Raw genomic sequence first — 72089 nt, 5'->3', positions numbered from 1 at the left:
CGGAACCCAACTGATCTAGTATTATGTTTAATATCTGATATGGACCTGAATAGATCTGATAATCCCCAAGGATAGCAAATTAATATAAAATTATTGGACAGCAGGTCCATGGAAGCCATAGAAAAGATTAGCACAATGCCATCACAAACAGCAGAATAAAATGTGACTAAAAAAGTCATACAAATGCTTCACAATAAAATAGAATATCAGCAAAAAGTTAATTTATTTCAGTAATTCAATACAAAAAGGGAAATGCATATATTATATAGAGTCATTGTAAACAGAGTGATCTATTTCAAGTGTATATTTCTGTTAATGTTGATGATTATGGCTTACAGCCAATGAAAACCCAAAAGTCATCTCAGAAAATTTGAATAACACAAAACACCTGCAAAGGCTTCCTAAGCATTTAAAATGGTCCCTAAAGCTGGGTTCACACATAGCGACAGCGACAACGATGTCGCTGTTACGTCACCATTTTCTGTGATGCAACAGCGACTTTGTATGTCTCTGTTATGATCGCTGCTTAGCTGTCAAACACAGCGACGCAGCAGCGATCATAACGCCGCTACATGTGCAGAGAGCAGGGAGCCGCGCACACTGCTTAGCGCTGGCTCCCTGCACTCCTAGCTACAGTACACATCGGGTTAATTAACCCGATGTGTACTGCAGCTACATGTGCAGAGAGCAGGGAGCCGCGCACACTGCTTAGCGCTGGCTCCCTGCACTCCTAGCTACAGTACACATCGGGTTAATTAACCCGATGTGTACTGCAGCTACATGTGCAGAGAGCAGGGAGCCATGCACACTGCTTAGCGCTGGCTCCCTGCACTCCTAGCTACAGTACACATCGGGTTAATTAACCTGATGTGTACTACAGCTACATGTGCAGAGAGCAGGAGCTGGCACTGGCAGCATGAGAGCGGCGGAGGCTGGTAACGAAGGTAAATATCGGGTAACCACCTTGGTTACCCGATGTTTACCCTGGTTACAGCTTACCGCAGCTGCCAGATGCCGGCTCCTGCTCCCTGCTCGCTTCATTTCGTCGCTCTCTCACTGTCACACACAGCGATCTGTGCATCACAGCGGGAGAGCAACAATAAAAAAACGAACCAGGGCTGTGTGTAACGAGCAGCGATCTCACAGCAGGGACCAGATCGCTGCTCAGTGTCACACACAGCGAGATCTCTAATGAGGTCACTGCTGCGTCACAAAAACCGTGACTCAGCAGCGGTCTCAGCAGAGATCTCGCTGTGTGTGAAGCACCCCTTAGTCTGGTTCAGTAGGCTACACAATCATAAGGAAGATTGCTGACTTAACAGATGTCCAGAAAGCAGTCATTGACACACTCTCCAAGCAGGGTAAGCTACAAAAAGTCATTGCTAAAGAATCTGGCTGTTCACAGAGTGTCGTATCCAAGCATATTAATGGAAGGTTGAGTTGAAGGAAAAAGTGTTTTAAAAAAAGGTGCACAAGCAACCGGGCTAACCACAGCCTTGATTGGATTGTGAAGAACGGCCATTTAAAAACTTGGGGCAGATTCACAAGGAGTGGACTGCTGCTGGAGTCAGTGCTTCAAGAGCCACCACAACCAGACGTATCCGGGACATGGACTACAATTGTCGCATTGTCAAGCCACTCATGACCAATAGACAACGCCAAAAGTGTCTTATCTGAGCCAAGGAGAAAAAGAACTGGACTGTTCCTCAGTGGTCCAAGGTGTTGTTTTCAGATTAAAGTACATTTTTGGATTTCATTTGGAAATCAAGTCCCAGAGTCTGGAGGAAGAGTGGAGAGGCCACAATCCAAGCTGCTTGAGGTCTAGTGTGAAGTTTCCACAATCAGTGATGGTTTGGGGAGCCATGTCATCTGCTGGTGTAGGTGTGTTTTATCAAGGCCAAAGTCAGCGCAGCCGTCTACCAGGAAATTTCAGAGCACTTCATGCTTCCCTCTGCCGAGAAGCTTTTTGGAGATGGAAATTTTATTCCCAGCAGGACTTGGCACCTGTCCACACTGCCAAAAGTACCAATACCTGGTTTAATAACCACAGTATCACAGTGCTTAATTGGCCTGCCAATAGCCTGATCTAAACCCCATAAACTATGGGATATTGTCAAGAGGAAGATGAGAGACAGCAGACCCAACAATGCAGACGAGCTGAAAGCTGCTATCAAAGCAACCTGGACTTCCATAACACCTCAGCAGTGCCACAGGCTGATCACCTCCATGCCACGCCGCATTGATGCAGTAATTCATGATAAAGGAGCCCCAACCAAGTATTGAGTCATTTACTGTACAGACTTTTCAGTAGGCGCCAATATTTCTGAGTTTAAAATCCTTTTTTCAGTCGGTCTTATATAATGTTCTAATTTTCTGAGATAATGACTTTTGGGTTTTCATTGGCTGTAAGCCATAATCATCAACATTAACAGAAATAAACACGTGAAATAGATCACTCTGTGTGTAATGACACTAAAATATGTTTCCTTTTTTTATTCAGTAACTGAAATAAATTAACTTTTTGATGATATTCTAATTTTTTGAGAAGCACTTGTATGTCCCCCAAACTACCAGCCGAACTCCCCTCTGACTTCAGTGCTGATGCTTCGATGTCCCTCCCGGTCATTATTTACTTTACAGCTATAACTGAAGGTACAGCTACAATGTCACTGCAGCCAAGTGCCAACATACCTCTGAAAGTAATTATACAAAAATCTATATATATATATAATTGCCTTATTCTGTCTGTTTGTCTGTCTGTCATGCTCCAAAATTGTGTCCTTACGGTGACACAAAGCTGATTGGCCGCTGGGCTCGCCATGGCCCCGCCCCCCCCCCACGGATTGGCCTCTCGCCCGGCTCTCTGCAGGCCCCGCCCCCCTCACGCAATGCACGCTCGCTCTGGCCCAACTGACACGGAGCTCCGACTCCCAGGTGAGTACACACACACACATCAGATCACACTCACTCTCACACACCTCACACATCACATCCACACACTCACAACATCCTGGGATATCGCTTGCTTCTACACCGGCTCCGTCACGATCCCAGCAGCGCCAGACATAACCTTGCGATGCTGGGATCTTGACGGAGCCCGTGAACGCTGGTAACCATTATACACATCGGGTAACTAAGGGACCTTAGTTACCCAATGTGTATCATAGTTACCAGTGTACACCGGCTCCCGGTACACATGTGCAGGGAGCCGGCATTATACTCCTCTCCCCCCAGGACTACTCCTCCTATTACAGTCCTCCTATTATACTCCTCTCTGAGTATAATAGGAGAACTATTATAGCATGGGGGATGTAGCACGATGGGGGGTGCGCAGCATGGGGGATGTAGCACGATGGGGAGTGCGCACGATGGGGGGTGCGCAGCATGGGGGATGTAGCACGATGGGGAGTGCGCAGCATGGGGGATGTATCACGATGGGGAGTGCGCAGCATGGGGGATGTAGCACGATGTGGAGTGCGCAGCATGGGGGATGTAGCACGATGGGGAGTGCGCAGCATGGGGGATGTAGCACGATGGGGAGTGCGCAGCATGGGGGATGTAGCACGATGGGGAGTGCGCAGCATGGGGGATGTAGCACGATGGGGAGTGTGCAGCATGGGGGATGTAGCACGATGGGGAGTGCGCAGCATGGGGGATGTAGCACGATGGGGAGTGCGCAGCATGGGGGATGTAGCACGATGGGGAGGTGCGCAGCATGGGGGATGTAGCACGATGGGGAGTGCGCAGCATGGGGGATGTAGCACGATGGGGAGTGCGCAGCATGGCGGATGGAGCACGATGGCGGGTGCGCAGCATGGGGGATGTAGCACGATGGGGAGTGCGCAGCATGGGGGATGTAGCACGATGGGGGATGTAGCACGATGGGGGATGTAGCACGATGGGGGGTGCGCAGCATGGGGGATGTAGCACGATGGGGAGTGCGCAGCATGGGGGATGTAGCACGATGGGGAGTGCGCAGCATGGGGGATGTAGCACGATGGGGAGTGCGCAGCATGGCGGATGTAGCACGATGGGGAGTGCGCAGCATGGCGGATGGAGCACGATGGCGGGTGCGAAGCATGGGGGATGTAGCACGATGGGGAGTGCGCAGCATGGGGGATGTAGCACGATGGGGGATGTAGCACGATGGGGGATGTAGCACGATGGGGGGTGCGTAGCATGGGGGATGTAGCACGATGGGGGGTGCGTAGCATGGGGGATGTAGCACGATGGGGAGTGCGCAGCATGGGGGATGTAGCACGATGGGGAGTGCGCAGCATGGGGGATGTAGCACGATGGGGGTGCGCAGCATGGGGGATGTAGCACGATGGGGGGTGCGCAGCATGGGGGATGGAGCATGATGGGGAGTGCGCAGCATGGAGGATGGAGCACGATGGGGAGTGCGCAGCATGGAGGATGGAGCACGATGGGGAGTGCGCAGCATGGGGGATGGAGCACGATGGGGGGTGCGCAGCATGGAGGATGGAGCACGATGGGGAATGCGCAGCATAGGGGATGGGGCATGATGGGAGGTGAGCAGCATGGGGGATGGAGCACGATGGGAGGTGCACACCTCCCCCCAACACACACACACACACACACACAGGGAACCACAAACACCGCCATACACAGACACCCACACACACAGACAACACTGCACACACACAACACCCAACACACAAACACCGCGGCATACATAAATATACGCACATACCGCACAACACACACATTGCACAAAACATACCTCCCCCCAAAACACACCACACCCACACAAACCGCGCAACACACACACACACAATGCGACAGACACACAGCGCTCCACAAACAACGCAACACACATACAACACCGCTCTCACCCCCCGCCACACCCAGACAACACCCGGAACATGTACAGCGCCCTACACAAACACTTGGTAACTACACACAACAACATCTATATATATATATATATATATCTATATCTATATCTATAACAAAAATCATACATGAACTACACAATACGTAAATTCTAGAATACCCGATGCGTAGAATCGGGCCACCTTCTAGTACAATATAAATATAGAGGAAAAAGTACATTTTAAAATATATATGTTGGGAAAAAATATACAGTGATGGCCAAAAGTATTGGCACCCCTGCAATTCTGTCAGGTAATACTCAGTTTCTTCTTGAAAATGATTGCAATCACACATTCTTTGGTATTATTATCTTCTTTTATTTTGCTTGCACTGAAAAAACACAAAAGAGAATGAAACAAAAATCAAATCATTGATCGTTTCACACAAAACTCCAAAAATGGGCCAGACAAAAGTATTGGCACCCTTAGCCTAATACTTGGTTGGACAACCTTTAGCCAAAATAACTGCGAACAACCGCTTCCGGTAACCATCAATGAGTTTCTTACAATGCTCTGCTGGAATTTTAGACCATTCTTCTTTGGCAAACTGTTCCAGGTCCCTGAGATTTGAAGGTGCCTTCTCCAAACTGCCATTTTGAGATCTCTCCACGGGTGTTCTATGGGATTCAGGTCTGGACTCATTGCTGGCCACTTTAGTAGTCTCCAGTGCTTTCTCTCAAACCATTTTCTAGTGCTTTTTGAAGTGTGTTTTGGGTCATTGTCCTGCTGGAAGACCCATGACCTCTGAGGCACACCCAGCTTTCTCACACTGGGCCCTACATTATGCTGCAAAATTTGTTGGTAGTCTTCAGACTTCATAATGCCATGCACACGGTCAAGCAGTCCAGTGCTAGAGGCAGCAAAGCAACCCCAAAACATCAGGGAACCTCCGCCATGTTTGATTGTAGGGACCGTGTTCTTTTCTTTGAATGCCTCTTTTTTTTTTTTCCCTGTAAACTCTATGTTGATGGCTTTTCCAAGAAAGCTCTTCTTTTGTCTCATCTGAACAGAGAACATTCTTCCAAAACGTTTTAGGCTTTCTCAGCCTGGCTTTTTTATGTCTCGGGGTAAGAAGTGGGTTCTTCCTGGGTATCCTACCATACAGTCCCTTTTCATTCAGACGCCGACGGATAGTACGGGTTGACACTGTTGTACCCTTGGACTGCAGGGCAGCTTGAACTTGTTTGGATGTTAGTCGAGGTTCTGTATCCACCATCTGCACAATCTTGCGTTGAAATCTCTTGTCAATTTTTCTTTTCCTTCCACAACTAGGGAGGTTAGCCACAGTGCCATGGGCTTTAAACTTCTTGATGACACTGCGCACCGTAGACACAGGAACTTTCAGGTCTTTGGAGATGGACTTGTAGCCTTGAGATTGCTCATGCTTCCTCACAATTTGGATTCTCAAGTCCTCAGACAGTTCTTTGGTCTTCTTTCTTTTCTCCATGCTCAATGTGGTACACACAAGGACACAGGACAGAGGTTGAGTCAACTTTAATCCATGTCAACTGGCTGCAAGTGTGATTTAGTTATTGCGAACACCTGTTAGGTGCCACAGGTAAGTTACAGGGGCTGTTAATTATACAAATTAGAGAAGCATCACATGATTTTTCAAACAGTGCAAATACTTTTGTCTACCCCCTTTTTATGTTTGGTGTGGAATTATATCCAATTTGGCTTTATGACAATTTTTTTTATTTTTTTTCATTGAAGACAAATTAAATGAAGATAATAATACCAAAGAATTTGTGATTGCAAAAATTTTCAAGAAGAAACTGAGTATTATCTGACAGAATTGCAGGGGTGCCAATACTTTTGGCCAGCACTGTATGTCCAAACAGAAAATATTATATTAGTTCCATATGAGGACTGCTGAAACAAAATGAGAAATAAAAAAAATCTAACTGCCAAGATTGTTGGGTTTTTTTGGTGATTTTACAATGGGAAAAAAAGGCATAAAAAGGGATGAGAATGTTGTGTGAAGCCCAATATGGTACCAATAGAAACAACTGCTCATACCTAAAAATATAAGCCCTGAAACAACTGAAGGAGCAAAAAAGCAGGACCATGTCACTCAAGAGTCTGCATAAACCTGGAGTCGGCCCTAGATAAAGACATTGCATCTAAGCCTTTCATGCTTTGTGCTTGAGGCTGAGCTGCTGCATCTAACCCGGTGAGGCCTCAGTCAGTCGTCCAAGAGTCTGGTACGTGTTCTGTGGTTTTTGAGGACACAACAGGTATTCATTATAGTGTTCACAAACATAAATCACAGTGAAATGTCTGTTGTTGAGTGAACAATGAAGGGTAAACCTGGCTCAACTGTGATATAATCGGTGCTCTGAAGTAAATGTGTAGCACCCAGGGATATAGGGTACTCGGTTCCGGGCAGAGTCTCTATTGGGAATGTCACGGTGGTGGCCGTTACCCGGTTCCGTGCCTTGAGCCCTTTTTGTAATGGGGATATTTACAGGTGATTATTGAATAAAGTTTATATGTGATGCCACTTGCGGTGTTGCGGCTAAGTGTAGGGAGTAACCAGATTTACTTTTGGTGTCTGGGACAGTAAATTAAACAAAATATACCCCAAATTTTTAATTAAAAATACTTTATTAATTTCCAACTAAAAAACACCCACATACGCAGTACATAGGAGCATCAATTTAGGTATCAAAAATACCCTCAATACATAGGCATCACAGTTTTATCAAATAGTAGAAAGCCAAGACCCCAATTAAATTCTCCTCATCTAACCCCTACTCCAATATAGATATATCATACGCCACAATGGTCGCATGAAATCATGCAATGAAACCAAATGGATATAAGGAGAAAAGGAGTAAAAGAGAAAGATGGTTAAATTAGTAAAGTGGGTCATATCAAGACTATAGTTATACAGTCGTATATTCATTTATAACACACCAAAAAGTTGGGCAAAAAAATCCCTTGGTTAGCCTCCACCATTGATTACAAATATAATCAAAGTAAGTGATACCTCTGATCACCTACTGATAGAACACTTACACAAAGGCCACTTTTCTTCAGATTGAATAGATATTCATTAATATCCACAGTTCAAAATCAAATAACCGTTATATTGTTAGTGGATACTAATGAAAATCCAAAGCTCGAAGATTAGCAGCTCTGTTGTATACACAATAATAAATATCCCACCAGGTACAGATTTAATGATTACACCTGTTGGCATAGATTAATTTAAAGCAATTCAATGATCCACATATGAGCTCCAGAAAATCTTCAGGGGATTAGTAGGATTAGATGTTTTGTTAATTCCAGATATCCAACTTCCATTTCCCTTTATTTCAATTGGACATATATACGGTAACATGCTTGGTTGGCAATAATCAAACATCCAATCAATCCTTCACCTCAAGGTGTTTTTCCCTCCGCAAGTAGGGTTTTGCCCCAGCAGGTGTATGGTGCAGTGGGCATCGGAAGAAGGAAGTCCACACAGGTATTCAGTGCAACTGGTTTACTCACTTTCTTGAGATGGTAGCTGGGGGACCGAGGCCGGCTGGTTTTCGTCTCCAGGTTCCCTTCGTCCCAGTGCCAGTCTGGTTTTCTGGTACCTTCTTCCCCTGCACCTGTCTATGGTAAGTGGGTCCTCATGGTATTTAGAACACTGGGGGACCCCGTTCTGTGGTTTGTCCACTTCTGTCCACCTGACGGTAGCGTGAACCCTGTAGGGTTGGAGTCTCTGGTCCTGTCCCCGGTTCTCCCCTTGCTACGGATTCTTTAGGGTCAGCAAGGTCCTTGAAGGTCCACTTTGCTGTGCAGGTGTTAACAGGTTGGCCTGAAGCTCTTTCCTGTCCTAGGGTCCTGTACCCCTTGGTGCATAGTTCTGGGAGTACTCCACCGTACTCCACCGGCAACCACTTCTCCTGGGTACCAGGTCACCGTTAACCCGAGTCAGGGTGTCACTTCACTTCCACACTCACACTCCTGCTGTAAACTCTAGACTGACTACTCTCCACAGTCTTCCCCTCCCACCTGGTCAACTAGTGGACTAGAGTGGGTCCACCTCTAGGCGGCCATCCATTGGTCCCACCCTAGCTGGGTACCATTGTATGGGGGATTTGTTGGGGAGAACTGGGATTACCTGGGTTTTTCGTGTTCCTGGCACTAGGGTTTTGGGTCCCTAAGGGGTTAGGCCCTACATGCATGTGGGGATGCAGAACCTTGTAGCACCCTGAGGGGCTCAGGGGTGCTACAAATGTATTCAATTAAAAAAGGTCAACTTCGGCACTCATAGAAGAAAAAATTAAATAAAGGAAGGTCTTTTGATTTTGCTTTTATTGTGATAGAAAATAAAGTGAGTTCCGTACTACCGACATTTCGGCCCTTGTGTGAGCCTTTTTCAAGGTTATAAAATCTAACTATCAGGCATAAGACACAAAAGCATAGATCCCTAACTAAAACATAACATTTAATGATATTAAAATGGTTCGTAACCACAATACAAAATAATATAACAAACCGATGCACAGCGGAGAGGAGGAAATAAATCCCTACAATATACACTGCCTCCTGTGCCCTACCTAGCCGTGGATAACAGAGAACAATAGAGGAAAATAGGGTTTTTTTAAGCCGCGCCAATGATCACTTCTCAGGTGTTCAGATAAATGGATCTTTATTTTGCACAGGTCTACGCGTTTCTGGAGTCTCAGTTCCCTTCCTCGGGACCATCAGGCATAAGAACACATCAAATCTACCATAATGGAGACTAACACAGTATAAATACATTTGATGACATCACAAGACCGCCCCTGATAGAAAAAGAAAAAAAAAAAAGGGCGGGAAAGGGTGCATTGCAGTGAAGCATGACGCAATACAAGTAACTTCATGAAGGATGTGAAAAATAAAATCAATTATAGTGGCGATAACACATATCTCAGATCGTGAAATAATGAAATTACTCAAAACATAAAAACACCAAAAATAACAGATCTATGTGTGATCATGATTATCTCTCAAAAAAAAATAAAATATATATACATATGTCTGTATGTGCAGGGAGGACATAGGAAATGAGCCTAGAACTCACTTAGACATGTCAGTGCTGGAAAACCCGCAATGTAGGATAGATCAGTGAGAGCATGAGACCACGCATCCAACAAGGCAATTCCTGTTTCCAGGTGATGGAAGAAAAGAAACAGTCAAAATGCCCTGAATCCGTGAAAAAAATATTAAAGAGAAAAAAATCCATAGCGAAGGTTCCAGATGGAAAAAAGTCCAAGGATCAAGGAACCGCTTAGGAACATGATGTAGTGAGTGAGTTCAAGAAAGTTCAGGAGCGTGGGGAAAAAAAAACAAAAACCTTCCGCATGCGCAAAAAGCAAGTGCCAGAACCAGAAGGTGAAATGAGTACAGGACCGTGAGAAGAAAAGTTACGGCACTAGCGCTGTTGAGAGCCAGGGAGCAAGTGGATAGCATTTGAATTAGAGTGAATGGAGTAAGACATGTAGCAAAACAACAATAAATGTGCACTAATCAGACCTGAATAGACTAGATCATGTATAATAGCCGGAGGAAATAAATATATATATATAGAGAGGACACCTAAAGAAAGAGCAAGGAAGCTCCTGCAGAGCGTCAGATCAAATAATGTATATTAAAATATAGCATTAGTGTGGATAGAAAAGCGGAGACTAGGAACCAGAAAAACCATATGTCCCAAGTGCAAGACTGCAAACCATCGTGGTGAGCTACCAGTGATGCCGGGGATCAAAGAGATAAAACATAGCTAAAAACCTATAAAGGATACACAAAATGAAACTATACACCATGTTACAAGAATTAATAAAAACATAAAAAATAAAAAATATAATGTAAAAAGCACTTAGGCACTAAAAACATATATGAATATACATATAAAATAAATATATAAACAAACCACCCATATTTTATAATTATATTCATATATGTTTTTAGTGCCTAAGTGCTTTTTACATTATATTTTTTATTTTTTATGTTTTTATTAATTCTTGTAACATGGTGTATAGTTTCATTTTGTGTATCCTTTATAGGTTTTTAGCCATGTTTTATGCCAGGTCTATTTTATGCTTTTATTATCATCATGCATCATATTTATAAGTTTTTTTGGGACACAGATTCATATCTGTTTTTTTATTAGCAATAATTGCCTCGAACACACAATATATATATATTTTTTTTTTTTTTTATTTTTCCTCTCCTTCCCCTTCCTACTTGGGGGCGCTCTTCTAAAATTGAATATGTATGTATGTATATATTTATATATATATATTTTCACTTTTATTGCGTCATTAGCAGACATACTATACGGTGATTGCATCACCCACCCTTTATTATCACATTTTTTTACACTCCGTTGTTTTCTCTCCTACAATTTTTTGTAGTAGAAGTACATCTCTTTGATCCCCGGCATCACTGGTAGCTCACCACGATGGTTTGCAGTCTTGCACTTGGGACATATGGTTTTTCTGGTTCCTAGTCTCCGCTTTTCTATCCACACTAATGCTATATTTTAATATACATTATTTGATCTGACGCTCTGCAGGAGCTTCCTTGCTCTTTCTTTAGGTGTCCTCTCTATATATATATATTTATTTCCTCCGGCTATTATACATGATCTAGTCTATTCAGGTCTGATTAGTGCACATTTATTGTTGTTTTGCTACATGTCTTACTCCATTCACTCTAATTCAAATGCTATCCACTTGCTCCCTGGCTCTCAACAGCGCTAGTACCGTAACTTTTCTTCTCACGGTCCTGTACTCATTTCACCTTCTGGTTCTGGCACTTGCTTTTTGCGAATGCGGAAGGTTTTTTTTTTTGTTTTTTTTTTCCCCACGCTCCTGAACTTTCTTGAACTCACTCACTACATCATGTTCCTAAGCGGTTCCTTGATCCTTGGACTTTTTTCCATCTGGAACCTTCGCTATGGATTTTTTTCTCTTTAATATTTTTTTCACGGATTCAGGGCATTTTGACTAGGCTCATTTCCTATGTCCTCCCTGCACATACAGACATATATATATATATATTTTGAGAGATAATCATGATCTCACATAGATCTGTTATTTTTGGTGTTTTTATGTTTTGAGTAATATCATTATTTCACGATCTGAGATATGTGTTATCGCCACTATAATTGATTTTATTTTTCACATCCTTCATGAAGTTACTTGTATTGCGTCATGCTTCACTGCAATGCACCCTTTCGCACCCTTTTTTTTTTTTTTATCAGGGGCGGTCTTGTGATGTCATCAAATGTATTTATACTGTGTTAGTCTCCATTATGGTAGATTTGATGTGTTCTTATGCCTGATGTTCCTGAGGAAGGGAGCTGAGACTCCAGAAACGCGTAGACCTGTGCAAAATAAAGATCCATTAATCTGAACACCTGAGAAGTGATCATTGGCGCGGCTTAAAAAAACCCTATTTTCCTCTATTGCTCTCTGTTATCTGCAGTCTGGGTTGCTGCTGCCTTGATCAAAACTTTCCATGCCTGCATAGTAGTTGTGACTTTCACAACTTCACTTGGTGAGTATTACTGCTCCCTGTCTCTACCCCGTGTGTTATTGGGGTAAAACCCTATTGCGCTTCTTCTCCACAGCTTTTTACTCACTACCTAGCCGTGGAGGTTGGCACCTTAGATGTACGATATGGCACCCCCACTCACCGACGGCTTTCCCTACTATTACCCTGTAAACCCCTACAACCAAAGATAAAGTGCAGTGCGCATTACATAATGTGATATAAGTGCAATAACAGGGTTCACAAAACCCCCCAGAATTTCTAGGAGGTCACCAGCATTCTCTATGAGAACCACAACATAGGCTGGGACATCACTGAGTCCTGGGGCATCCCCCCTACTCGTGGAGGGGTTAAACACCTGGCTACCCACACCATTGCCACCGAGTACTCCCAGCCGCAGCGGTGGTACTCTACCCTTACCACAAACTACGGGTGGCGTCACGAACTTTCTACACCATCCCCTGTACATAGCACCCTTTGATTCGAGTGGCCGCACGACCCCCAGGTCCGGAGACCCCTCGAGCCACCGCGGATCCGGATCCGAGCAGCCTGGCTGCTGATGCGGGGATGGCACACCTCAAATTTCCTAGTGTCACGAACAGGATACGAGCAGGACCCACTTACCTGGGTGACATGCGCCTTGAAGCCGAAAACCGCGAGTCAAAATTCCTCTTCCCACCAATTCCGCCATCTTTTCGTGCCAAAACACCATCTTTCCTGTGAAAGCATGCGAAGCAGAAGCCTCGCCATTCGTCCTGCGTGTGAGTCCGGAAATGGAAGTTCCCAGAGGGCCACAACGCGCGAAAGAGTGCTGAGTGAAACCTGAGGGGGCGTGCTGGAATGTAACAACAGCGGAAGTGAAGCAGGGATGCCAGGACTCTGCCATAACGTTCCTGGACAATGCAGAGGAAAGATGGCGGAGCGAGACTGGTCACCGATACATGCTTTTCCCGGGACCGTGACATGGATGGAGGAAGAGACAGAGCAGCTGTGCAGAAGGATGCGGACGCAGTTCTTGTTCATCCTAAACCACTAGAGGGAAGAGATGAGGAGCCTGGCGATGGCGGTGCGAGCCCGTGAGACTGAGATCCCACGTGAAGAGAGGGTAAGCGGTTGCCCAGTCCCTATTGCCAAAAACTGGCCACAGCGGCTGAGGGATCCGGACCGCCCCCGCTTTCGGTGAGCCCTACACCATCACCTACCCCGTCCTCGGCGGATGCTGAGCTGCCCACACCAATCTCGGCAGCAGAACCTTCAGTGTCTTTAAAGGAAACGCCAGCTGCAGAAACCACGGTGCTGTCCCTCATCCCTGTCATGACAGCAGTCATCCAGACCCCGGCCAGACCAGACCCAGCCGCATCACCGGGCCCGTCCTCAGAGGCGGAGCACTCGGATCCTGCAACCCCGGCTGCGGAGCAGTCGGTCTTTCCATCTACAGATGCGGAAGTGGAGCTTAAAGATCCACTGGTTCCACTGCCATGCGGCATCCCAACGGCTGTTGGGGCTGCAAGAGTCCACATAAAACCAGAGCCATTTAGGGAGCTGAGGCCAGACACTGACACCCCCTACTGGGAATGACATCACCAACGATTACAAGCGGAGATCACCACCCGAAACCAGCGACAACTGACACCAGCGATGACAACTCGAGACCAGCGTCAGCGAGAGATCGTTGCCTGTACACAGAGGGAGAAAGAAAATCTGAGGAGGACCACCTTTCGAGTTCGAGGGCCGCAATGAAGGGGCCTCGTGCGGTGCTTCAACCCTGAGAAGGGGTGGGGTTTCCTCTGGGAAGCAAGTCTCCCTGATGAGGTGTTTGTTGCTCGAAGAGATATCGAGCAGCATCTCCCGAGGAATCTCCCGGGCCGAAATCTGGAGCCAGGGGAGGTAGTCATTTATACACGGCACTGGAGAGAGTGGGACTGGTATGCCCTGGAGGTGACTAAGCATACGATGCCTGAAAAAGAATTTGTGCAGGCTTCGGTAGTACGTAGCCGCAAGGAGCCGTGGCTACGGGACCCGGTAGTTTGAAAGAAAAATGCTAAAAATACCAGTAGTTTAACGATGCCATAGAACTGTTAGGTATCGGTGTTTTCGTTTGTTATTTTCCACAGTTTGTTATTTTCCATATAGAAATGTTAGTAAATGAACTGAGTGAAATAACAAGATTTGCTAGAAAATTGCCAAAATATGAGAACATTTCTCAATACATGAGCGATAGGGTAAATACTCCGCCAGCACACTTGCGCTGGCGGAATACAGTTAGGTCCAGAAATATTTGGACAGTGACACAATTTTCGCGAGTTGGGCTCTGCATGCCACCACATTGGATTTGAAATGAAATCTCTACAACAGAATTCAAGTGCAGATTGTAACGTTTAATTTGAAGGTTTGAACAAAAATATCTGATAGAAATTGTAGGAATTGTACACATTTCTTTACAAACACTCCACATTTTAGGAGGTCAAAAGTAATTGGACAAATAAACCAAACCCAAACAAAATATTTTTATTTTCAATATTTTGTTGCGAATCCTTTGGAGGCAATCACTGCCTTAAGTCTGGAACCCATGGACATCACCAAACGCTGGGTTTCCTCCTTCTTAATGCTTTGCCAGGCCTTTACAGCCGCAGCTTTCAGGTCTTGCTTGTTTGTGGGTCTTTCCGTCTTAAGTCTGGATTTGAGCAAGTGAAATGCATGCTCAATTGGGTTAAGATCTGGTGATTGACTTGGCCATTGCAGAATGTTCCACTTTTTAGCACTCATGAACTCCTGGGTAGCTTTGGCTGTATGCTTGGGGTCATTGTCCATCTGTACTATGAAGCGCCGTCCGATCAACTTTGCGGCATTTGGCTGAATCTGGGCTGAAAGTATATCCCGGTACACTTCAGAATTCATCCGGCTACTCTTGTCTGCTGTTATGTCATCAATAAACACAAGTGACCCAGTGCCATTGAAAGCCATGCATGCCCATGCCATCATGTTGCCTCCACCATGTTTTACAGAGGATGTGGCGTGCCTTGGATCATGTGCCGTTCCCTTTCTTCTCCAAACTTTTTTCTTCCCATCATTCTGGTACAGGTTGATCTTTGTCTCATCTGTCCATATAATACTTTTCCAGAACTGAGCTGGCTTCATGAGGTGTTTTTCAGCAAATTTAACTCTGGCCTGTCTATTTTTGGAATTGATGAATGGTTTGCATCTAGATGTGAACCCTTTGTATTTACTTTCATGGAGTCTTCTCTTTACTGTTGACTTAGAGACAGATACACCTACTTCACTGAGAGTGTTCTGGACTTCAGTTGATGTTGTGAACGGGTTCTTCTTCACCAAACAAAGTATGTGGCGATCATCCACCAATGTTGTCATCCGTGGACGCCCAGGCCTTTTTGAGTTCCCAAGCTCACCAGTCAATTCCTTTTTTCTCAGAATGTACCCGACTGTTGATTTTGCTACTCCAAGCATGTCTGCTATCTCTCTGATGGATTTTTTCTTTTTTTTCAGCCTCAGGATGTTCTGCTTCACCTCAATTGAGAGTTCCTTAGACCGCATGTTGTTTGGTCACAGCAACAGCTTCCAAATGCAAAACCACACACCTGTAATCAACCCCAGACCTTTTAACTACTTCATTGATTACAGGTTAACGAGGGAGACACCTTCAGAGTTAATTGCAGCCCTTAGAGTCCCTTGTCCAATTACTTTTGGTCCCTTGAAAAAGAGGAGGCTATGCATTACAGAGCTATGATTCCTAAACCCTTTCTCCGATTTGGATGTGAAAACTCTCATATTGCAGCTGGGAGTGTGCACTTTCAGCCCATATTATATATATAATTGTATTTCTGAACATGTTTTTGTAAACAGCTAAAATAACAAAACTTGTGTCACTGTCCAAATATTTCTGGACCTAACTGTATATGCACCACTCGTAATGGAATACAAAAGGAAAACAATCGAGTGTATATGCAAATAAATTGTTCATTGTAGAAAAGACACACGCAAAACAGCAATGAGAATGTGATTAAAAACAACTACCACTGAATCAAAGGGGGCATACAATGTGATGAAATGGTACAATATATAGACCGCCAGTAGCCGTGGGAGAGGTAAACATATGGTAATATTATAAAAAAAAGCCAGGATGATTATAATATGGCAATAGAGACCAATGTCAGTAGTCCCTAATAGTCGTGGGAGAGGTAAGCGGTGAAAGAGATAAATAGAATAGTATGGTCAACCAAAGGAGGTAATAGATAGCCGTGGAGGAGAGGAATACATGATAGCCGTGGAGGAGAGGAATACAGGTTATGGTATCATCCTCTAATCGTGGGAGAGGTGACCTGATCAGACTTAGTAGAAAAATAATAACCTGCACGTCGGGGTAGATGGATACCACCGGCACTCTATTCAGCTGAAAGTTCCATTGTGCAAAACATAACATGCATATTATTGCAGTGCCGGAAAGAATCTAATCATGACCCAGGCATGCAGGAATACACGTATTCATATCATAACCAAGAGCTATAAATTACCAAAAAATGTTTGCATTTAATACCTATGATATAGGGTAATGCCCGGAAACATAAGGTGCAAGTGCATATCAATAACAATTCTCAATATTATAAGAAGTATGGTAAAAAACCGCATACCCACAGATGAAAAAGAACTACTGGCAACAGGCATATGAAGGAATCATCACATAATGCACATACCCAGATAGAGAAAGGAAGGGGATCGCCACCAACGCGCGTTTCGCGAGGTGTTGTTGCTTCTTCAAGGAGGCAACCATTTTTGCCAAAATGTGAACACCCGGTACATGAACTCTGTTATGTTTTATATTTAGTAAACATGGACCACGGTCACAGGACTGGCGGTTGTCAGGGTCAGCGTTATTGGACTGAGTGTGTACGCAATTAACCCTTACTGTGCCGACGGCACCTCCCTGACACCATCACCGAGTCCCGGGGCATCCCCCCTACCCGTGGAGGGGTTAAACACCTGGCTGCCCACACCATCGCCACCGGGTACTCCCAGCCGCAGCGGTGGTTCTCTACCCTTACCACACACCACAGGTGGCGTCACGAACTTTCCACACCATCCCCTGTACATAGCCCCCTTTGATTCGAGTGGCCGCACGACCCCCAGGTCCAGAGACCCCTCGAGTCACCGCAGATCCAGATCCGAGCAGCCCGGCTGCTGATGCGGGGGCAGCACACGGGCTTGTCATTACTATGGCAGCGATTTGGTCCCTGTGATCACATTACAGGAAGCCGATTGCCAAGGAACAGTAAGCAATTCCTCTCCATGCTTCCTGAATTGTGCGATTGCACTGATCGCAGCATTTAGGGGGTTAAACTGCCGGGAGAAGCGTGGGACCATTCTGGGCAGTGAGAGCCGAGTCCCCGCTGTAACATCAGCTGGAGACCCAGCGGCAATCGCGCGGTTACAGCGCTTGAACTCCCGCGATCACCATGACTAAAAAATGCACAAAAAGCAGGAAAAAACGCATATGAAAAAAACATGCAAACACAATAAAAAAAATGTGTATTTTTCTCTGCTCCATTTTTCCTGAAAAAACATGCTTTTTTATGTGCAGAAAAGAAGCACATAAAAAAGCAACTTGGGCACATAGCCTAAAGGGTGCTTTACATGCTGCGACAACGCTAGTGTTTGCTAGCGAGGTCGTGCGCGATAGCACCCGCCCCCGTCGTGTGTGTGATATGTGGTGATCGCTGCCGTAGTGAACATTATCACATACGTGCTCAGTGACGTCGCTGTGACCGCCGAATAATCCCTCCTTCAAGGGGGATGTGCGTTCGGCGTCATAACGACGTCACTGCTGCGTCACTAAGCGGCCGCCCAATAGCAAAGGAGGGGCGGAGATGAGCGGGCGGAAGATCCCGCCCACCTCCTTCCTTCCTCATTGCCGGTGGACGCAGGTACGGTGAGTTTCCTTGTTCCTGCGGTGTCACACGTACCGATGTGTGCTGCTGCAGGAATGACAAACAACCTTGCTACTCACCTATCAACAATTTTTGGTTTTGGAGCGACCTCTCCAATACCAACGATTTTTACCTCTTTTGCGATCATTTTAGGTCGCTCAGAGGTGTTACATGCTGCGATGTCGCTAACGACGCCAGATGTGCTTCGCAAACACCGTGACCCCGACGATATATCGTTAGCGATGTCGCAGCATGTAAAGCCCCCTTAAATCAACTCTTTGAGTCTTGTGGTCATCATCTCCCTGTGGGGGAGGCTGTAAGGTCAGTGCAGTTGTGGCGGCCCTGGGGCTTCAGGTGCCACAGAGTACTGCGCCTGACTTAGGGGGCAGTATTCATCCCGGGTTCGGAGGAGGTCATTGCTGGTTCCACACCACTCATCCACATATACACACCATTGCCCTTTTCCTACTGGGGACCAGGCTAGGGTTGGGTCACATGGATGGCCGCCTAATGGTAAGGGCCTTCCCACCCACTAGTCTTGGGACCTGGGAGGGGGCGGGGTGATGTCCGGGGGGGGGAGATAGTGGACAATGCAGTTAGTCAGGGGAGATTGAGGAGCCAGCCTGCGACACAGACAGGCCTGGTGGAGTGCAGTTCCAGACAGAAGAACAGCAATACCGGTGGATCTGGTGGGACACAGGAGAACACAGTCGCTGAGGAGATACAGAGCCCTAGGTTAAGGGGAACTTCAAGTCCTTTTAATAATTCTGCTTCTGAATTATCCGGGATCGATTGGAGCCCATCTTGGTGAAAACCGGCACTCCAGGGGCGATAATTTGACAGTGAGTAAAGAACTTGAACCGCAGAGCCTGTGTCATCCCTTCCATTGCCGTCGCCTTCGCCCCTGCGCTTCCGGCATTATAGACTACTGCCCTCATCATCATTCCTGGGGCGAGCTCTACCTGTGGAGAGCTGAAACAACCGAGCTGCGTCACACCATCAGCCCCAGCAGTGAGCAACATCCCACAGCGGCGGATCCCCTCGTAGCCACATACCACAGGTGGTGTTGTTGAGGAGGACCTTTTTATCAAATACTTAATTAACCTCTTGACAAGGGATTGTGGGAAATATGTCGATTTGCCTTACATAATTCAGGTTTCAGATCATATACATCACACAGATATAAAGATGGCCGCTATTTCCTGTTTTGCACACCTTGCTTGGAATGCAAGGAATGTCCAGATGAAAGAAAACCACCATATAAGGGAAGACCCCCTGATCAAGCTAGAAGACATCACAGACCAAACCATCAGCATGGATCAACTAAATGACGTCCCTCCCATCATCATGGTTTCATCCACTGGAGTCAGACCTGCCCATCAACAGCAACACGGATCTCCCCATTCGCTAGCCCATGAACTGTCCCACTAAATGGGCATATCTGAACTTGTGTACGCCCCTGGCCTATATCAGAGGACGCATGAGTCTCCTCAGTCTGTTTGTTTGGTGCTATCTTTACTGTGACCAAGAGGAGACTTCATATCCGACTGTGTCTGGTGTGAATTCTTTTATGCATGCACTTGGCCCATATCAATTCGGCCAGGCAGTAGGCAGGTAGTGATCTCTGATTAAGAGTTCACCCTAACATTATGCCAATAATGGTAGGGTGAACTCTTAATCAGAGATCACTAGCTGCCTACTGCCTGGCCGAATTGATATGGGCCAAGTGCATGCATAAAAGAATTCACACCAGACACAGTCGGATATGAAGTCTCCTCTTGGTCACAGTAAAGATAGCACCAAACAAACAGACTGAGGAGACTCATGCGTCCTCTGATATAGGCCAGGGGCGTACACAAGTTCAGATATGCCCATTTAGTGGGACAGTTCATGGGCTAGCGAATGGGGAGATCCGTGTTGCTGTTGATGGGCAGGTCTGACTCCAGTGGATGAAACCATGATGATGGGAGGGACGTCATTTAGTGGATCCATGCTGATGGTTTGGTCTGTGATGTCTTCTAGCTTGATCAGGGGGTCTTCCCTTATATGGTGGTCTTCTTTCATCTGGACATTCCTTGCATTCCAAGCAAGGTGTGCAAAACAGGAAATAGCGGCCATCTTTATATCTGTGTCATGTATATGATATGAAACCTGAATTATGTAAGGCAAATCGACATATTTCCCACAATCCCTTGTCAAGAGGTTAATTAAGTATTTGATAAAAAGGTCCTCCTCAACAGTGTCACGAAAGACAACTACTCCCAACATCCCCATCTTTTATTGACACCTCAGGGCCACAAAGCCGGGCAAGGCCACTGTGACATCCCAAACCACCACCACCGGCCCAGTGATGAGTACAACCTCTGGCTCCGGGGGGCGCATCACAGAACACTCAGGGGGAGTGAAGTGTGTACAATGTGGAAGCAGCAGAGAGCAGCTCGTCTGTCTGCTCTTATCTTCTCCACTAGTCCAGACTCCAACTCTTCAGCCCTAAACCACAGACTGTAAAGTTGCTGCTTCTTCCAAGTCTTCCTGATCAGAGAAAGGAGCAGAGCAAGTAATAAAGCTGGAAGATCACAGGAGACAGGAAGTCACAGCGCCGTCTGCAGGGGATAACGATAAACTATAGAAGCGCAGACAGGCATTACTGCAGTTTGGCGGTAGCGAGCAGTGCACAGAGTAACTTGCACCTGACTCTGTCGCCCGTCACATTTGTCTGACAGCTGGCGCCTTGTGCGCATGCTAAGTGGCACATAGCTAAGGACGGCCATGCACTGATGTACTGCATGGAGGAGCTGCAGGAGCAGGGGGCCCCTTTATGAATGGGGGCCCTGGGCAATGCCCAGTTTGCCCCTCCTTGATGTCAGCCCTGCACATTTGCATTACATAATTTATATCAATCAGTTAAAGGGAATCTGTCAGCAGCTTTTTGCCACCTCATTTGAGAACCATATATCATTTAGATTAGGGGCTGAAGCAGAGCAACACACCAGCCTGCATCCACGCTATGGTTTGAATACCTTGCCTTTTACCTGTGCTTGTTGTACTACAGATTTCTATGGTGGATTTTCATTAGACCATTTCTTTACGCTGCCTCTCAAATCCCTATGTATGTTACTATATGGTGGTATTCATCTACTACAATACAGCTGCATTGCTGTTTGCACTAATCACTTCATAGGTCCCTGCCTCACTATATATAATGCACTAGCACCTTATTGAGAGTCGTTAGATCTCTCCATACAAGCTGTTTATGATCATACGTGTCACTACACTTATATAAGCGAGAAAAAGGAGCCAGCACGATCTGAAATTGGCATGCATCATATAAAAAGTGCAAATTCACAGATTTATTCCAACTGTACTAGAATAAAAAAATGAATTTTTAGCAAATAATTGATCAATTCTTTGAGCTACCCCTGCGAACGTCACGGCAAATCTCAATAGGGGGGGTCCTAACCTATATTATGTATTTCATGTGCCATGTGTGACGCCCTGGACTAGCCAGGTAGTCACAAACATAACATCACACACACCCCCTCCCCTGGATGGTCAACACCAGTCAAACAAAATCCTTGTTGTCTCCTCCAGGGTCTGATGTCCACACCAGGTGGGGCGGAGTCAGGCGGTTGGCCCCACCCCACCGAGGAGTTCACAGGCCTGGAGGCGGGAAAAAGCAGGAGTTACCGTTTGGAGTTGAAAGTGAGAGGACAGAAACTGCTAGTGGCTGGGTTGGAGCCCAGGCACTGTCAGCAAGGTCGGCAGACAGTGGTGGCCATCTGCAGGAGGTGGTGCAAGTCAGCGGAACCGTAGGACCAGGGACGGGCGGTGGCCCAGGGTACCGAGCCGGGGAGCAGAGTTGTACCAAGCACACAAAGGCAGGGCCATCGGACCCCGACTAGGCTAGGAGCCGCCGACAACGGTCAAATCCGAGAGTGACCGGAACCCCCGGGGTTCCCTAACACCCAAGACCCGACAGAAGGGAACCGTCCACACAGTGAGGATAAAAAGCCACCGCCATAGGCTAGAGATCCAAGGACCAGCGCCTGCGGGCAAAGCGGGCTCCTTCAGTACATAGAAGCCGGGGAGCGGACTACCGTTGGGAAACCATCGGAGTTAATACATACACAGCGGTGCAGGGAAAGACAGCCACCATCAACCTGTCCGGGGAGAGCAAAGACACTGCAGCCGGCTGCGGGACCCGTCCATCCAGCCATTTGGTTTACCAGAGACTCTGTGAATCTGTGCCTGAGTGAGTACAACAGTGCCAACCGGCACCGCGCCGCGCTGCCCCTGCGACCCTGCACCCCGGCCATCCAGCCTCCCCGTATCACCATCCGGGCCCCGGGATCACCAACCCCTACCCACGGAGGGGGAACCAACATCCTAGCTGCTCCCTACCATTCCTCCCGTCATCAGCAGCGGTGGTGCCCATCATCACCACGACCTGTGGGTGGCGTCACGAGCTATCTCCCCAAACAAACCACCCCCTTTTCACTCGTGGGCGAGGAGCACTGCTCGAGTCCGCGGGCCCGGCCCACTGCTCGAGCCACCGAGCAGCAGCAGCAGCCCCGGACTCGAGCGTAGGGAGCACGGCCCCTCCGCCCGCGACACATGCGGCCTCCTAGATAAAGTTAAAAGCAGAATCATAATGGAGCACACATACCTGTAACCTGTATATAGCGGCTTCCATGTTGCAAAAGAGGCAATTATGGATAGAGGCCAGCCCAGGTCACAGTATGTGGAGCAAGCTCTACACATACCAGGATTATATCAGAACTGACCCTCCCAGTCCCAGACAGCAACCATTGATAAAGGCGGACCAGATCCAAGTATGGTGCTTAATTAGCATTGCCTGTGGAAAGGGGTGAGGCAACTGAATGTGAACAGCTACCAACAGGAGGAATACATTGCAAACCAAAATCAGGCGTGCATGGTATGGTGATGGTCAGACACCAGAAATTGTAGCATAACTACAGTCATAACAGAGAAAAAGGAGCCAGCACGATCTGAAATTGGCATGCATCATATAAAAAGTGCAAATTCACAGATTTATTCCAACTGTACTATAATAAAAAAATGAGATTTTTAGGAAATAATTGATCAATTCTTTGAGCCACCCCTGCCAACGTCACGGCAAATCTCAATAGGGGGGTCCTAACCTGTATTATGTATTTCATGAGTCATGCGGCCTCCTAGATAAAGTTAAAAGCAGAACCATAATGGAGCACACATACCTGTAACCTGTATATAGCCGCTTCCAAGTTGCAAAAGAGGCAATTATGGATAGAGACCAGCCCAGGTCCCAGCATGTGGAGCAAGCTCTACACATACCAGGACTATATCAGAACTGACCCTCCCAGTGCCAGACAGCGCTCAGCACTTTACATGCTTTCATATTAGGTGCTGTTAAGTTCATGGCTATTTGCTACTGGATATAAGAGAGGCCTGCAATTTATAGGCAAATCCTGTCCACACAACCGGATTACAAAACCGACCACGGTTCTATTCTAAATTACTGTGTAAATACTTGTGAGAGTGCAGAGAATATTTATTGGGTCTTTCCCTATAGCGGAACCTTGTTTACATTTATGTTTTTAAACTGAGTGAATAAAGTTTAATAATTTTATGAAAAGTTGTGATTTGTCTCATTTATTCATTTTGTACCTAGTGCCCAAAATGTGTTTTTCAGTTGTTATTGAGTGTAATACAGTTATGCTAAATGGATAAGGATTTCTCTTCTTTTGCTTTTATTATAGTATTATTTGTCTTTATATTTTGGAATATTTATAAGTTATTGTAAATATTAGTAATCTTCAATGGAGTATTTTGTATCTCAAATGAGTAAAATATGCCATGTGGCCACTAGGTGGCGATATACTTAAGCTCTGGAAATAGAAAATTGTATATTTATATTGTCAATAAAAAAGGAAGAGCAAAAGACCAAAATAATAATAATTTCATGCATTAGTTTGCCAAGGGGCAAATGGAAAGTCAATACAACTTGATTGGAATTTTTATCTTAGACTGCATGGCTATAATTGCAGGAAAGGCTCTGTACATATTTTTAATATCTGTACACATATACTATGCTACACATTACATTACATTTACAAATAGATCACTGACCCATTAGAATCAATGTGCATTTTCGCATGTCTCTTTTTTGTAGACAGATTGTCCTAAAAAAAGCAGAAAACAATAAGGGTTTGACCGCACTTTGCGTTTTTACCTGCATTTCTGCAGCGTTTTCATGCCAAAGGGCATGCGTTTTGCTTTTCCATAATAGTCTATAGAAAAGGTTGATTTCTAGACCGCACTTTGCATTTTAAAACGCTGCGTTTAATTTGCAATTTTGTGGCAAAAAACATGTGTTCAAAGAAGCAGCATGTCAATTGTTTTTGCCATTTTGGGTGCGTTTTGCTAACATTGAAGTCAATGAGAAATGTCAAAAACCAAGAAACTTCAAAATTCCAGCATTTTACCTGCTTTTTGGCTGCAGAAAGAGTGCGTTTTGGACTTCAAAAACGCATGCTTTTCTGACATTAAAATAATGGAATAAAATGTCCCTTTACACACACACATAGTCCGATAATTAAATTAAATATAATTATGATTTTATTGCTATTTTAGCATAAAATATTATAAAACCGCTATAATTTCATGAAATATAACTCTTTTCTTTATTAATTCCCAAATTATAAATGTATTGGGTTTTTTTCTCTTTTTTCATTCTGTTTGACTGTGTAAACTTTATTTAGCTTTATTTATTTATTTTATTTAGTGTCTTGATGTTCAAAACGCATCTGTCAAAACGTAATGGAAAAGCATTTAAAAAGCGCTGAAAACGCATCTAAAACGCGGTAAATACGCATGCGTTTTTAATGCTAAATTTCTGGAAAAGGCAACTTTGGCTAAATCAATTAAGGCAAAAACGTGCGTTCTGAACTGAAAGTAGCACAACGCAAAGTGCGGTCATAGCCTAAGACACATCCCTCTATATTGCCTGTTGGTGTCAAACTTGCAATTCAATGACCCTGTGAACAAAAAGAGAGCGCACACAATGTCATCCATGTGCTGTCTGTATTTTACTGTTTAAAGGGTTATTCCCATCTTCATAGACATTGTCAGTTGTATTCCTTGTAAAAACAATCACTTTTGTAATTTTTTATCTTTTTTCTTTTGTAAATAATAGATCAGTAGAAAAGTGTTAATTATCTCAAAAATGTCTTAAGATATGGGCAGAATCAGTAAATTACATAATTGCTTGTATTTTCCAACACTGCATTATGTGCACAAATGATAGGCAAGGGAGTATTTTGACATGTCATCATTTTTATGCAGATGTCACAACTCCAAGCTGTATAAACGTGAATGCTGATTGGATGAAGCAGATCAGGTGATGTGTACTTATGTAATGAGGAGAGTGCGGCCTCAGGATACAACACCCTTTATCAAGGTACGCCATATCAATAGGCCACATCGGCATCAGGTAAAATGTATATATTTTCTTCACTTATGTAACTAATTTAATCTCACATCACTTCTTAGATATGATCATCACTGTGCCCATTGGGGCTCACAATCTACAATCCCTATCTGTATGTCTTTGGATTGTGGGAGGAAACCAGAGAACCCAGAGGAAACTCATGAACATACGAGGAGAACATACAAACTCCTTGCAGATGTTGTCCTTGGCAGGATTTGAACTACGAGCCAAATAAAGAGATTTATCTGGTTATGAAAAGACAAAAAATATTTAAAAAGTCATACAGAGGGATGCAGCCCTCTTGAAATTGCTAAGATATTGAGGCATGATCACAAAACCATGAAAAGTCTAATTGAAAATAGTCAACGGGGTCGCAAAAAATATGTTGAGAAAAGAGATGCCAATTAACTGCCAAACATTTGAGAATAAAACATGAAAAAGTGACCAGGAAGCCGTCATCCTTCAGTGCTGTCATAATCCAGAACTGCCACCTCCCTCGAGAGCCCAGGAGCACAAGGGGTTCAGTGCTCTGAGACATGGTCAAGGTGAGGGAGGTTGAAACCCGACCACCACTGAACAAGACACAGAGGTTGAAGTGTCAGGACCGGGCTGATAACATAGGCATGTTTCTTGACAGCCCAGATGGATGGACCCATGGCTGGATCAGCAACAGGTACAGACCTACATTTTAACACAAGTGCCAATGTAGCGCCCCACGGAACCTGCACGGCTACTCGTCACCGGGCCAGTGGTATTTGGGGTTGCTGTGAATTGCCTGACCCGGCTCCGTGGCCTTGTTGGCTACATAAAAGAGGGTGCAAGGTGACGGGTAATAGGGAATGTCTGTTTGCTTTGCAGCGCCACCCGTGGTATGCGGCCAGGGATTAGCCACCGCTGCGAGATGTTTCTCTTCTCTGGGGCTGATGGTCACGCAGCTCAGATAGTCCAGCTACCCACAGGTGGAGCTAGTCCCAGGGAGGACGGTGGTGACGGCGGGAAGGGCCGTTGGCGACGAAGCGTGGGGCAGCGGCGCCGGCAAGGAAAGGGCTGACACAGTGGTTCCGGTTCAAGGTCTTTTACTCACTGTCCATAGGTCACCCGAGGAGTGCCGGTCACCGCCATGATGGGCCTTAGCCGATCCCGGATAATTCAGGGGCCACCACCTGTTTTGTGGAGCGTGTGAGACCTTTCCTCCTTGCGCTTTGTAGTGTGGATCCCCATCGCGTGAAGCTACTTGGGGACCCCAGGATCCTTGGCTTTAGTTCCCTTACCGTTCGCAGGCAGCATGAAACAATTATGGGCCTGACCGTGATCCTGATGCCTGTCTCTATATGCTACTGTTCCCCGGGATCTTTGTGGTAGGCCATGGGACTTGAAATCCCCCTTCCCTGCAGATTCTGGTGGCGTAACATGGAGTATACACCACCATAGGGCTCTGCATCCTGCCTTGCGCCAGTCCCGAAGGGGCTGTTGGGGCTCACCCTCTGGCTACCATGTTGCTCCATTGTCTCACTGGTTCCACCGGTCGTCTCCAACTTCTTCCAGCTGGGTCGGTTCTAACAGGAGGAGCTCTGATTCACTCTCTTCTGCGACCGTATTGTTCTGTGTCCCAGGCTATTCTGATGTAAACACTGTGTGCTCTCTCTCTCCCCTGTGCTGCCCCCACCTTCCTGATGACGCACCGGTCCTGGGGAAAATCCTTTTGCTATAGTGATCACCTTCTAGTCTAGTTTCAGTGAAAAACATGTTGTGTAACTGCTGACTCATTTCCTGGCTGTGTTGGGTCAGCATGAACACCAGCGGTTAACCCCCTCTAACCCGGGATGGGTACTGCACCTTAACCCCTTAAGGACGAAGCCAGTTTTGTCCTTATTGCCCAGGCCATTTTTTGCAATTCTGACCAGTGTCACTTTATGAGGTCATAACTCTGGAACGCTTCAACGGATCCCGGTGATTCTGACATTGTTTTTTCGTGACATATTGTACTGCATGATAGTTATAAATTTAGAACGATATTTTTTGCTTTTATTTGTGAAAAAATCGGAAATTTGATGAAAATTTTGAAAATTTTGCAATTTTCAAACTTTTAATTTTTATGCCCTTAACCCAGAGAGTTATGTCACACAAAACAGTTAATAAATAACATTTCCCACATGTCTACTTTACATTAGCGCAATTTCTGAAACAAAATGTTTTGGGGTTAGGAAGTTAGAAGGGGTCAAAGTTCATCTGCAATTTCCCATTTTTTCAACAAAATTCACAAAACCATTTTTTTAGGGACCACATCACATTTGAAGTGACTTTGAGAGGCCTAAGTGACAGAAAATACCTAAAAGTGACACCATGCTCAAAACAGCACCCCTCAAAGTACTCAAAACCACATCCAAGAAGTTTATTAACCCTTCAGGTGCTTCACAGGAACTAAAGCAAAGTGGAATGAAAAAAAGCAAAAAAATAAAATTTTACCTAAAATGTTGCTCTACCCCAAATTTATTCACTTTTAGAAGAAATAACACAACAAAATGAACCCCAAAACTTGTTACCCACTTTCTTATGAACGCGCCAATACCCCACATGTGGTCAGAAACCTTTGTTTGGACAAATGGGAGGGCTCGGAACAGAAGGAGCAATATTTGAATTTTGGAAAGCAAATTTGGCTGAAATAGATTGCGGGCACCATGTTGCATTTACATGTCCGCTAAGGTACCTAAACAGCAGAAACCCCTCACAAGTGACACCATTTTGGAAACTAGACCCCTTAAGGCTTCTATCTAGGGGTATAGTGAGCATTTTGGATCCACAGGTACTTCACAGATTTTGATAACGTTACGTTGTCACATTGAAAATTTTCATTTTTTTCTCAAAAATGTTGCTTTAGCATCAATTTTTTCACTTTTTCAAGAGGTAATTCCAAAATTGTGACCCCAATGTTTGTTACCCACTTTTTTATGAGCACGGTGATACCTCACTTGTGGTCTGAAACCTTTGTTTGGAGAAATGGGAGGGCTTGGAACGGAAGGAGCAATATTTGAATTTTGGAAAGGAAATTTGGCTGAAAAAGATTGCGGGCACCATGTCGCATTTGGAGGACCCCTAAGGTACGTAAACAGCAAAAAAACACCACAAGTGACCCCAAATTGGAAACTAGGCCCCTCAAGGAATTTATCTTGATGTTTGGTGAGTACCCTGAACCTCCAGGTGCTTTACAGAAGTTTATAACGTTGAGCCATGAAAATAAAAAAATAAAATTTTACCACAAAATTGTTACTTCAACCAGGTAGCTTTTTTTTTCACAAGGGTAACAGGAAAAAAATCACCATGAAATTTATTGCGCAATTTCTCCTGAGTTTGTTGATATCTTGTATGTGGTGGAAATCAACTGTTTGGGCACACTACAGGGCTCAGAAGAGAAGGAGTGCAATTTGACTGCAAAATTGGCTGGAATCAATAGCGGACGCCATGTTGCATTAGGAGAGCCCCTGAGGTGCCTAAGCAGTGGAGGTCCCCCACAAGTGACCCCATTCTGGAAATAAGACCCCTCAAGGCTTTAATCTAGGTGTATATTGAGCATTTTGAATCCACGAATACTTCACAGAATTTGATAAGCTTAGGTTGCCATATTGAAATTTTCATTTTTTTCACAAAAATGTTGATTTAGCGACACATTTTTCACTTTTTCAAGAGGCAACAACAAAACGTGTACCCCACAGGTTGTTATCTAATTTCTTGTGAGCGCAGGGATACCCCACATGTGGCCAAAAACCTTTGTTTGGATAAATGGGAGGGCTTGGAATGGAAGGAGCACCATTTGAATTTTGGAAAAGTTGAAGTAAATTGCGCGCACCTTGTCACATTAGCAGGGCCCCTTGGGTACCTATACATCAGAAACCCCCCACAAGTGACCTCATTTTGGAAACTGGACCCCTCAAGGATTTTATTCAGGAGTATAGTAAACATTTTGAATCCACAGGTACTTCACAAAAATGTTGCTGTAGCAACAAATTTCTCACTGTTAAGGGGGCTTTACACGCTGCGACATCGCTAATGCGGAGTCGTTAGGGTCACGGAATTGGTGACGCACATCCGGCCGCATTAGCGATGTTGCTGCGTGTGACACCGATGAGCGATTTTGCATCGTTGCAAAAACGTGCAAAATCGCTCATCGGTGACATGGGGGTCCATTCTCGATTATCGTTACTGCAGCAGTAACGATGTAGTTCGTCGCTCCTGCGGCAGCACACATCGCTATGTGTGATGCCGCAGGAACGAGGAACCTCTCCTTACCTGCCTCCCGGCCGCTATGAGGAAGGAAGGAGGTGGGCGGGATGTTCCGGCCACTCATCTCCGCCCCTCCGCTTCTATTGGGCGGCCGCTCAGTGACGTCACTGTGACGCCACACGGACCGCCCCCTTAGAAAGGAGGCGGTTCGCCGGTCACAGCGACGTCGCCGGGCAGGTAAGTATGTGTGACGCGTCTGCGCGATGTTGTGCGGCACGGGCAGCGATTTGCCCATGTCGCACAACAGATGGGGGCGGGTACCCACGCTAGCGATATCGGGACTGATATCGCAGCGTGTAAAGTAGCCTTTAGGCTATGTGGCCATGATCCAGCGACACGGCGTCTAGTACCCAGTGTCAGCCTCCTGCAGAAATGTGAGTGTTGTCCACGGGAGAACGCAGCTGCCCATGCCCACGATTTGGGTTCAGGCTGCTGTGGACTTTAGTTCTATTCTACCTGCAAAGAACACTCATCTCCGCAGCATAAATTGACATGCTGAGGCTCGGGAACCTGTGCCACAGGTCGATTTATGCTGCGGAGAAAAGAAACACAGTGGGCACGGGATTTCTACAAAATCCTGCCACTGTGCTTCTACTGCACAACGCAGCGTTAAGGACTCAGGGAAAACACTCTGCACCCAAAACGTTGCAAACCCTGATTGTGGGCACACAGCGTAAAATGCTACAATGGATGAATGGATAGATGTCAAACATATATAACGTCCCACCCCCCTGCATATTCTAAGCTGGCGCCCTTTAGTGCCTTTCATGTGACACTAAAGGATGCCTAGCCTTGTATTTAGCCCAAAAAAAAAAAAAAGAATTAAAATAAATGACGTGGGGTCCCCCCTATTTTTGATAGCCAGCTAGGGTAAAGCAGACAGCTGTAGCCTGCAAACCACAGCTGACAGCTTCATCTTGTCTGGTGATCAATTTGGAGGGCTCCCCAAGCTGTGTTTTTTTTTTTTAATTATTTATAAATAAATAATTAAAAAAAACAAACGTGGGGTCCCCCCAAATTAGATCACCAGCCAAGGTGAAGCTGACAGCTGGGGTCTGGTATTCTCAGGATGGGAAGAGCCATGGTTATTGGACTCTTCCCAGCCTAAAAATAGCAGGCCGCAGCCGCCCCAGAAGTGGCGCATCCATTAGATGCGCCAATTCTGGCGCTTCGCCCCAGCTCATCCCGCGCCCTGGTGCGTTGGCAAACGGGGTAATAAATGGGGTTGATACCAGGTGTGTAATGTCACCTGGCATCAAGCCCAGCAATTAGTTATGTCACGGCGTCTATCAGATACCCGACATAACTAATTGACAGTAATAAAAAAAAAAATTGACAACAAAAAAAATTTATTTGAAAAAACACTCCCCAAAACATTCCCTGATTGACCAATTTATTGAAAAGAAAAGAAAAAAAAAATCCACTGTAATCCATTTGGACGTCCCACGTCGACTCTGGACCTTCTAGAATATGGTGGACACGTTCAGGGAACGTATCCCCCATTTTCTAGGAGGGCAGACCCTCCATTTGAGGAGAGTGGGTGCAAAGAATCTGCACCCACCCTCCCTGGGTCACAGCTGCAGTGTGCCGAGCAGCAGCAGCAGCAGCCAGCGTCCTGAACACAGGAAGCTGTCAGCTGCTCTGCACGTGTGACCGGCGTCTGCTGAGAAGGAGCCGGAGGAGGGGGCCGCGGGGGATCAGCGCTCCGACAGGTATGTATGACACTGGGGAACACCGGGGGGGAGAGGGGGGGACCCGGCAGGGTCTAGGGAGCAGGTTTCTGTCGTATGTGTTATGGCACATACGACAGAAACCATAGGAACAGTGTAAATGCGGCCGGCGCGCTTCTGTGCTCGCCGGTGCGCGTGGCCATCTTGGATTTGGGGTTCGGTTGGGGGTCGGGGGGGGGCACTTTGGGGATACCGAGGGGACCGGAGGGAACCGGGAAAAAGATTTATCTCCCATCTGGCATGTTTGATCACGCCAGATGGGAGATAAATCATTTTTTACCGGCGCGGTCATTTACTATAACTTGATGATCGGTATACGGTGTATACCGGTCATCACGTGACTGGGGACCGGAAAAACCGGCCCGAATCATGATCTCCAGGGTCTCAACTACCCCCGGCAGCTGAGACCCCGGAAATTTTCTGACTTTGGGGGGCGCTAGACCCTTTTTTCCGACCGCCGTTAAAAAGCGGCGGATCGGAAGAAGTACCCTAATTTGTCGCCGTTAAAAGGCGTATCGGCGGTCGTTAAGGGGTTAAAGGAGATGCAATACCCTGTAGCACCTGAAGCCTCAGGGTGCCACACCAACAAGGTGGAGCTGGGTACTGCTATAGGTTGGTATTTTTAAAAACTAGCTAGATTAACCCTTTTAGGTTGAAAATGGACTCACAATCAGCTTCGAAAGCTACTGTCAGTTTTTAGAAAACACTTTCCTCAAGTAGTGGTACAGGAAAAAGGCTGCATCTTTAAAAAAAAAAAACATGATTTCTATGCAGGACACTGCTCCATCACATGCATTGTATTACTCCACTGCTTGGCTGCCAGTAAAGGCCTTAAAGATGAAGGAATAATGACATGGCCCCATTCCTCACCTGATCATAATCCTTTAGAGAAATTATGGAAGATTCTTAAGTGAGGAAAAACAGTCACCTCTCTGAACAGTGTCTGGGAGGCTGTGGTTGGTGCTGCCCAAAAAGGTGATTGTCAACAGATTAAGAAACTGACAGACTCCATAGATGGAGCCTTATGACTGGTAATGAAATAATGTGTAACTATATTAGACACTGATATTTTTTTAAATGTTACAAATATGTTTTTGTACAATTTGAGTTGTTTGGTTGTTATTCTTACTTTAGAAGGAATCTGTCGGCAGGTTTTTGCTGTACAATATGATGGCAGAATGAGATAGGAAAGAAAAACCCTGATTCCAGCGATGTATCACTTAATTTATTGGGTGCAGCAGTTATGATAAAATCAGTTTTCTCTGCTCAGATCTAGCAGTGTCTAAATAGCTGAGCCTTGTGCATAAAGGTGGTGTCACACACAGCGACGACGACAACGACGTCACTGCTACGTCACCATTTTCTGTGACGTTGCAGCGACGTCCCGTCGCTGTCGCTGTGTGTGACATCCAGCAACGAGCTGGCCCCTGCTGTGAGGTCGTTGCTCGTTGCTGAATGTCCTGCTTCATTTTTTCGTCGTCGCTCTCCCGCTGTGAAGCACACATCGCTGTGTGTGACAGCGAGAGAGCGACGAAATGAAGCGAGCAGGGAGCAGGAGCCGGCGTCTGGCAGCTGCGGAAAGCTGTAACCACTGTAAACATCGGGTAACCAAGGGAAGCCCTTTCCCTGGTTACCCGATATTTACCTTCGTTACCAGCCTCTGCCGCTCTTGCTGCTAGTGCCGGCTCCTGCTCTGTGCACATGTAGCTGCAGTAGGCATCGGGTAATTAACCCTATGTGTACTGTAGCTAGGAGAGCAAGGAGCCAGCGCTAAGCAGTGTGCGCGGCTCCCTGCTCTCTGCACTGTGACATGTAGCTGCAGTACACATCGGGTTAATTAACCAGATGTGTACTGTAGCTAGGAGAGCAGGGAGCCAGCGCTAAGCAGTGTGCGCGGCTCCCTGCTCTCTGCACATGTAGCGACGTTATGATCGCTGCTGCGTCGCTGTGTTTGACAGCTAAGCAGCGATCATAACAGCGACTTACAAGGTCGCTGTTACGTCACAGAAAATGGTGACGTAACAGCGATGTCGTTGTCGCTGTTGCTATGTGTGAACCCAACTTAACACTGCCAAATCACTTATTAGCAGTTTTCTGTGTTAACTGTATTATGAGAGAAAGCTGCTAATCAGTGCTGATGATGTTATTGGATGAGCTTGAAACACCTTGTACTCTAATGATAATCTCCTGCTGATAAACTGCAAAATACAGCCCAGTATGTGATACTTCACTGTAATCAGGCTCTCTTCCCCTACATCATTGTGCTCTCTGATTACATTGCAAAAACCTACTGACAGATTCTCTTTAACAGATGAAAATAAATTACTGAGATGCAGAGGCATAGCTAGGGTTTCAGCCAATGGGGGGGGGCAAAATATCTGAGGGGGTCCATAACCAGGTAACAATGATCACAACTATGGTGGTGCACCCTTATTGTAGGTATAGGCAGGGGCGTAATGATCGCAATCGCAGAGGTCACAACCCCGACTGGGCTCGGGGGTACCGGGGCCCGCTGATCACAGCGCCTACTTCAGTGGGATGGGCATCCGAGGACACACATCTGGCTGAATTGCATCACAGCACAGATACCCCTTGGGAGGAATAAAATAATTTTGTGAATTCTAGAAGCTGCCATGTTAGATTTTATTTGGAAATGTAAGAATATGGATTGAATGGGGGGGCGTGGCCTGACTTGAGCAAGGAACAGATGTGAGGCTGGAGAGCTCTGATAAAAAGTGAAAAAATCTGAAGGCATCGAGTCTTTTAAAGCTCACACAGCGGTGGGACCTGACCTCTGGTGACCCAAGCATTGAGGGACCCTCTGTTCAGCAAGCCCTGGGGGTATCTGTGGAGAGGAGAAGTTGCGGCCTAGTCCACTTGAGGAAGCCTCGGCCTGGAGGAAAGCTCTGCCCAGACACAGAATAGCTCCCAGCAAACCTCCTCCCTCCCTCAGAGGTAAACAGAGCACTCTCCTGACCCCTCTCATCTCCCTGAACTGCCCAGGAGTCATTGTCTCACGGATTTCTGCTAGTGAGAGTGGCTGCTGAGGCCATAGCAGACAGGGCCTTATCACCTGCAGCGCTACTGCAAACAATCCTCCCCCCTGTGGTGACTTATCTACAGTATGTGATTTGGTCCTGGAGTTGGTGACTGGAAGTAGGGAAAAGCTGTCCTGCAGAGCTTGTTTGGGACACTGAGGAGCAGATATACAGGCATACACCTCCCCCCCCTTTTCCTCCTGGCAGCAGCTTAAACAAATATTAACCAGATAAGGTCCAGTACTCCGTGACTCTTAGGCTATGTGCGCACGTTGCGTAAATACATGCAGTTACGCTGCGCTTTGTAGCGCAGCGTAACTGCATGCGTCCTGCGTCCCCTGCACAGTCTATGGAGATTGTGCAGGGGCCGTGCGCACGTGGCGTCTTAGAGCGCAGCGCTTCGGCTACTGCCGAAGCGCTGCGTTCTAAGAAGTGACATGTCACTTCTTCCGTGCGCTTTGCCGGCAGCTCCTGCTCTGTCTATGGCAGGAGCTGCAGGCAGAGCGCATGGAATCGGCGCTCACTACGGACATTTCTGCAGCGATTTAAAGCGCACATGTGCTCTTCAGATCGCTGCAGAAATTTCTGCAGTGAACTGTACGCAACGTGCGCACATAGCCTTAAGGTGGCTTTACACACTGCAACATCGCAAACGACATCGCTGTAACGTCACCGGTTTTGTGACGTTACAGCGACCTCCCCAGTGACATTGCAGTGTGTGAAACACATCAGCGACCTGGCCCCTGCTGTGAAGTTGTGATCGCTACAAATCGTTCAGGACCATTCTTTAGCTTGGTTTACACACTGAGACTTTCTAGCGATCCAACCTGCGATCTCAACCTAGCCGGGATCGGTACAAAGTCTCTGGTGAGCTGTCAAACAGGCAAACCTGGCCAACGACCTAACAGCGATCCGGACCTGCAGAGCGACTAGCTGGTCGTTGGGGACGTGTCAAAAAAGCAGGTGAACTTCACCCGACTTCATTTAATGCCGCGCGGCTCTGTCTGTGTGCCATGTAAATAAATAAATAATTAAAAAATCCGGCGTGCGGTCCCCCCCTATTTTAATACCAGCCAGATAAAGCCATACGGCTGCAGGCTGGTATTCTCAGGATGGGGAGCCCCACGTTATTGGGAGCCCCCCAGCCTAACAATATCAGTCAGCAGCCGCCCAGAATTGCCGCATACATTAGATGTGACAGTTCTGGGACTGTACCCGGCTCTTCCCGATTTGCCCTGGTGCGTTGGCAAATCGGGGTAATAAGGAGTTATTGGCAGCCCATAGCTGTCAATAAGTCCTAGATTAATCATGTCAGGCGTCTCCCCGAGATACCTTCCATGATTAATCTGTAAATTACAGTAAATAAACACACACACACACGAAAAATCCTTTAGTAGAAATAAAAAACACTAACAAATTCCCTCATTACCAATTTATTACCCACAACAAAGCCCTCCATGTCCGGCGTAATCCACGGTCCTCCAGCGTCGCATCCAGCTCTGCTGCATGCAGGTGACAGGAGCTGCAGAATAAACCGCCGCTCCTGTCACTTCCACGCAGCTAATGAAGACAGCCTTGTGATCGGCTGAGCTGTCACTGAGGTTACCTGGATCCAGCGGTGGCCGCGATTAACCTCAGTGACAGCTCAGCTGATCGCGCTACTCACCTCATTGTGGAGCTGACCGGAGCGGCGGTGAGTAGCGCGATCAGCTGAACTGTCACTGAGGTTACCCGCGGCCACCGCTGCATCCACCGCTGGATCCAGGTAACCTCAGTGACAGCTCAGCCGATCACACGGCTCTCTTCATTAGCTGCGTGGAGGTGACAGGAGCGGCTGTGTATTCTGCTGCTCCTGTCACCTGCATGCAGCAGAGCTGGATGCCACGCTGGAGGACCGTGGATTACGACGGACATGGAGGGCTTTGTTGTGGGTAATAAATTGGTAATGAGGGAATTTGTTAGTGTTTTTTATTTCTAATAAAGGATTTTTTCGGGTGTGTGTGTTTTTTAACTGTAATTTACAGATTAATCATGGAAGGAATCTCGGGGAGACGCCTGACATGATTAATCATGTCAGGCGTCTCCCCGAGATTCCTTCCATGATTAATCTGTAAATTAATCTAGGATTTAGTGGCAGCTATGGGCTGCCAATAACTCCTTATTACCCCGATTTGCCAACGCACCAGGGCAAATCGGGAAGAGCCGGGTACAGTCCCAGAACTGTCGCATCTAATGTATGCGGCAATTCTGGGCGGCTGCTGACTGATATTGTTAGGCTGGGGGGCTCCCCATAACGTGGAGCTCCCCATCCTGAGAATAGCAGCCTGCAGCCGTATGGCTTTATCTGGCTGGTATTAAAATAGGGGGGACCGCACGCCGGATTTTTTAATTATTTATTTATTTATTTTACTGCACAGTATAGACACGCCCACCGGCTGCTGTGATTGGGTGCAGTGACACAGCTGTCACTCAGCGTGTGGGCGTGTCTCACTGCAACCAATCATATTTGCCGGTGGGCGGGGAAAAGCAGGGAATACGAGATTGTTTAATGAGCGGCCGGCTTTTTCAAAAAAGGAAAAGCCGCTGGAGCAGTGTGAACGCCGTGCAGCGCCGGTGATCGGGGATCTGTGAGTATGAGAGAGGGGGGACATTTCAGTCACTCGGGGGATTAGCGGTCACCGGTGAATCCTTCACAGGTGACCGCTAATCAGGACGCTACACAGACAGAGCCGCGGAGTCGCTGTAAAGTCCCCTTTACACACTGAGACTTTCTAGCGATCATGCTGCACAGCGGGAAACAAAAGACCAAAGAATGGTCGTGAGCGATTTGTAGCGATCACAACTTCACAGCAGGGGCCAGGTCGCTGATGTGTTTCACACACTGCAATGTCGCTGGGGAGGTCGCTGTAACGTCACAAAACCGGTGACGTTACAGCGATGTCGTTTGCGATGTTGCAGTGTGTAAAGCCACCTTTTGGTCTTTTGTTTCCTGCTGTGCAGCATGATCGCTAGAAAGTCTCAGTGTGTAAAGGGGACTTTACAGCGACTCCGCGGCTCTGTCTGTGTAGCGTCCTGATTAGCGCTCACCTGTGAAGGATTCACCGGTGACCGCTAATCCCCCGAGTGACTGAAGTGTCCCCCCCTCTCTCATACTCACCGATCCCCGATCACCGGCGCTGCACGGCGTTCACACTGCTCCAGCGGCTTTTCCTTTTTTGAAAAAGCCGGCCGCTCATTAAACAATCTCGTATTCCCTGCTTTTCCCCGCCCACCGGCAAATATGATTGGTTGCAGTGAGACACGCCCACACGCTGAGTGACAGCTGTGTCACTGCACCCAATCACAGCAGCCGGTGGGCGTGTCTATACTGTGCAGTAAAATAAATAAATAAATAATTAAAAAATCCGGCGTGCGGTCCCCCCTATTTTAATACCAGCCAGATAAAGCCATATGGCTGCAGGCTGGTATTCTCAGGATGGGGAGCTCCACGTTATGGGGAGCCCCCCAGCCTAACAATATCAGTCAGCAGCCGCCCAGAATTGCCGCATACATTAGATGCGACAGTTCTGGGACTGTACCCGGCTCTTCCCGATTTGCCCTGGTGCGTTGGCAAATCGGGGTAATAAGGAGTTATTGGCAGCCCATAGCTGCCACTAAATCCTAGATTAATCATGTCAGGCGTCTCCCCGAGATTCCTTCCATGATTAATCTGTAAATTACAGTTAAAAAACACACACACCCGAAAAAATCCTTTATTAGAAATAAAAAACACTAACAAATTCCCTCATTACCAATTTATTAACCACAACAAAGCCCTCCATGTCCGGCGTAATCCACGGTCCTCCAGCGTGGCATCCAGCTCTGCTGCATGCAGGTGACAGGAGCAGCAGAATACACAGCCGCTCCTGTCACCTCCACGCAGCTAATGAAGAGAGCCGTGTGATCGGCTGAGCTGTCACTGAGGTTACCTGGATCCAGCGGTGGATGCAGCGGTGGCCGCGGGTAACCTCAGTGACAGTTCAGCTGATCGCGCTACTCACCGCCGCTCCGGTCAGCTCCACAATGAGGTGAGTAGCGCGATCAGCTGAGCTGTCACTGAGGTTAATCGCGGCCACCGCTGGATCCAGGTAACCTCAGTGACAGCTCAGCCGATCACAAGGCTGTCTTCATTAGCTGCGTGGAGGTGACAGGAGCGGCGGTGTATTCTGCAGCTCCTGTCACCTGCATGCAGCAGAGCTGGATGCGACGCTGGAGGACCGTGGATTACGCCGGACATGGAGGGCTTTGTTGTGGGTAATAAATTGGTAATGAGGGAATTTGTTAGTGTTTTTTATTTCTAATAAAGGATTTTTCGTGTGTGTGTGTTTATTTACTGTAATTTACAGATTAATCATGGAAGGTATCTCGGGGAGGCGCCTGACATGATTAATCTAGGACTTATTGGCAGCTATGGGCTGCCAATAACTCCTTATTACCCCGATTTGCCAACGCACCAGGGCAAATCGGGAAGAGCCGGGTACAGTCCCAGAACTGTCGCGTCTAATGTATGCGGCAATTCTGGGCGGCTGCTAACTGATATTGTTAGGCTGGGGGGCTCCCCATAACGTGGGGCTCCCCATCCTGAGAATACCAGCCTGCAGCCGTATGGCTTTATGTGGCTGGTATTAAAATAGGGGGGGACCGCACGCCAGATTTTTTAATTATTTATTTATTTACACGACACACAGACAGAGCCGCACGGCATTAAATGAAGTCGGGTGAAGTTCACCTGCTTTTTTGACACGTCCCCAATGACCAGCTAGTCGCTCTGCAGGTCCGGATCGCTGTTAGGTCGTTGGCCAGGTTTGCCTGTTTGACAGCTCACCAGAGACCTTGTACCGATCCCGGCTAGGTTGAGATCGCAGGTTGGATCGCTAGAAAGTCTCAGTGTGTAAACCCAGCTTTAAAGGGGACACACCAGATTATATTGTGAAGGGAAAACGATCTACATCCTAGCAAGTAGATCATAAGAAGAAGATATCCCCATACATAGATCTCTTTACTGCTTGTCTCAGGAAGCCTGGTCACTGAACATACCCCCTAGGACACCAGGGTCATACATACACCAGAACCAAGCATCTAACTTAAACAGACTAGCAGGTACTGGGTCTTAGAGGAATGCAATAAATCAATCTCTCTGCTACCTGGGAGAACCCCAGCTCAACCTACAGATGACCAGGATAAAACATGGTTAAGTTTAGCCAGAAACCCGCATCAACAGAGGTATATCACGCATCCAAACCCCACAACAAAGAGATGGACAAATTCGTTAACAAGCAACAGAAAAATAAACAACAAACAGAGCAGAACAAAGGAGGACAACATACACCTGACCACAATTCAGATGTCTTTGACACAGAAGCAAAATTGCTTGATAGCCCAGACAAGCCAATCTCCAGGGCATTTATTACCAGAATACTCAAAACAGCCTTAGCACCTCTGGCAAAAGATCTATCTGACATTAAAAGAGACATTCACCAACTGGGTCACAGAGTGGAGGAGCTGGAGCAGTCTCAGACGGCCATCATATCCCATGCCCAAGAGTTGGAAACCAACCTTCATATACATGATGATCACATCTATAAAATATATGCCGCAATGGAGGACCTGGAAAACCGGAACAGACAAAACAATCTCTGGATACGGGGTATTCCGGAAACGGTAATCACGGAGGACATCTCTAAAACACTAACTGCCCTCTTCTCAAACTATTTGGATGCTGAAGAAAAACACTAGTTAATCATAGAGAGGGCACACAGCACTACGCCCAAAACCCAATCCCAACGATCCTCCCAGAGATGTTATCTGCCGAATTCTAGATTTCCGCCTTAAGGACAAAATCTTCCAAAAAGCCAGATCAGACCCTAACATCCAACATGAAGGATCTAACATTGCAATCTTCCAAGACATAGCCCCTTCTACATTAGCCAAGAGGCGCCAACTTAAACCTCTCACGGACAAACTGAGGAAACAACAATTCCAATTCCGTTGGCTGTTCCCCTTCGGTATTTTGGTCTCGGCCAAGGGGAAGAAGTTCACTGCAAGATCTCCCAAGGACTTCTCCAACCTTTTTGCGGAACTGGACATCCCACCAGGATCTACTCCAGTACTGAATCTCCTCCAACCTGCTCTACATCTTCCACCACTCCCCACGCAGCAGCCATGGGAAACCATGGAATATCCGAAAAGTCAACGCCCCAGACCAAGACCTACCAGGCCACCTCTGTCTGAAACCAGACATGAGGCTGTTTGACGGAAGGCGCCTGTTCCATCTGAATAAAGACTGCATATGTGATGAGTATACCTCTGACAAATTTGAATATTTGACCTGTTGTCTCTTTTTCTCTCCCTCTTATAATCCTACAGATTTAAAATGTTTTTCATTTAGGTTGAACTTCTGCATATATTGTTATATTTAATTATTGGGTTCTCCCTGGCAGACCAAAATTGTCCGCTTATTTGAATGAACCCCAAGAAATCTCCCATGGTTACGGTTCACAAGGACAAGACTGCTATACACACACCATTCTCCTCTCCTTCTATGTCACACCTTCCCCCCTCTATACCCCTTCTCTTAATACTCTCTCTCTTGCCTTTCTCTGTGTATCACTTTTACATTGGCTCGAGATCCAAGGTTGGAGTGGGTTTAGCTGGGCATCCACAGTTTAACTATGGCTAAACAACACAACCTGCTGACACTCGCCTCTTACAATGTAAGAGGCCTTAACTCTCCCGTCAAGTGCTCACAAATTCTAGCCCACCTTAAAAAAGAAAAGATAGACATACTTCTGCTACAAGAAACGCACTTAATGCTAGAGAAGTCACCGAACTTTGATAAAGCATTTTACAACACATGGTTCCACTCATACTCAACTACGAAAAAAGCCAGGGGAGTAGCCATTGCCTTCTCAAAACACACACACTTTCAATTGCTGGATACCTTTTCAGACAATATGGGCCGATTTGTATTTATCAAAAGGAAAATAGCACATACACTAGTAACAATAGGAAATATCTACGCCCCGAACACTAAGCAGGATGTCTGGATATCTAAGGTTTTGAAGGAAGCTAAACTTTTCATTGAGGGTACGTTCATCCTGGGAGGTGATATAAATGTGGCCCTTAATCCGGAACTTGATTCCTCCACAAACAGATCCTCTATTCCTAAAAGGCGCTGATGCTTATACATAAATCCTTGCATTCGGCCCAACTGGTTGATGCCTGGAGACACCTCCACCCAACAGAAAGAGATTACTCTCATTACGCACCTGCACAAAATTCATATGGCTGAATTGACTACATATTTGTTCCTTTCTTAGCTCTTTCCATGATACAACATGCCAAAACTTATTACTAGCATCCACTCGGACCATTCTATCTTAAAACTGGGAATCACACTTGGGGAGAGGGTCTGGAACAGAACATGGAGATTGGATGAATCTCTCTTGTCTCAATCTCAGTATAAGACACATGTTAAGAAAGCCCTGAAAAATTACTTTGATATTAACACTCAAGATAAAGTCCCTTTTCCTACAGTGTGGGAAGCGCACAAGGCAGTAATACGTGGAAAGTTTATCTCCATATCCTCGTTCTTAAATAAATCCAGAAAAGATGAGGTGGCATCATTGTATTCCGAGATACAAAAAATGGAACTGCAACATAAAACCTTTCGGTCACCAAACATCCTCAGTCCCTTAACACAATTAAGACAAAGGCTCAGAGATATCTTAAACAAACAGTCTGCAAAGTTCTACATGAACTGGAGGAATCGCCTCTTTGTACATGGAGACAAAGTATCTAAGCTTATGGTTTCCCTGATCAAAAAAGGGAAAGCCCGTACATACATTTATTCTATAAAAAATTAAAATAACAAAAAACTTGCAGACACTGAAGCTATTGCTGATGCCTTTAGCAAATATTTCTCCTCCTTGTATCACATTCGAGAGCATGAGACACCAGAACAAGCAGATAAAAGACAACGGGACATAATCTCTTTTCTGTCAGAACTACGTCTTCCAACGCTCAACACAACCCAGATTTAACAAATCTGAACAGGCCATTTTCTATTGAGGAGCTCCAGTCGATCCTGTCAAAGTGCCCCACAGGAAAAAGCCCTGGCCCAGATGGCCTCCCGATCTCTTATTACAAGACCTTTAAAGAAACTCTACTCCCTCATCTCCTTCACCTCTTTAATGCTGTGCTACAGGGCTCCCCTTTTCCAAAACAATCATTAGAAGCACATATTACCCTCATACATAAGGAGGGAAAAGACCCTGAAATCTGTAGCAACTACAGACCTATTTCACTGTTGAATAATGATTTGAAATTATTTGCGAGCCTTGTAGCACACCGTTTAAGGCCCCCTTCACAAGCACGTGTCTCTGGTACGTGTTAGGTCCGTGCCCGTATGTACCGGAGACACAGGCACATGTATACCCATTAAAATCAATGGATATATGTGCACGCACGTGTTCTCCCAGTGGCCCGTGCCTCCATGTGGAGCAGACGTGTGCCGTGTGCTCCACACGGATGCATGTCCATGTTTCTTCCGGCAGCACGGGCCCGCACACGTACCACACGGGTGTAGTGTGGATGCGGGTGCACGTGACACGTGCCGGAGAAACACACGTTGCATTGTAAAAAATAAAAAAAACACATACTCGCCTCCACCATACCTGCAGTCTCTGCCGCGGCTGTCACCTGCATCCGCCTCCCAGTGAATTTGAACAACGCATCTTCTTCACTGTGGGCCGGAAGCAGCGTCAGTGGGGCGTGGCCTGTGACGGACGCTGTCATTCAGCACCACAGACAGCTCCAGATGAAGCAGGTAAGGCGGGGCTTTCCGTTCTCTGTGTTATTACATATAACACATGGTGAACAGGAATGTGCCACAAACACGGCACACAGGGAGCAACCACCCCTTTAACACATACGTGAAAAAACGAATCGTTTTTTTCACGGACGTGTGAAAGGGGCCTAAGTACCATTCTACCTACACTTATCTCGCCCGAACAAGTGAGTTTTGTGAAGGGAAGAGAGGGACGAGATAACTCCATACGCATACTCCATCTAATGCAGCATGCCCTTACTCACCGCAGACCCTTAGTGCTATTAGGCACTGATGCGGAAAAGGCTTTTGACAGGATCGATTGGATATTCATGAGAGAAACACTACGGCACTTCGCCTTTCCTACCCCATTCATAGAGGCAATTTTTCAGATGTATACACACCCGACAACGCGTATTAGGTTAAATGGGGATCTTTCTAGCCCATTTAACATTAACAATGGAACTCGGCAGGGCTGCCCGCTTTCTCCATCTCTGTTCATCTTAGTGATGGAGACCCTCATTCAACGAATCCGACAGCATCCGGAAATAAAAGGGGCTTCCATAGCTGGAACTACACATAAAGCGGCAGCCTTCGCCGATGACCTTCTTCTCCTGTTGATGGAACCCCTCGAAGAATTTCCGGCTATCTTGGAAATCTTCGAACATTTTGGCTCACTGTCAAATTTCAAAATTAATTTGGACAAATCGGAGGCTTTGGGTATACAGCTCCCTCAAGCAACGATAGATACCCTAAGAAATAAATACCCCTTTAAGTGGCCCCCCAAGTTTATTACCTACCTGGGAATAAAGATATGCTCACATTGGCCTTCTTTAACTTTTCCCAGTTATTAAAATCTTCGTTAAAAGTAATAGCTTCATAGTCAGCCCCATTTGTCTCATGGATAGGACGTAAAAAACTATTAAAAAGCTTTGTGCTACCAAAATTTAGTTATGTATCACAGATGTTACCAATTCAGGTACCACAGACCTTTTTCCATAAAGCTAGAACCCTCTTCATCAACTATATTTGGAAGGGTAGGCGCCCAAGGTTGAATTATAATACCCTAGTACTACCTAGGTCCAAAGGAGGAATGGGGACACCAGACCCACAAAAATATCACATAGCAGCAATACTATCAATGATAATAGATTGGACTCGCAAATCTCCAAACAAACTTTGGACCTTGATCGCAGACTCCATCAGTCCGATGAACTTCAGACCCATCCTTCACTCGGCAAAACATTTTCTTCGAGACCAGACGACGGGTAATTTAATCTTTAAGAACACGCTTCAAACTTGGACAAAACATGCAGATTATCTTATTCCCCCACCTTCCCCGATAATCCGAATAATGGATTTGCCGGGGCTGTACTCAGATAGCATACAATCACGCACTCCTGATCAGCTTCATACACCCACTACGCCAGTGGAACTAGTGTTAGAGGATGGAACATTAACACCCCTGACTCAGTTTAATAAGATCATAGCCCCAAACTCACTCAACTTCCTTCAATATGAAAGACTAAAGTTAGCGGTACAGGATCACTTGACAAATGGGATGCCCCAAAGGGACCTTTCCACTTTTGAATCTATGATTACGCAAACAAAATGCCCTCAAAAAGTCCTGTCTAAATTATATCAAATATTGGTCTTAAATAAGCTCCCGCAGAAAAAGGCATTCATATCATTATGGGAAAAAGATCTAGGCAGGAATTTTACAGAAGGAGATTTGATCCAAATTTATAAGAGATCCTTTGGCCCATCACATTGCGTGAAGGTACAGGAAAACTCATACAAATTAGTTACCAGATGGTATGTATCACCTTCTCAAACTAGCACATGGTTCCATTCCTCTTCAGAGTCATGTTGGAGGTGAAATAGAGAACGAGGTACATACTTCCACATTTGGTGGCAGTGCGACCAGTTGCAGCCCTTCTGGGAAAATGTGATTACCTACACCAAGCGGATCTGTAAACTGTCCTTTAACCCCCAACCCAGCCTAATCTTCCTGAACTTGGTCAGCAACCCACAAAACACTCCGAACAAAACTCTCCTCCTATTTCTACTAGCGGCGGCAAAACTGCTCATCCCCCCCTTTGGCACTCGAGAAGTATACCTACTATCCAAAATTGGATGCTCAAAATCGACCAGTTATATCATATTGAAGAGCTGGCAGCTTTAGCTTATCACTCTCAAGATAAATTTAGACTCATCTGGGCCCCCTGGTTGAATTTCCGAGAATCCTCCGAGTACTTTGAATTGGTGGCATCTTGACCTGCTCCCACCCCCCTCCCCTGAGCCAGCCATGATATATTTCTCATCTAGATTAAACCCCACTCACACCTCCTGTCTCTCAATATCTTCTTGAAACCATCCTTACCTTTCTTTACACCCCCATCCTACTATTGACATGTTTTACATATGTTTATTTCACTAATGTTAATTATTCACAAAAGTTTATTGTTGATTTCACATGGACTGCAATGGTAAACACACCTAACTGAGGTACTTCCAACAAGGGAAGAAAAATTATCCAGAACTGTGGACCGAACTTTAGATCTAAATCCTTCCCTCCAGGATTCGAGTGCCTTATATTTTCTCACATTTATTCATTGTTTTATGTTACGTTATATTAATTTTTTGCTCTAAACAATACTTGGAAGGTGTGCATTGTGTTTCATATGCTATTTTTCACTATAATAAAAAGAATATTGAAAAGAAAAGAATATGGATTGAATGAGGGTGATCACATTGTTTTGAATTTCCTTGTCTCACAAGGAAAATGGATCTGCATTTCAGGAAGATGTGCTCAGTAAAGAAGCTTTCCTGATCCAAAGGAGTATTTGCCTGAGTTGAACCCTTCAGTCCTGATAAATACAAACATAGCTATTTGAATAAAATATATTTTTATTTTCATCTATACAATTAATTCAGTTTGTTCTGTCATTTAAGCATGATTTCTTGAAATAAAGATTATTTTTTGAACTTCCATACAGTAACATCAATCATTTTAATACACCTGCCTATTGCATGCCTTTAACCCCCCAACCTCCGCCCTGACATATAATGTACAATTACCTCATATATCGGGTCCCATTCTTTGATGCAGAAACTGCCGTAAGGTTTTTGCTATGTAATCTGAGAGCAGCATGATTTAAGGCAGGGGTGGGGAACCTTTTTTCTGTTGGGGGCCATTTGGAAATTTCTACCAACCTTCGGGGGCCGCACAAAATTATCAATGTTTAAATGACCCTGCTATAGTGGGTGATACAATTAATTAACTGGGGGCATGGGGCTGGGGTCACAGGCACCACACGCGGGGCTGGGGGCACAGGCACCTCACGCGGGGCTGGGGGCACAGGCACCTCACGCGGGGCTGGGGGCACAGGCACCTCACGCGGGGCTGGGGGCACAGGCACCTCACGCGGGGCTGGGGGCACAGGCACCTCACGAGGAGCTGGGGGCACAGGCACCACACACGGGGCTGGGGGCACAGGCACCACACGCGGGGCTGGGGGCACAGGCACCACACGCGGGGCTAGAGGAACAGGCACCACACGTGGGGCTGGGAGCACAGGCACCACACGGAGGTTGCGCTGCACACAGGAACCACACGGAGGTTGTGCTGCACACAGGACTGGGGAGGGGTGCACACAGGATATTGGGGGGCACACTGTGCTGAGAGTTTCATGCAACTCTGGGGGAGAGGGTTTACAGAACTGGGGTTTAGGCACAAAGCATTGGGCAGGGCACATAGCAGCAGAGGGTCGGCGCTGGACACACAGCAGCATTGCATTCACATCATCGGAGTGCAGGAGCCGGACACACTGCATCAGAAGGAGAAGGCGGGCACTGATCTCCGGAGTGCAGGGGGCGTGCACACAACGCTGGAAGCTGTGAGGCTGCTGTGGACCCGCCCACAAAGTAAGCACTGGCCGACGGGAGAACACATTGCAGCACAAACAGCAATGTGTGGATTTAAAGGGCCGGCGGCAGCAAGACCGCGGTGACAGCACGAGCACTGCCTCCCGCGGGAATCTGCCCGGGGGCCACATAAAAGGTCATGGCGGGCCGCATGCGGCCCGCGAGCCGGAGGTTCCCCACCCCTGATTTAAGGGCAGACCCTGATTCCAGCAATGTGTTACTTATTGGGCTGTAGTTTGCTGTTGCTTGATAACAAAAGTTACTGTTTTATCAGCAGGACATGACACCAGAGATCTAGTAAACCTGCTGCTTTGTAGTCCTTAATATTCATTAGGTTTGTATAATCCCACCCACACTGCTGATTGGCAGGTTTTTTTGCACATACACCGTGTACACAAAAAAAGGCTGCAAATCAGTGGCGTGGGCTCAGTATTTAGAGAACTGGTAAATCTGCCTCACATAAAATAGTGATTTTATAAAAAACTGTAGTAAGCAGCCCAGTAAGTGACCCGATGGTGGAATCAGGATCTTTGTTTCTATATTATGCTGCTCTCAGATGAAGCATCAAAAACCTGGTGACAGATTCCCTTTAAAGAGAACATGTCACCAGATTTAGTGACTATAAGCTGTGGCACCCACCACTGAGCTCTTATATACAGCATTCTTCAACACTGAATATAAGAGCCCAGGCCGCTCCGTATATCGTAAAAATCACTTTTATAATACTCGCCTAGAGAGAGGTCTGATCCGATGGGATTCGCTGTTCTTCGGTCCGGCACCCCCTCTCTCTGGTCCGGGACCTCCTCTCTGCTGCGATCTCCATCCTCCTATCCAGCCCAATGTGGATGAAGCTTCCACACAGGCCAACATTGCTGTCCCGTGCAGGCACACTTTGATCTGCCATGCTGAGGGCATATCAAAATACTGTAATGCGGGGGCACTGGAAAACGTTAAAGATGCATGCGCACTACAATACTTTGATCTGCCCTCAGCAGGACAGATCAAAGTGTACCTGTGCAGGACCTCAATGCCGGCTAATATGGATGACGTAGGACACGTCATGCACATGGGCCTCAGAAGAAAAAGGACGGCGATCGCTTCAGAGAGGAGGCACCAGACGGGAGAGCAGCAACACCCATCGGACCGGACCGCCCCTTAGGTGAGTATTATAAAAGTATTTTTTAGATTCTACAGAGCGGCCTGAGCTCTTATATAGAGTATTCTGGAATGCTGCATATAAAAGCTTAGTGGTGGTGGCCGCAGCTTATAGTCACCAAATCTGGTGATAGGTTCCCTTTAACACTAGAACTACTGAGGTAGTCATTTTGACTACTTCGCACTATGTAGTTCTAGTAGGTGTCACAAGTCCAGTAGTTCTAGTGTTAAGACAGATCTTTTTCACATACAGACAATACAAAGTCTTCTTGCCATGCATCAGGAATACAGAGAGTTAAACCAGTTTCATTCATCTGATGCTTTCAGGTTCACTTTTATTAGAGCGTTGGCACAACACAAAGTACAGAAGGCACGAAAGGAAATACATTATCTTTCTGACTTTAAACCAAAATTCAGACATCAAAAGCCATGGCCATCATATTATGCCAGAAACCACCGCGGGGAAATGTCTGATCTAACAACTGCCTGGCAAGACTTCGGGAAATGATAAGACTGGTGATGTCTGCGCCCACTAATGTAGGCTTGGTGTCTCCTTATATAAATGCACAGAAATAATTTATCATGGTAGGTTGGAACACACATTTGCCACACAAAGTATCCATTTTTACAGAGGCGTCTTCATTGGCTGAAAGTGAGAATGTCCCATTTTTGTGCTTTTGCCGTCCCTTCTTCCAGGGGCCATCTTGGCTAGCTTCTTTAGTTTTTATGACTAGATAGCTGTATGAGGGCTTATTTTCTGTAGGACTATTTGTATTTTTCAATATTAACATTCATTTTAACCCCTTAAGGACCAGGTGATTTTTCACTTTTGCGCATTCGTATCTTCCTCTTATTATAAGAGCCATAACCTTTTTTATTTTTTTTTTGTATATAGCCGTGTAAAGGATTGATTTTTACAGGATGAGTTTGGCTTTTGAACAACATCATCCATGTAATAGCAAGGAGGAAAAAAAATCCAAGTGTGGCGAAATAGCAAAAAAAAGTGAAATTCTGCAATTGTTTTTTTACATTTTTTATTTACAGCGTTCATTTTACCAAAACACTGATTTTCCAGGTCCGTACAGTTACATAGCTACCAAACATGTATAGTTTTATTTTATTTACAGCAGTTTGATTTTTTTTTCTTTTTACGCTGTTTACCAATTGGATTATTTTATTTTACATTTTCATAGGTCAGACTTATAAAAATGCAGCGATACCAAATATGTGTATTTTTCAGTTATTGTTTTGCTTCTTAATTTTCAATGTGGTAAAAGGGGGTAATTTGAGTTTTTAAATTTGTTTTATTTTTTTCTACTTTGTACTGAATTTGGTAGTCCCCTTAGGGGGGACTTGAACCTGAAATAGTCTGATCACTTGTTTTATATTCAGCAATGCATCAGCATTGCTGTATAACCCTGGCCACAGGCGTATCAGTTGACCAGTGTCCTTTGATTGTGGAACACCTATGAGGGCTCAGAACAGAGATTGACAAAGGCATTTAACAGGTTAACAGTTGTAGGTGGAGCACCGCTCCACCCACAACTGTTAGAGGCAGATGAAGGCTGAATAAGTCAGCATTCATCTAAAGAAAAAGAGGTGGCTTGACGTGCGAGCCCACATCAAAGACATACTGCAGCACTTCATTAGTAGTAAAGAAGTTAACATACAATGTATCAGTAACCAGGAAGAAACTCCAAGAGTGGTGAAGTGGTAAAATATATATATGGGGTTTTTCAGGGCTGGAGTGGCGCTTTAAATCTATGTCCTCTGCCATATAGTCAACTTCCAGAGCTTTCACCTTTTACCGATGTCACTCATCCCTTGGCGCCATCTTTTGACTGTAAGGCAATGTGCGCACGTCGTGTCGTGTCCATGCTGAACTTTCTGCAGTGATTTGACAGCACATGTGCACTGCAAATCTTTGAAGAAACACTGCTTAATGGATGCAGTGTGTTTGCAACATAGATTTCATGTGCTCGGGATGCTGCCTCTCCCATAGACAGAGTGGGAGCAGCATCCAAAGCACACGAAAGAAGTGACATGCTGCATTTTTAACCCCTTAAGGATGAAGCCAGTTTTGTCCGTAATGCCCAGGCCATTTTTACAATTCTGACCACTGTCACTTTCACAGGTAATAACTCTGGAACGCTTCAGTGGATCCCGGTGATTCTGAAATTGTTTTTTTTGTGACATATTGTAGTTCAGAATAGTTATAAATTTAGGGCAATATATTTTGCGTTTAGTTGTGAAAAAAATCGGAAATTTGACTACATTTTTGAAAGTTTTGTAATTATCAAACTTTTAATGTTTATGCCCTTAAACCAGAGAGTTCTGTGACACAAAATAGTTAATAAATAACATTTCCCACATGCCTACTTTACATCAGCAGAATTTTTGAGACAACATTTTTGGGGGTTTGGAAGTTAGAAGGGGTCAAAGTTCATCAGCAATTTCCCATTTTTTCAACAAAATTTACAAAAACCATTTTGTTAGAGACCACATCACATTTGAAGTGACTTTGAGAGGCCTAGGTGACAGAAAATACCCCAAAGTGACACTATTCTAAAAACTGCATCCCTCAAAGTACTCAAAATCACATACAAAAAGTTTATTAACCCTTCAGGTGCCTCACAGGAATAAAGCAATATGGAATGAAAAAAAATATATATTTTACCAAAAAAATGTTGCTTTAGCACCAATTTATTCATTTTAGAAGAAGTAACACAACAAAATTGAACCCAAAATCTGTTCCCCAGTTTCTCCTGAGCGCACTGATACCTCGCATGTGGTCATTAACCTCTGTTTGGACAAATGGGAGGGCCCAGAACAGAAGGAGTAATATTTTAAATTTTGGAAAGCAAATTTGGCTGATATAGATTGCGGGTACCATGTTCCATTAGCAGGGCCCAGGGCTGCCATCAGGGCATTACTACTGGAACTCCTGTATGGGGCCCGGTGAGCAGCAGGCAGGAGGGGGGCCCGGACATGCTGACAAGCCCCTCCCCTTTCATTCCTCTGCTCTTCTGGCCCCTCCCCTTTCATTCCTCTGCTCCCCAGGCCCCAGGGCATGGGGCGTTGACAGTACACTTCGCAGGGCGGGCTGGTCGTGTAGTGAGCAGGAGGCGGGGCCTGGACACGCTGACAGCCCTGGCCCCTCCCCTTTCATTTCTCTGCTCCCTGGGCCCCATGGGCAGGGGGCGGGGACGGTGCACTGACACCACCTGCAGTCGCACAGGGGTCCCAAGCGGGAGCGGGCCCCTAGAGCCTTAAAACGTACTGGGTACGTTATAGCTCCCTGGTACTTAAGGATCCATGACATACCCAGTATGTCATGGCAAGATCGTGGCCCCGATGGCTGCGATCGCTGCAAATATCTTAGATTCGGGGAGGAGGGGCCCACTCCTGACCTCAGGAGGGGTTGTGGCTCCTCCCTGGACCTAAGGAGGCTGTGATTGGCTGAGCGGCGTTCGTCAGCCAATCACAACCACTGTAATGTTCCAACCATTGAAAATGGCTGAAACATTAAAATCCAGCCCTGATCAGTGCAGCTGTAGCACTGATCATTGGCTGGAGCTGGGTGACCTCAGTTTCACCCGCCCCCAGCTCTGATTGGAGAGATCGGCCTTGTGACCGATCTCTCCAATCACTGTGGATCTGGGGCTGGTGACCACTCCCCTCAGCTTCACTCCGGTGTCCGTGGAAGGTGAGGTGAGCGATCGGTAAGTTTAAAGACACTGTCTCCTTTCAGCCGCCACCCTTGCCCCAGCCCCCACCCATCAGATGCCGGCTGCAGCAGTCACTGCCCCTGATCCAGCAGCACTGAACCCATCTGCTGCGTCCCCTCCATCTGCCTCTGCTCTTCCCCATCAGCCGCTGCCCCCCTCCCTCATCTGCTGCCCCTCTCCCACCTCTCACCTTCCTCCATCAGCTGTGATCTCCCCACCTGCTGTGACCCCCCACCTTCTGTGACCCCACCCCCACCTGCTGTGACCACCCCCCACCTGCTGTGACCCCACCCCCACCTGCTGTGAGACCCCCCACCTGCTGTGAGACCCCCCCCACCTGCTGTAACCCCCCGTACTGTGAGACCCCCTGCTGTGAGACCCCCCTGCTGTGAGACCCCCCACCTGCTGTGAGACTGCCCCACCTGCTGTGAGACCCCCCACCTGCTGTGAGACCCCCCACCTGCTGTGAGACCCCCACCTGCTGTGAGACCCCCACCTGCTGTGAGACCCCCCTGCTGTGAGACCCCCTGCTGTGAGACCCCCACCTGCTGTGAGACCCCCAGCTGCTGTGAGACCGCCCCACCTGCTGTGAGACCCCCCACCTGCTGTGAGACCCCCCGACCTGCTGTGAGACCCCCCACCTGCTGTGAGACACCCCCACCTACTGTGAGACCCCCCCACCTACTGTGAGACCCCCCCACTGTCTATCCGTCCCTCTGTCCATCCGTCCCTCTGTCCATCCGTCCCTCATCTATCTTTAGCACCCACGGGGCAGGGGTTAAATGTTACTCGTTGTCGGGCCGGTTTTATTGGGTCAGGGGGCTGTCACAGGTGGCCCTGCTCGGCTTCGTGGCCCCGAGGTGTACAGTAAAAGGGGATTTGGATGATGGTGGGGGAATGATGAGGATGATAGTCTTGTGACGCCACCTGTAGTACGTGGCCAGGGATTAGCCGCCGCTGCTGTCGCTGTCCTCCAGGGCGGATGGCGGTGCAGCAAGGATGGTTCTGCTCCTCACAGGTGGAGCGGGGCCCCGGGGAGGATGATGAGGAGAGTAGTGGCCGTTGGTGCCGAAGCGCGAGCCGACAGCAATCAAAAGGCTGAATCAGCTGCTGTGGTTCCAGCCGATCCCAGATCCGTTGGAGGTTAGAACCGGTACGGTAGTCGATGGACTCTTCCTTCTTGCACCTTTACAGATGGATCCCCGTGGCCTGATGCTGCTTGGGGATCCCGGTTCGTGTAGGGTTAGCTCCTGTCCCGTGTGTAGGTGACGCGGGGCCGCTGTGGGGCTTGACTCTAATCACAACTCTGGACCCTATGTGGCACTGTGCTCTGGGATCTCGTGGTGGTCAGAGGGACTTGCAATCACCCTGTCCTGCAGATTCTGATGATACAAGGTGAAGTCTGTTCCACCCTAAGGCTCTGCACCCTGAACCGCACCGGTCCCACTCCTGTTGTCTCCTGCTGGAGAACACTCTAACTGTTGTGTAAGCTCCTAACTCCCCCTAGTGGCTGCTCCTCCCCCGGTTCCCTGTCACTAGTGGGTGGCCGCCCCCCATGTTTGGTGACTAGCTTAAGACCCGACCCTAGCCTGGTCCCCAATGGAGAGGGCAACCTGGGTGTGTATATGAGTTTGTGTTGTGGAACTGGTACCGACCTCTTCTGGATCCAGGATGAGTACTGCACCTTAAGTGAGGTGCAGTACCCTGTGGTGACTGAAGCCACAGGGGTGCCACATATCCATCTATCTAGCCATCTATCTATGATTCTATCTATCTATCTATCTAGCCATCTATGTATGATTCTATCTATCTATCTATCTATCTGCTGAAAGAGCCTTAAAGGGAATCTGTCAGCAGGTTTTTGCTCCCCCATCTGAGAGCAGCATAAAGTAGAAACAGATATCCTGATTCCAGCGGTGTGTCACTTACTGGGCTGTTTGCTTTCATTGTGATAAAATCCATGTTTTCTCTGCTGCAGATGTAGCAGTTATACAGAGCTCATGAATATGCTGGACTACCTGCAAGATGATGAGTAGCCCTGTAATGATAATCTCCTGCTGATTAACCAGTGATGTTATCAAAACTATACTAAGCAGCCCAATAAGTGACAATCGCTGGAATCAGGATCTCTTCCCCTATGTTATGCTACCCTCAGATTAGGTGTTAAAAACCTGGTGACAGATTCCCTTTGAAGGGGTTGTCAGGTCTAAATCCACAAATCAGCATTATCACAATTTGGTTTCAATTACCTTAAAAACTGTATGTGACACATTCCCTTAAAGAAAAAAAAATAGATATACCAAAAATAAATGTATACCAAAGAAGTTAGATTTAAAAAGAAAAAAAAAAAAGATAGAGTAAAGTAGGTCCCGGCCAAAAGATTCCACCTTGTTGTGGTGGCAGGCTTAAAAAAATCTTTTGGCCAAAACAAAATCTGATGGCTGCGTGTGTGACACGGTGTTCAGTGTGAAGGGTTAATGTGTGATTGGTGAGGCTGTAGTGCAAAAGAGAAGTTTTCCAAGAGTGGCGGTGGGACTGTGGAAGATTTGTGGGGCGGCGGTGGAGCTGGGGCAGAGGCAGAGCTGGGGCGGAGCCTCAAGGGGGCCCCGAACGTTTGACAGTATGGGGCCCTGAAATTCCTAGTGGCAGCCCTGGCAGGGCCCCTAAGGTACCTAAACAGCGGAAACCTGACAAGTGACCGCATTTTGGAAATTAGTCCCCTTAAGGATTTTATCTAGAGATAAAGTGAGCATTTTGAACGCACAGATACTTTACATAATTTGATAATATTAGGCCGTTATATTGAAAATTTTCTTTTTTTTTCCACAAAAATATTCCTTTAGCACCAGATTTCTCCCTTTTTCAAGAGGTAATGCCAAAAAGTGGACATTACAGTTTGTTACCCACTTTCTTATGAGCGCGTTGATACCCCACATGTAGTCAGAAACCTCTGTTTGGACAAATGGGAGGACTTGGAATGGAAGGAGCAATATTTGAATTTTTGAAAAGCTGAAATAGATTCCGGACACCATGTCATATTTTCAGGGCCCCTAAAGGCATCTATACAGCAGAAACCCCCCACAAGTGACCTCAATTTGGAAACTAGACCCCTCAAGGATTTTATTCAGTGGTATAGTGAGCATTTTGAACCCCCAGGGCCATCACAAAAATGTTGCTCAAGCAGCAAATTTCTCACTTTTAGGCTATGTGTCCACGATCTGGCGACACTGAGTCTGCGGAGATGTGAGTGTTGTCCACGGAAGAACGCAGCTGCCCATGACCTCAATCCAGGTGAAGGCTGCTGCTGACTTTAGCTCTATTCTCTCCACGGAGAACTCTCCTCTCTGAATCATAAATTGACATTCTGCAGCGCCAGATGTCAGTTTATGCTGTGGAGAAAATAAGCACAGTGGGCAGGAGAGTTCTAAAAATCCTTCCCCTGCACTTGTACTGTACAAAGCAGCGCAAACACAGCGTCCAAAATGCTTGAAACCCTAATCGCGGGCATGCAGCAAAAAATGCTAGGAAGGATGGATGGCTGGATAGATAGACAAACAGAGCTCAAACAAATATATATTGTCCCACCCCTCTACATATTTTAAGCTGGTACCCTTTAGTGACTTTCATGTGGCACTAAAGAATGCCTAGCCTTGTATTTAGCCAAAAAAAATAATTAAAATAAAACCCACGACGTGGGGTCCCCCATTTTTGATCGACAGCTAGAGTAAAGCAGACGGTTGTAGCTTGCAAATCACAGCTGGCAGCTTTACCTTGGTTGGTGATCCAATTTGGAGGTCACCCCTGGCTCTTTCTTCTAATTATTTATAAATAATAATAATTACAAAAAAACAAAAAAAAAGTAGGGTCCCCCCAAATTGGATCACCAGCCAAGGTAAACTGGACAGCTGTGGTCTGGTATTCTCAGGGTGGGAAGGTCCATAGTTATTGTCCCCTCCCAGCCTAAAAATAGCAGGCTGCAGCCGCCCCAGAAGTGGCGCATCCATTAGATGCGCCAATCCTGGCGCTTCGTCCCAGCTCATCCCGATGCCCTGGTGTGGTGGCAAACTGAGTAATAAATGGGGTTTATACTAGCTGTAATGTTACCTGGCATCAAGCCCAGCAGTTATTGATGTCATGGTGTCTATCAGATACCCGACATCACAACTGTCAGTACTAAATAAAAAAAATACACGACAAAAAAAAAAAATATTTGAAAACACACTCCCCAAAATATTCCATCTTTCACCAATTTATTGTAAAGAAAAAAAAAATCTAGTCCGCAGTAATCCAATAAGGGGGTCCCATGACGACTCTGGACCTTCTAGAATATGGGGAGCACACTCAGAGAACGTATCCCCCATTTTCTATTAGTGCAGACCCTCCATGTGAGGAGTGTGGGTGCAATGACAGTGCACCCACTCTCCCTGGGTCCACAGCAGCACTGTGCGTGCACCCAGCACAGTTCTCACTGAACACAGGAAGCTGTGCTGAAGCCGCTCTGCGTATGCGGCAGCGTTTATTGTGAAGGAGGAGGGATCGCGGGGGATCAACGCTGCAAAGGTACCGTGGAACACTGGGGGGGTATAGGGGGTGACCTGGTAGGGCCTGGGGAGGAGTTTTCTGTCGCATGTGTCATCGCAGATGCAACAGAAATCAGAGGAAGAGAGAGAATGTGGCTGGCTTGCTAGTGTGCGCGCCGCCATCTTGGATTTTCGGGAAGGGGTTGGGGGTCAGGGGGGGCACTTTGGTGACACTGGGGGACCGGAGGGGATCGGGGAGGAGATTTATCTCCCATCTGACATGTTTGATCATGCCAGCTGGGAAATAAATCATTTTTCCTCGGCGCTATCATTTACTGTAATGGGATCATCGGAATACGGTGTATACCGGTGATCACGTGAGCAGGGACTGGAAAAAACGGTCAGAATCATGATCTCCAGGGTCTCAGCTACCACCGGTAGCTGAAATCCCAGAGATTTTCTGACGTTGGGGATGCTATTCACTTATTTCTGACCGCCATAAAAAAGCGACGGATCGGTAGAAGTACCCTCTTCTGACGCTGTTAAAAGGCGTATCGGCGGTTTTGAAGGGGTTAAACGCAGTGACACACAAATCACTGCGTTCAAAAAAAGCATCGTACGCACGGATTATGCACAATCTTCATAGATTGTGCAGGGGACGTAGGACGCATGCATTTACGCTGTAGTGCTAAACGCAGCGTAAATGCATGAAATTACGCAACGTGCGCAATAGCCGAATTTCTGACATGTTGGGAGTCAGAAGTTACATCAGAAGCTCCCAATGTAACTCTATTAGTGCCAGAACGAGGCTCTCATAGAGATGTACTGAGTTGTGACCTCCGGGGCTCCATTAAGCGCTGAAGCTGTTCTCAGGTCACAAATTGCTGGAACCCGACTGCAGTGGTGAAGATAGAAGATGAAGTCACCGAAAAGTGAGTATATAATAGGGGTCAGTGGACTTAGATTTAAAGCACCAGTTCAGTGGTGCAATAAAAAAAATGCTGGAGTGTTGCTTTAAGATAGTTATGCATAATCAAATGCCCACAGGCCTCAATAAATTTAAATGGGTTGTCCCATTATATATGACTACAGGCATATCAAACCTCTCCGCACACATTACACAATGTGTGGATTCTCTGGTGATGTGAGTGTATGAGTGTTAACCCTAGAACGCACATACCTGGGGCCTCGCAGGCCTGCTAGGTTACTTGTTTTCTATGGTAGATTTCTATGGTTGCGCGTTCTAGGGTTAACCTGATAAATGCTGCTGTCAATCTCTGATAGCGACATTTACAATGGACACCTGTATGGGGGATGCGTCAATATATGCACCCATTGGTGTCCCTATGATGAAATCATAGGGTGCTGATGGGTTGCCATGGCGGCTGGAGTTCTACTAAAGACTAAACTGTAATTTTTACTATATACAGCAATACTGTGGTATTGTATAAAGCACAGGCGATCAATCGCAGATTCAAGTAACCTTCAACGACTTAAACTAATAAGTACAATTAAAAGTGATATTAACAAAATTATATGAAAAAAATTAAAAATACATAAAAGTTGAACTCACCCCAATTTTAACCCATTAAAATAAAATAAACAAAAAAAATTACACATGTGGTATCGCTACGTCTGTAAAAGTCTGATCTATCAAAATATGAAATAAATGAATCCGATTAGTAAACGGTGAAATGAAGAAAGAAATCAAAATTGCAGAATTGTTTTTACTACGGAACATTGCAAAAAAATAAAAAACAGACAAATAACACATTGTATCTATCACAAAATGATATAATTAAAATTGTTACCTCAGGGTGCAAGAAACAAGCTCTCACACAGCACACCCAGCAAGAATTTAAAACTTTGAGTCTCAGAAAATGAAGACACATGCAGTTTTCATCATCATCATCATCATCATCATTTTTACAAATTGTAAAAAAAAAGAAATCACCACCTAAAAAAAGACTTTGCATGTTTGGTATTTCTGTAATGTAACATTGTAAATAATAAATAAGTTTTTCACAATGTCGCCACACTTAGAACTTTTTTTTATCCAATATAAAATGCAGGTACCTAGCGCACATTTGAATGGCCCTGTCAAAGTCCAGACCTAAATCCCATTGATAAACTGCTATTCACAGACACTCTTCATCCAATCTCACTGAACTAGAGCTATTTTACAAAGAAGAATGGTCAACAATTTCAGCCTCTAGACCTACCAACCTGGTAGGGATGTACACGCAAAGACTCGCAGCAGTAGTTGCAGTAAAAGGTGGTCCTAAAAAGTATTGACTCAGAGGGGCTGAATATAAATGTACATCACAATTTTCAGATTTATAGGTTTTAAATATTTATAAAACCATGCATCTTTTCTTTTTCCATTCACAAATACTTGCTACTTTTTGTTGGTAGTGTGACGCCCTGACAAAATCTGGTTGTCACAGAAGACTGCATCTATCTTCCAGATGCAGGATTCTCTCCTCCTTCGCCTTCCAACACAACCCCACACACAGGTACAAACACCAGCCACAAAGCCTAGTCACCCCCTCAAGGACAATAGGGACACACCAGTGGGCGGGGCCAGGCAGATGGTGACGCCCACCTAGGGGTTCTGAGGTGTCAGGGAGGGAACACGTCAGTAGAGTGGAGGAGACAGAACTGAGTAGGCAGAGGAAGTGAGAGGAGTGAAGTGGTAGTCGGGGGTTGTAGCTCCCGGACTACTGGACTACCTGAGCTGACTAGGTGGCAGACGGCAGAGCAGGCCCACATTGTTGATAAAGTGCAGGGACACCAGGACTCTGCAGAAACCCGTTCCTGGACACCAGCGTGGCAAGATGTCACAGCAACCTGGAAGGCAGCACCCAGAGAGTTCCGTCCATGGAACCACTGATTGGATCGAGGAGCTGATGAAGAGGATGTGCTGGAGGATCCAGGCCCAAGCTCACTTCATGCTGGCGAGGTGGACGTCGGAGATGAAGGGCCTGGATGCAGCTGTCCGGGCACGAGAAGTGGAGATGGCCTCAGAGGAGCGGGTAAGCAGTGACCCACGCCCCTATGTTCCCCAGGAACCAGCCTGCCCGGCTGAGGGGTCCGGTCTCCTCCCGTCCGCCACGCCGCCTCCTTCGTCACCCGTGTCCGCAGCCAACGCCCCGACCAACCCGTTGCCTCAGTCCGTGGCAGCGGAGCCCATACCATCTGCAGGGGAGGACCCAGCTGCTGGGTCCTCAGGCCTTACCATCACCATCGCTCCGGCACCGCTGATGACATCAGACCCGGCCCCAAGCCAGGCCGCATCGCCTGTGACGACCATCCTGGCCCCAAGCCAGGCCGCACTGCCTGTGACGTCTGTCCCGGCCCTGAGCGTGACTGCACCGTTGATGACGTTGGCCCCGGCCATCCGCTATGGAGGCGGCACCCGTCTTTATGTCTACCCCAGCTGCAACACCAACCACTCCCAAGCACATGGCCCCGGCTGAGAAGCAGCCGGAGTGTTCCCTCAGAAAGGTGTCCAAATCCCCGTCCTTTTCCATCACAGGAAAGTGCTCTGGTCGGGGCTTAAAGCTGCTGGCATTATTGGACTCACCGTTCAGTGAGGAAGATGTCTTCTGCCGGGCACGGAGGACCTTCAATTCATGGTCACTCTGGGCTTGACGCTCGGCTCTCTCAGCCTCTCGCTCGGCTCTCTCAGCCTGGGCCTGGCACTCGGCTCTCTCAGCCTCTCGCTGGGCCTGGCGCACAGCAAACTCACTCTCTGTTTGGCGTTCTTTTAGCACAAACTGTAGCCGTGATTGAGAGTCACATTCTCCCAGCTGCTGCAGAATCATCAGCAAGTAAGAGTTCATTCCACTCCGGGAGCTGGGGTTGCTGCCAGACCCCTCGGAATCAGTTCTGCAGACCATCCTGGAGCTAGGTCCATGTCAAGCTCTCCTGGTGCTTCGCTGGTCCCATGCTCTTGGGCCACATCGCGCTGGTCTTTGAGATCATCCTACACAAAGGCACAGATTAGAATCTCTTTGGTCTTGTTGGACCCATCGAGGCCTTGCTCCTCACACATTTGGATCAGCACAGCTTTCTCATGCTTCTTATAAGCAGCTGCCATTTTAGCAGTCACTTGCCAAATAAAAGATAGGATAGAAAAACAAGAGAGGGTAGGGGGAACTACTACCCGTATAGTATTGTTCCAGGTATATTTAAACATTGAGTTCGATTCTCAGAACTTTTGCAAGTTTTTTAGTGAAAGGGTTGATTGCTCAAACCAGATCCCTAAAGCCTGCTTTACACGTGTCAATTTCACATACGATCTTGTAAGCGATTTGACACACCCCCATCGTATGTGCGGCACGTTCAATTTGTTGACCGTGTCGCACAAACGATTAAGTGCCGTCACACGTACTTACCCTTCCATACGACCTCGCTGTGGGCGGAGAACGTCCGCTTCCTGGAGTGGGAGGGACGTTCGGCGTCACAGCGACGTCACGCAGCAGCCGGCCAATAGAAGTGGAGGGGTGGAGATGAGTGGGACATAAACATCCCGCCTACCTCCTTCCTTCCGCATTGTCGGCGGGAGCCGCGGGACGCAGGTAAGCTGAGTTCATTGCTCCCGGGGTGTCACACACAGCGATGTGTGCTACCTCGGGAACATTGAACAACCTCAAGTTCAATTTTTAGCTTTTGAACGACGTGCATGCGATGAACGTTTTGACGTTCAATCGCAATCGCACGGAGGTTTTACACGCTACAATGTAACTAACGATGCCGGATGTGCGTCACTTACGACGTGACCCCGCCGACACATCGTTCGATAAATTGTAGCGTGTAAAGGCCGCTTAATGCTCTAGATCAAACCGCTGCCACCAATTTGTCATGAATAGCTGGGGGAGCCACTGAGATATCCCGCAGCTGTTCGCTGATTTCACAAACACGACGACTCTCTAGCGCCCCCCTTGTCGGCAGGCCACTTTTGGTACTGCAGGACAATGCATAAAATGAGGCTGCTGAGCTAATAATGCCAAATATTGGAGGTCTTACAACAAGGATAAATGTATATATCATCGATTTCCGCTGGAATATATATATACCTCGGTACCCTTAATTATTGCACTCCAATAATTCTATGCAATGATAATTATGCTGCCACCACCCAGACTTTCTACAGGGAGCTGGGGACCCGTTTCAGATAGCATAAGGCCCTTCGGGTTGTGGATTCATAAATATAGAGCATGAGGAAAGAACCTATTAAATTTTATATATTTAATCCAAAATAGAAGGCAGTGTTTATAAAAATATACAAGAATTTAGAAATGGGAACAATACATATACAGTATACAATTACATAAAATAAAAAAGAAAAAAATGAAAGATTACTACACTTAGTCACAGATTATGGCTCAGCTATAGGGGGAGAGGCAGCCCCTGGGAACTGGACAATCCTATCCACAGAATGCATATCCTCTGGCATTGACCCAGTGTGTACAAAGACACGGGCTTTTATTCACCTCTGTACCACCCGCAGCCCCCCCCCTCTGCTGACATCATGTAAGGGAGGGGTTTTTCCCCTCTTCCAAAATTATGGAATCCTCATGGTCCTCATATCTCAGTGTGGGAGCATCCCATGCGGACGATATTACCTTCATTTTTTATATTATGATTTTAGCAGAAGGTGGATACCATACACGGGGAATCTGGTATGTTCTGGGTGGCAGATATTAATTTGTTGGTCTTCTGTATTTCCTACGATTAAGCTGAAATATGTGAGATGTGCGTTATGGAATTTCGAGATCAGCGGTATGCCCACCATATCTGGGGGACATATGTATCTCACAATATTAATACTTCCCCAACAGAGACAATACGGCTGCCCCAGTCCTTTGATCAGCAAAGCTATATTCCTGTAGGAAACCTGTACTCCGCCCCGTGTATACAAATTGTAGTTGGAGCGTCTCTGGCTATGCAGGGGGTCTTTGAAGAGCTGGGGAGAGGTGTTGGAGTTAATTGAAAGGTACCTGTTAAATCCCTTAACAAGGAAATCTCTTCCTGGCTGTTAATTTTGCAGGTCTCTGGAGGGAGGGGGGGGGGGGATCTCTGGGATCACTCCTGATACCAGAGACCATGAAAACATATCTGCTTATTATATTTTCATGACAGTGACGCCCTGACAAAATCAGGTTGCCACAGAAGACTGCATCTATCTTCCAGATGCAGGATTCTCTCCTCCTTCGCCTTCCAACACAACCCCACACACAGGTACAAACACCAGCCACAAAGCCTAGTCACCCCCCCAAGGACAATAGGGACACACCAGTGGGCGGGGCCAGGCAGATGATGATGCCCACCTAGGGGTTCTGAGGTGTCAGGAGAGGGAACACGTCAGTAGAGTGGAGGAGACAGAACTGAGTAGACAGAGGAAGTGAGAGGAGTGAAGTGGTAGTTGGGGGTTGTAGCTCCCGGACTACTGGACTACCTGAGCTGACTAGGTGGCAGACGGCAGAGCAGGGCCACAGGCGACGGAGATCCGGTCACGAAAGACCTTAAGTGGACCGAGGCAGGGTTGTAGCCCGCCGATGTCGACAGCGGGAATCCGGTCCGGAGGCCGTGCACAGTCGGGGTACCTGGACCCCAGGGTGAGGACAGCTTCATGCACCTTTCCCATTAACCAGCAGGGGACAAGATTCCACGTCTTGTCCCACGAGTAGCCCAGATAGAGCGAGACGGAAGCCCAACACGGGGGATAGGGCGTCTGCAAGTGCCTGCAAAAATCCCAAGGGTCAGATTTCGTGGGCCACAGCTCCCACAGCAAAGACACTGGGAGTGAACTTATCCCATTCCATGCGGACTAGTCAACACACGAGACACAAACATAGAGTGCAGGAGGAAGGACCCCTGTTCTTTTCACCGGTGTGCGGGACCCGAGCACACCCCTCCGGAGGCTACCGGTATCCGGCACTTGGTTTACTATCTAGACTCTGTGTGACTTTATTCAAACACAGTGAGTACACCGGTTTCATCCGGTCCAGCCCTGCAGACTGCGTCCCAGCACTCTACTCCACCTACACCTGGGCCCCGGGACAACACCTCCCCTACCCATGGAGGGGATACCATCCTGCTGCCCCGCTCCATCAGCCCCGGGCGCCCCATACCATGTCAGCGGCAATGTCACCAACTATCACTGCAACCCACGGGTGGCGTCACTGACAAACTCTCCCCTGTAAATAATCCCTTTATTAAGTTGTGGGCGACAGGCTGCTGCACGAGCACTGGATCTGGCTGTCAAATCGAGCCACAGCCACGATCCCGGATCCGAGCGTATTGAGTAGCCCCTTGACGTGGTCTGCACCCCCGCCCGTGACAGTATATCACGTAAAATCCCAATAAAATATATTTAAAGGGAATGTGTCAGTAGGTTTTTGCTACCTCATCTGAGAGCAGTATGATGTAGGCAAGGAGACTTTGAAACCAATGATATATCCCTTAGTTTGCTGAATGCAGCAGTTATGACACAATCAGAGTTTTTAGATTTAGCAATTCAGCTGATCTGACAACGTTATCCCTACCTATACCAGGCTCTTTATGTACAAAGTCTTTAGACAGAGAGGTGCTTATCAAAGGGGGGGTCAGTGTAATCTGTGCAATGTTAATCCCAGGTGATTCACTATAAGTAAACTATAGCAGCCCAGCAGGGTAATAAATGACACATTATTAAATGCTGTATGTCAGCCTCTATCTCCTGCTGTCTTCAGATTACATAAAAAAAACCTGCAGATGCATTCCCTTTGTTTGCCTTTTTCAACAACTATAGCCTGCTAATCATATAACCATTCGTATGCCTTTTGGTTTGCCAAGTTATTATTAACCTGTAAATAGGAAATGAAAAAAAAAACCAAAAAACTGTGCTATTTATTATGCATCTTACTACACAAACACAACTGTATATGCAGGCACATTTTACAGGAAGCCTGTTGCTACCTCATCTTGAGAGCAGCATAATGTATCACTTAGATTACCGGGTGCAGCAGTTGTGGACACAGTGTTACGGTCGTTTCTATGTGAGATTAGTAACAGGCTCAGGGTCTCTTTTATCATCTGAGCCCTCACACATTAAACGTTTCGTTTTCTTTTGGCAGTCGCAGAGTTAAGTTTTGGACACATGGGCATTTAGCATGCAATGCAAGAGCATCGGTTGCATTTTGCTTATGACCCCCGGCTCCCGCTCTGCTGCAAGTGTAAGCCAAGTGTCATTATACTGTGCTGCGATCCTGCGATCAGATCACAGGTGCAGAGGAGAGGGAGGGAGTAATCTCCCTATTGCCACCATTATCATCTGATGCGATAATTGCACTGCACTTCGGTGTCATCTATGCGAGTGAAAACGAATCAGATTCCATCCACAGCATGCTGTGATTGTTTTCTCGGTCTGATTAGGGCTGTGAAAAAAAAAACACATGGGAGCGACACCATAGAGTAACATGAGTCTGGGTGGAATGCGATTTTTTTTATCACATTCCACTTGCTTTGTTTTACTCTCCGTGTGTCCTAGTCCTAAATGTCAGTTCTCCTTACCAGCAGAAAGCTCATTAACTCTGCCAAAGTGATTTCTCTGACCACTTCTGACCTCTGCTTCCATCAGAGGATGCTCGTTATTCAGGTCAGTCTAGAGCTAGGCCTGGAGCTGTGAGGATGTTGTTTTCTGCTGCTGCTGTTGCTGTCTGCTGTGGTGTGTGAAAGTAGACATTTTTTGTATTTCCTCCTTTCCTTTGTAACCCCTCCCTGTACACCTTTTGTAGTTTCCTACTGCTGGTTTTCGGAGTGTGTGAGTCTTGTTGTTACGCCTATTTGTCTGTATTTGTTGGTCTGGTTTTTGACATCTGTCCTAGCCCTTCCACTTGGGTGGTGGGTTGTAATGGGAGTCTTACCATCAGGGTCAAGGACAGGAGATAGGGAGTTGGTGGGGGCTCGGACCTCACTACCCTCAAGCATACTTCTGGGTTGAGGAATAGCCTAGTGTACACTTAGTCTGAGGGCCAGCACAGGGGCTCCCTTCCTTGTAGTCCAGAGCAGTGCTAATCACTTAATGATAAAACATTGATTGTAAGTAAACAACAGCACACAGCCTAATAAGTGACACATCACTGAAATCTGTGTTTTAACCTCTATAGCAAGCTGTCCTCAGATTACATAGCAAATTCCTGTATACAGATTCCCTTTAAAGTATATATTATATCCAAAAAGTCCAAAGCTCATAAGGTTACGGTCCACTAAATCACAATAGAATGCTATGATAATTTCAGTTCAGTATTTTAATTTAATTATTTTTTTCAAGTTTATAGCTTACATATTAGAAAAAATGTATTTTCTTTTTGCTTTACTTTGCTTTATTTTTATACTTATTGTTTTACAAGGTTGGCATTGTGATATTATTTTGGATTTCAAACCACCTCCTCAATGGAAATTATTGATTACTTGTGTACTTTATTCTTATACGAGTGAAAACCAAAGCTTACATGTATCTTATAAGTGGAAATATATTCTATTTTGCGATAGAAGTATCTGTCTCTTTCCTAACAAATTATAACACGGATACAGTTATAGAGCAGTATAGTATATGTGAATTACAGTCTTTAGTGTTATACAAACGTTGCATACCATCATCATAGAATACATTCTAATAAAATGGATTGGATGAGGCTTCACATTGCACAGATTGCTACATCTATATAACCTTTTGCCTGCAAGCAATTATCTGGAGAGCACAGACCATCTATTCATTTTAAGAGGAAAAAAAAAGTAAAACAGACTCTGAACATTGGTGCCTTGTACACGTCAAACTCTGTATATACACACTTTAGAGAAACATTATCCCCTAAAATATAGCATATTTTAACAGTTAATATTCAACTTATTAATTCTCCTGCAATTTTCAAATTTTACCAATTTTTCTATTTTCCACATTCCCTTTTTTAATTTTATTATGGATTCGTTGATTTGTATACTTGACCTTGGCTGCCCCTAACTTCCTGCCATTTTACAGTCTGTGAGAAGTGAGAAAGACGCATCACACCATGATCTCATAATTGAAAGAGAAAAGTAGAAGTTATAAGGCAGGAGCCTAATTAAGGATAAGAAAAGATGGCCAGTCCCTTCCACAGGGACACCAGTAAACTGCATTGGCCAAGGTATCTACTTAATCCTTTTACCACCTGGCGGCTTTCCGTTTTTCATTTTCAAAAGTCATAACTTTATGTTTCCAGGAATATAGCCATATGAGGGCTTGTTTGTTTGCGGGACGAGTTGTACTTTTGAATGACACCATTCATTCTGAACTACATTGTACTAAAACACAGAAAAAAAATGTGAGTGTGGTGAAATTGCAAAAAAGTGCAATTCCACGATTGATTTATTATTATTTACCATGTTTACTATATGGCAAAACTGACCTGGCAGTATAATTCCCCAGGTCAATGCAAGTTTGTAAATACCAAAAAACAGTATAGTTTTTTTTTTTTATTTACCGTATTTTTCGCTTTATAAGACACACTTTTCCTCCCAAAAATTTGGGAGGAAAATGGGGGGTACGTCTTATATAGCGGTACCTGGGGGGGGTCCTGTCTGAGGCGATTGGGCGGCCGGGTGCCTGTGGCTGCATGCAAGCGGCCGGCAACCTGTGCTTGCGTGCGGTGGCAGCCGGGTACCCGTGGCTGTGTGCGGGCGGCAGCCGGGTGCTGTGTGGGGTCGGCAGCTGGGTACCTGTGCTTGCGTGCAGTGGCAGCCGGGTGCTGTGTGCGGGTGGCAGTCGGGTGCCTGTGCGGGCGGCAGCCGGCTGCCGCCCTCACACAGTCACCCGGCTGCCGCCCTCACACAGGCACCTGGCTGCCGCCCTCACACAGGCACCCAGCTGCCGCCCGCACACAGCACCCGGCTTCCGCCCGCACACAGCCACGGGTACCCGGCTGCCACCGCACGCAAGAACAGGTACCCAGCGGCTTGCATGCAGGGTGGGCGGGCAGCCTGCTGGCTGCCACTCTGTGCGTGCAGGGCGGGCGGCTGTGCAGCAAGTTACCAGTTGTCCGCGGTCCCACTTTCAAATGATGGCGCCGGTGGAGCTCTTGGATGAGAGCTCCATCTGCGCACGCGCTGGTCCGGGAGTCAGCGCTTGCGCAGATGGAGCCCTTGGATGAGAGCTCCATCTGTGCATGCGTCGCTCCGGGCGCCATTACTTGAAACGGGACCGCGGACACACTGGGAAAACACCGCATCCATCTGCTCCACCACTGAGCAGTCCCCGCCGCTGACACCACTGAGCAGTCGCCGCCGCTGCCACCACTGAACTGGGACCGCGGACACTCACTGCACCGGCCTGCTGCACGGCTCACCCGCCGCCGCTGCTGCCGCCACCACGGACCCCACGGCTCCTGCCACCACGGACGCCACCGCGCTTGCAACCACAGATGCCACGGCACCTGCAACCACGGACTCCGATGCCACTGACCCGCCGCGCCTGCCAGCAAAACCTGTGCCTCCTGTGACCCCGCTTAACCACCACTGCTGCCCCCTTCCAGTAAGAGAACACCGGAGTATAAGACGGACCCCATTTTTCTTTTTTTTACCTTTTTTTATGTCTAAATTTGGGGTGCGTCTTATAATCCGGTGCGTCTTATAAAGCGAAAAATACGGTAAGTGGTGAAAAAAATTCTGAAGTTTGTAAAAAAAAAAATTGCGCTATTTTCCCGAGACCTGAAACATTCTCAGTTTTTGGGATCTGGCTCTGTGTGACAGCTTATTTTTTGTGTCCTGAGCTGATGTTTTTAATTATACCGTTTTTGGGTAGATAAAATGTTTTGATTGCCTGTTATTGTATGTTATTGCAATGTTGCAGCAACCAAAGAACCGTAATTCTGGTGTTTTTGTTTTTTTCTCTTGTTAAGCCCTTTACAGATCAGATTAATCTATTTTATATTTTGATGTATCGGGCATTTCTGAACTCGGCTATACCAAATATGTGTGTGTTGTTTTTTTTAAATGTTTTGTTTTCATTAGGTCAAAAGGGGGGTGATTTGAACCTTTGTTTTTGATTTCTTTTTTCATATTTTGTAAAAAATTTTTTATACTTTTTCTTGTGTTTTTTAGTCTCCTTAGGGGACTTGAAGTTGATATATTCCAACTGCTTCTGCTGTACAGAGCGATGCTTCAGCAATCAGCACCGCTCTGTACAGCAGAAATGCTGATCTTCTGTGGTATTATCAGGGTGCCAAGGTCCATGGTTATTTGACCCCTACCAACCTAAAAATAGTAGTCTGCAGCTGCTCCAGAAGTGTCGCATCCATTAGATGCTCCAATTTTGATGCTTTTTCCATTTTTTTCCGATTGACCTAGTGAGGTGGCAAATTGGGGTAATACTTTGGAGATTGATGTCAGCTGTGAATACACAACTGGCTTCAAGCCCAGGAGTCAGTAATGGATAGGTGTCTACTGGCTTCAAGCCCAGGAGTTTGTAATGGATAGGTGTCTATCAGACACCCCCATTACTAACCTGGTAAATATAGAGTTAAAAAACACACACGCGCCCTTATACAAACACACGAAAAAAAAAAATTTGAATAAAACCCGTTCATCAATTTATTACTTAAAAAGAAATATCCTGGAAGTTCCGATGTAATGCAATGGAGTAATGTCCCATGACACCCATCGATTCCTAATGAGCTTCATTCTTTTTGGGATCTGGGACTCACTGATGCCTTATTTTTTGTCTCTTGCGCTGATATTTTTATTGATACCATTTAAACTTTTTTTTTACATTTTTTAATTATTTTTCAAGTTCCCCTAGTCTGATCGCCTGTGCATTTCTCCTGATCAGAGCAGCATTGCTCTGATCAGTAGAATTTATGCTTTCTTATGAGTGTCTGCGCTCTGTTGGCTCTCTCAGGAAGTTCCTCATGGTAGCGTCAGGGGTCATCAGCTGACCACGCACTACCATGGCAACACATTGATGCTCCGTGATCGCATCATGGGGCCGCCGATGGTGGCTAGGAACAGAGTGATCCCTGTTGCGGCCATTTAAATTGCGCTGTCAGCATTTGACAGTGCGATCTAAAAGGTTAACACTGGTGTGGGCAGATCTGCAATCCATTTGTGTCTGTTAGCCACAAATGTCTGCTGATCAGATCAGCAGAGATGTGCGGGGATTACTGCGGGCTTCAGCGGGAGATAGGCAACCAAGGACGTACTAATACGTCCTTGGTCACAAGGAGTTAATGGCCTCAGTGTCTCCTATGTGATTATGTATACCACAATATAGCACTAGTAATATAAAATATAACTTTTAATAATTTAATTAAAATGTAACAAACAATGACGCCCAAAGAAAACCACAGTGTTTAGCACTAAAAACAAGTCAAAGTTGTCATCCAATCAGGGCCTATTCCTTCTCACTACACCCTCCAAACCAATATTACATGCACCAATATTACATGCCAGAAAGCAATATTAAAGTGACGTTGTGCAGTAATCAAGTAATCCCTCCTTCATAATTGCACTAATGCCCAAACAGTATCTCTCTTTCAAGGTGCCTATGTGCATATGGAATGTAAACAAATGACTATATCAAAAATTCATTCATTGCAGACATTTGCATAAATAAGGGATTTTGTAGGGAAGTGGTTGGACAAGACAAAGTGCTAAAGTGATAGATAAATAATTACAGTCATCGGTAGTGGTGGGATCTGTGCTTACCAACTATCCCACCACTTACCTGTTAAACTGGTATTACCTTCCTTTTGAGGAGGGGGGGGGAATTTCACACACCACACATTACCCCAGGTAATAACCAGTAACACTCAACGTCCTCCTCCCGACGCGTTTCCTCAGTATCGATTCATCAGGGGAATTGGAGGCTATAATGTCAGAGGCATGTTGAGCTGCCAGATGAAGATCAATTGGTATCTGAGAAATGTGAGACTTATATGAGCTGCCAGACCCACCCTATCAATCAGTTATTCTAATTCTGCTGGGTATGGGATCTCAGGTCCACATACTAAAAACAAGTCAAAGTTGTCAAATGACAACTTTGACTTGTTTTTAATGCTAAACACTTTGTGGTATTTCTTTGGGTGTCATTGTTTGTTACATTTTAATTAAATTATTAAAAGTTATATTTTATATTACCAGTGCTATATTGTGTTAACATATTGGTAAACAAGAATCCGGATTATGTATACCAGTTTCAATGTATCCTATGTGATGTATGTATAACAACCTCATTGTCTCCTATGTGATTTATATATAACTGACTCAATGTCTGTTATGTGATGTATGAATAATAGCCTCAGTGTTTCCTATGTGATATAAATACACCAGTTTGAGTGTCTCCTAAATAATGTATGTATTATGACTAGTGATGGGCTAGTGTAATCGGCACTGCTCTGTACTCAATCGAGTATCCTAGTACTCGAGTGCCGTGCTAGAGTCCCTCCCACATGATTTTCCGCTTTTTGTCAGCCTCTAAACATTCGAGGATATTCTGCCAATCACTGTACTGCCATAGCCATATTGGCTACTGGCATTACTGCAATTTATCGGCCACATAACATCATCAGGTCTACATAAGACCCGGTGACAACATGCGCTGCGCACTGTACCCGGAGATAGTGTGGAGTGAAGTTCATCTGGAGAAAGGACAGTGTGTTATAGTGTTACAGTACATGCTGGTTGAATGTTAAACTAATCATCCTTTTTAGGGCTAATTCTATAATAATGCCTCTCTTATCTGCATTTAGTGTAGTGCAAGCTGCTGGAGAGAGGATAGTATATTAGCAGCATGTAGGCAGAGATTTTAGCCATACAGACCTTGCTGCTGCTACCTAAAAAAATCTATTCTCAAATACTGCTCTTAGCAGCATTTAGTGTAGGGCATGCTGCTGGGGAAGGGATAGTGTATTAGCGGCTTGTAAGCAGGAATTCTAGCCTTACATTCCTTACTGCTGCTACGAAAAAATC

Source organism: Anomaloglossus baeobatrachus, chromosome 4 (genome assembly GCF_048569485.1).
Source record: "Anomaloglossus baeobatrachus isolate aAnoBae1 chromosome 4, aAnoBae1.hap1, whole genome shotgun sequence".
In the NCBI taxonomy this organism is placed as follows: Eukaryota; Metazoa; Chordata; class Amphibia; order Anura; family Aromobatidae; genus Anomaloglossus; species Anomaloglossus baeobatrachus.
The sequence above is the reverse complement of the archived record's forward strand: the minus strand, read 5'-3'. Positions refer to the sequence as shown.